This window comes from Stenella coeruleoalba (assembly GCF_951394435.1).
Source record: "Stenella coeruleoalba genome assembly, chromosome: 19".
In the NCBI taxonomy this organism is placed as follows: domain Eukaryota; kingdom Metazoa; phylum Chordata; class Mammalia; order Artiodactyla; family Delphinidae; genus Stenella; species Stenella coeruleoalba.
Window position 1 is genome coordinate 40,917,430 of NC_137165.1, and position 70,553 is coordinate 40,987,982.

At 51.9% G+C, this 70,553-nt stretch overlaps 1 protein-coding gene and 1 pseudogene across 2 annotated transcripts; both read right to left on the reverse strand.

The window, feature by feature from the left end:
* Positions 1-502: 502 nt before the first annotated feature.
* TNS4 (tensin 4) lies at positions 503-17,993 on the reverse strand (the record flags this gene model as incomplete). The annotated part of the gene is made up of 12 exons (XM_079904845.1): positions 503-2,350; positions 2,818-2,844; positions 3,059-3,127; positions 3,923-4,091; positions 4,967-5,038; positions 6,402-6,479; positions 6,572-6,664; positions 7,733-7,858; positions 8,185-8,271; positions 9,780-10,201; positions 11,350-11,752; positions 17,555-17,993. 12 exons carry the CDS (start codon positions 17,991-17,993, stop codon positions 2,209-2,211), a joined length of 2,127 nt encoding a protein of 708 aa, XP_079760971.1. The 3' UTR covers positions 503-2,208.
* A 12,433-nt stretch (positions 17,994-30,426) lies between these two features.
* LOC307177597 (methylsterol monooxygenase 1-like) lies at positions 30,427-31,601 on the reverse strand (annotated as a pseudogene). Its single transcript has 2 exons — positions 30,985-31,601; positions 30,427-30,767 (listed from the first exon to the last, which is right to left on the reverse strand). The product of its transcript is annotated as a methylsterol monooxygenase 1-like (transcript).
* Positions 31,602-70,553: the final 38,952 nt, after the last annotated feature.

Genomic DNA, 70,553 nt, shown 5'->3' on the forward strand with positions numbered 1-70,553 from the left:
AGGGACATCGGTGCAGCCCCTTCTGAACCACTCGGCGAGGCTTTCCATGGCCTGTCCACCTTGAGTCCCTAACTGCAACGGGTCTGGGGGGGCATTACCCCAAGACTGGAGGCAGAACCAGGATGAATGATGGGGCCATTGCCCAGGTCTCCAGGACTGGGCTGGTAGCTCAGGATTCATCTGGGTTCAGGGATTCTTCTGGACTTTTCTTGAACTGCCCATGTTTCACCAGCCTCTCCTCTCCCTCAGGGAGCCCGAGTGAGACTCTGGAAGCTAGGAGGGCTGTCACACGTGCTCACCTCAGCCCTGGCACGCACGGGAGAGCCCGGGCCTCCTGTCTTCCTGGCACAGTGGCAGGAAAGGGGTCGTGAAGAAGGAAAATGGGTGTGTCGGACACGTGGGGTACCCAGAATGATTTAAGCAACGGCTATGAAGTGGAAGTCAGTGGAGACTGTCCTGCCGTGCCAGGGGTGCGGGAGGGGTGTGGCACACGTGGTCTTCTCTCAGACACAGCTGCCACCTGCCCAGCCAGGTCCCCTTTTCTGTTCAGGTTTCCATCTCTGAGGGGATAGCCCTGAATACCATAGGACCAACTCTTGTGCAAAGACAGACACTTTATTTTCCATGATGGGAGCTACAAGGCCCCCATAGATATATGGGGGGGTGCTCTCTGCCAGCTCCCAGGCTGTGACCTTGAGAACGTGGGCACTGTGACCTTGAGAACCTTGTCTGGATTCCGTAGTCTCCAGGGTGGGGCAATGCCTGACCACAGGCCGGGGGTGCTGGTCTCAGCCAGTCCCGCCAGCCCAGGGCCGCTTCAGTCCGGTTTGGTTTTCTGGGTTGAAATAATAACCCTTCAGGCCCAACTTTGGCCAAAGATAATGATTCTCTGGCAGGGCCCCCAGCTGGGCGGGGGCAGGCACTGGTCCCTCATGGAGCAAAAACGGGCTTCTTTTCTGAGTCTTATCTTCTACTCTCATAGTTTGGTTTCTTTAGGACCCCAGGTCTGCTAGACAAACAATTCCAGATTCTTGGGGGTCTTAATGGGTTAGGGTTAGGGTTGAGGGGGGTGTGGGTGGGGCGGGAAAGACCACCCAGCTTCTCCAAGCCTCTTGGGGTGGCTGCCTGTTTGCATTCTTGACTCTCTGCTGCCCCCATGTGGTTACAAGGTCAGTTGCTGCCACAGTACTGTAGAGGGCTCTGTGTGCGTGCGTGCGTGCGTGCGTGCGTGCGTGCGTGCGTGTGTGTGTGTGTGTGTGTTGTTGGAGCACAGAGGACTCAGCAAGACTGGGGCTGAGGCAGAACCAGAGAGAGCCAGCTCCTGTGTCTGCTTGAGTGAGCAGAGGTCTCGCTGCCACCACCCCCAGGTGTGAGTGACACAAGTAACACCAGGGCAGTTGTGGGACAGTCGCTTATGAGAAACTGAAAGACAAGATGGAGCTGATGCTCATTTGCAATGGAAGGGATTAGACATCAAGATTGTGAGGACAACGGAAGGGATTAGACATCAAGATCGTGAGGACAGCGGGGTCATCTCTGACCATGGGGGCAAGTTTACACTTGTTAACCTGCCTAGCAACAAGGGCCATGTTGGCTGAAGAATCCAGGGCAGGCGGATCTAGCTTTGCCCTGGGAATAGCAGCTCCATACGCTGTCAGGGAAATGGGGAAAGGAACAGATATGGAGGGAAAGAGAGTCAGTCCATCCCTCCTTTGGTCCTCAGTGCTGGCAACCCATCTGCTCTCAGGCCAGCCTTGGACCAGGGCCCAGGAGTCCCGACCCCGTACCTGCATTTGGCCTGAAGCAGGGGTCACGGGTCTCTAGCTCAGGCTACTGTGTCCGGAGTGTCCAGGAGGATGGAGTCAGGGGTCTTCAGAGGTTATTTTCGTGTGGGGGTCCTCAGATGCGGGTGTGCTTCAGAATCACAGGGAGCTTGTTAAGATGCCCACAGACGTCTGAGAAGAACAGCTGATCCTGCTGTGGGCCTCCTTTAAGGTTAAAGAAACTGAGGCCCGGTTTGGGGGGGGTCTGGATGAAGGTCACCGCTGAAGGTCATACTGAGTTCAAGGGTTTCAACTTGGTACCGTTCTCCTCCAGTCCAGGGGATTGGTCCATCAGGGTGGTAAGAGGCCTCTTGCTCAGGCTGGAGGGGGCATCCTGAGCAAGCCCACTGGGGTGCCTAGGAAGACACACAGGAAGCTCCCTCCCCTACATCCTTTCTGGGTCCTGCAGCAGAGCACCCACCAGGCTGATGACCTGCGAGGCTGGCTGGACAGTGTCATACTCCGCAAAGAGGTGGCACACATTCTCCTGTGACTCGGTCTGGCTCTTGGCCACAAACCCAAAGATCCTGATGGGAGAGGAGAGCCTGAGTGAGGGGTGGGACCCAGGGAGGTACCAGGCTGGGAGCAGCTCTCCTCCCCGCCCTTCCCCAGCCCAGCACCTCATTAGGACGGGAGCCTCCCCTGTCAGACCGAGAGATCCCTGAGTTTAAGATCTGGGTTTCCCTCCTTTGGAATGGGGGCGCCTGAGGACACGACCTGTGTATTCCCCATCAGAGTCGAAGCTTCCTGAGGGCGAAGGTGTGTCTTGGCCATCAGCCTGAGGCATCCTTACAGACTAAAGCCTGCGCCTCCCACATAAGACATCAAACTGGTGGCTCCCTGAGGGCCGGGGCCTGTGCCATCCGCCATCAAACCCATGGGCTTTTAAGATCAGGGCGGGGCCTCCTTCTTTCCCTCACTCCCTCCCCATGTTGGGTCCAGGCCTCCCCGAGGGAGACCTCTCATGGCGACTGAGTGGACAGGAAGGCCTTACCGGGAGGGCTTGCAGTATTTCTGCCACCTGTGGGAAAGGAACACGACAGTTCTGAGTACCGATTCTTTGCTCCATTTCACAGGAGTCTGGCTGAGCTTCGGGAGATAATGGCCAGTTTTGTCCCCGCTCCCACCATGTCCCCCTCCCCCTCATTCTGTTGTTCCTGACCCCTTGAGGTTCACAGGCTCTGTCTGGGATCCGAATCCCAGGGTCTTCTTAGTGTGGCTAGGTTTGAACTTACTTCCGTTGCTTGGGGTCCATGCCACAGAAGCGGAGGGTGGCGAAGGGGTAATGGCGCCGGAAAAACACCCTGGGAAGAGACCGGGAGGGAAGGGGAGCTGGTGAGAGCCCATCCCAGTGTCCTGCCTCACCTCCACCGTCTCCAGCTCCCTGTCTTCCAAGAAGCTCTCAGTTTGACGACCCCTGACAGGCTGCCGTGACCTTTCCCACCGCTGGGCACACGTTTGCACTTCTCTCCTTTCATGAAGTGCGTCTCCCTTCTGTCCTATATGTTGGGGTTTTCTACCACCTGCTCCACCCCCACTGCCTGTCATGTCATTTAAAGAAGATAGGAATTACATCTGGTCATCTCTCTCTTTTTTTTTTTTGGCTGTGCTGCGCAGCTTGTGGGATCTTAGTTCCCCCACCAGGGATAGAACCGGGGCCCTCGGCAGGGTAGGTGCGGAGTCCCAACCACTGGACCACCAGGGAATTCCCAGCATCTGGTCATCTCTTATTCCTCCAGCCCAGGACCAGGATCATGCTAGACTGAATCCCTGAGCCTGGGAAGGAGTGATCTCATGGGCCAGCCAGAGTCTGGCCTACAGGAGAAGTTCCATCAATGGCTACAGACTGAATCAGTGCCCAATGACTATTGGTTAATTCCAAATCCATCGGTCATGATGAAGCGGGACTTTGGCAGGAGGTCATTGGACTCAGGCTCAGAGAAGGCAGAGAACTTGCCTGGAGTCACTCAGCACGTCACTGACCCTGCTGGGTCCAGGAGCCTGAACTCCATCTCCATTACTCCTCCACAGCAGTCTCAGCTATTCCCTCCAGCTTACCCTGCCCAGCCCTCAGCCCCAGGGCAAGGGAAGCCCCTTACTTCCTCTGGATGTCAGTCAGGGTGATGCCCTGCTCGGTGACTTTGAAGTGGACCACGGTGGGTGTGGGGAGGACATCCCTCTCCAATGTGGTTGAGATGGCCTTTTGCACAGCCAGGCCTCCGCTCAGGGTCTCCACGCTCACGGAGCTCAGGTACAGGGCATGGCAACCTGGGGGGGGTGCAGATACTGCATTGGAGCCGTGCCAGAATCCACTGGGGGGTGGAGGTCACCCAGGCCCTGGTTGGCCCTCTGCCCAGAGCCAGGGGATAGGAGTACCTTCCTTTTTTGGAAATCTAGCAGGGCTCCTCTTTGAGCCACCGGACAGGTGGGCAGGGAGTGTATGGGCCACTGAAATTTGGGACCAACCCCAGGGGACTTTGGGGTCATCTGTTGCTTGCATTGCTCTGGCCCCTGGCCCTCCAGCAGGGGGCAAGGGAGGGGATGTTGCCCTGTACGTAGGGGCGTCCAGGCAAGCCTTCCTCCGTCCCATGGCTGATGCTGCCTCCATCCCTCCCCACCCTCCCCCTGGGGCCCTGGTTCCTTGCTGAGAGAAGGAAGAGGAGACAGGAATGGGGAGGGGGCCATCGTGCTCAGGGCACAGAGTAGAAGCTGTCACTCAGACAAGTGCTGACCCGTGCCTGGCCCTTGGGCGCGAGGAGGAATGACCCTTCCCCTGTAGAAGACCCCAGGACCCGGACCTGACACTCCACAGAGGATCCCACCCCCAGGGCAGGTCCTTCAGACCCAGCGAGACCCCAGCACATCTGTGTGCCCCCCTCAACCCGTGTGTGCAGGAGGAGGTGTAAGCCTCACTGTGCCCCTCCTCTCCTGCCCCTCTTCTTCCTGGCCCACTGCCTGCAGCCTCTCATCTCCTGGCTCACAGGGAGGGGGAGGAATGTGGCACCTTGTTAAAGACAAGAAATAAAGCTGCAATGGGAAACACGTGTGGACCTGCGTGTGCGAGTGTGCACAAGGCTGGGAGGTGCCCTGCGGGGGGTGGGCAGAGCCAAGCCTGGAGCCTCCCCCTGCCCCATACCACTCACCCGCAGATTTCTTCAGGCAGGAGGCCCGGCCGTCTGCAGAGAGGTCTGAGGCCCCGTCTCCACCTCCCAATTCTGAGCCAAAGCAATGGAACAGGCCCCCAGGGGGCGGGGGTGCAGTCAGTGGACCCCCCTCCTAGGAACAGGCCTCCTTCAGCCCTTTGAACCTCTTCCACCTCCGCCCACACCTTCGGGAAGTGACTTGGCCGAGAAACCAGGTGTGATTCCTGTAATGAGGCAAACAGCCGCCTCGGGCTCCCCAAAAGCCTCGCTGGCGAGCCTTTTGATCCCTCCCTCCTCCAGCCCCTGGACTGCGGCAGCGACCTGGCCTCAGAGGCCCCCGACTTCCTCATTCTTTGGGACCCCACCGGAAACCCAGGCCAAATGCAGAAAGCAGGGGGGCTCTCGCCATCACCACACCAGGGGCTCCCCTGGCCCTGACTCCTCTCCCAGAACCCCCCTAGTGGCTCTCCTGCACACCCTGAGGTGTGGGCACGTCTGGGGGTGCGTTGGGCTGTAAGCTTCGGATGGGGCTTCCTGATTTGGGTGGAGATCTGACTCTGTGCCTTTGGGCAAGTTACTTAATGCCTTGAACCTTCCTTTCCTCCCTTCCCTCCTTCCCTCCCTCCCTCCCTCCCTCTCTCTCTCTTTCTCTCTCTCTTTCTTTCTTTCTTTCCCAAATTTCACCCATTGATCACTTATTTGTTCTCATAATTCTCCTCCTTGATTTTCATGATACAGCCGTGTCCTTTGCTCTCTGTTAGTGCCCTGAACACTTTGGAACAAGACAGCAAGAGAGACTTCGGTTCAAATTCGAACCTTCCTTTTCTTAGCAGTGAAATGGGGATAACAGCAATGCCTACTTCACAGGGTTGGAGTGCGCTGTGAATGAAGGAGAGGGTGCCCAGTAAGCGTTGGACCCAGAAGGAAAAAACAAACCTCACCGAACAGGCAGATTTACGCTCCTTTCATCCTCTTGAGGAAGGAGCTACTGTTCTTAAGATCTGCTCTGCGCCAGGCACTGTGCCAAGAGCCTTGCCTGAGCTCTCTCGCTGCACCCCCACACCAATCCTGGAAAGAGGTGTGATGGTGACTGTGCTCCTCTCATAGATGAGGAAATGGAGGCTCAGAGAGGTTGACCTTCTCAAATTCTCACAGCCAGGAAGTGGAGACGTGGATGGACTCCAGAGCACGCACTTTTTTTCTTTTCTCTTTTTTTGGTTGCGTGGGCCAGCTTGCAGGGTCTTTGTTCCCCGACCAGGGATTGAACCCAGGCCCTCGGCAGTGAAGGTGCCGAGTCCTAACCACTGGACCGCCAGGGAATTCCCCCAGAGTGTGCCCTTTTAACTATGCCACTAAAGTGATCCCTAAATAAGGTGAGAAGTGACCCGCAGGAACCTTTCTACTGAGAACAAACAGGTCTGGGGACCCAGCCCACCTTTCTTCGGGATGACGAGCTTGCAGGGCAGGGCCAGGGCCATGATGGAATGCTGGCACACGAAGGCAGAGAGGCTCCCTGCAACGAAACAGGAGCCCAGCATAAGGAGGCCTTCCCCAGGCCACCCGCCCACACCCCAGGGGCCTGGGGGCTACAGATGCTCAGCTCACCGAAGTAGGGCTCTTCATCGGCTCCTTTGAGATGCACCCCTTTGGCAGAAGACTCGAGGAGGAAGTGGCGGATGAGGTCGCTGCTATCCTCGCCTGGACAGAGAAAGCATGTGGATGGGAGTGCGACTCATTTCCTGACCCGCCTCCTCGGGGCCCATCCGGAGGTTAACTTGTCCATCCCTCTGCCTCTGGGTGGGACAGCGGGTAGGAATCCTATCCTCAAGGCCTCCCACGAAGGCGGTGCCCACACCTTTGCTCAAAGGCTTCTGTGTCCAGTAATTCTTTTTTCAGGAGACCTTTCTTTCGGTTTCAACAGCCATCAGGGATGGCTGCCGGCGCTGTTTAGATCAAATCACAGCTCTCTGGCCTGGTTTCCCTCTCTCCCTACCCACCCCCTCCCAGGTGCTATTATTCTGCACCAGATGGTCCCTGCTGGCGCCAGGCTGGCCCTGGGAGGGGGGACCACGCCCCTGCCTCCTCACCAGCCTGCAGCTTCCTGCTTTCTTTGGGCTCATTGGCAAGGCTTCCTTGATAACTAACACTGCCCAGAGGTCACTTTCTTATTTAAACAGAGAGGCGTGGTGTAGAGAATGTGGATACGGGGTTTTTAATCCTCTCGCTCTATCACTTCCTTGCTCTGGGGGGTCATTGACTCCCTCTGGGAGTGTCTGTTACCTCACCCATTTGTTGTGTGAGAGCTACAGTCCTGGGCCTTAGGTGAGGGGCTGTGACCCAGGTACCTTGTAATGTAATGATGTTTCTATCTCTCTCCCCAGTGAGGTCTCCCTGGTGCCTTGCACAGTGCCTGGGGCAGGGGTTAAGCCCCAGGGGTTAAGCTAGCCCACATGTTATTACGACATTAGGTTCCCTCACAAGAAATCCGGTCTGGACAGAGGTGGGCACCTAGAAGAGAGCAGCCTGGAGGGGGGCTGGGACCATCCTCCTCTTCCCACCACGAGGGTAGAGCAGGGAATCTGGGGACTCGGGGAGCCTCAGTGCTGGGGGGCAACGGGGAGGGGGCTGAGGTAGGCCCTCCTCCCAGGAGTCATTATGGGACAGGCCCAAGGTCACCCCACAAGCCAGGGGCAGAGCCGGGACTGGAACCCACCACACCCTGTTGCCTCCTAGAGGTCTTGAGTGAGGACAGAGACAGGTGCCTACCTGTTCGGTTCTGGGCAGGCGCAGGGGCCTCCTGCACCTTCAGGGCAAGACCGAAGGAGCCTCGGTATGAAGAACTGTCCCTCACGATGAAAGCCCCCGGCTCTTCCTTCCTGAGCAGCTCGATGGCTGAAACAATCCTTGGGTCAGAGACAGTCACCACCGAACCCGAACACCCTCTGTGCCTCAGCCCCATTGGGTCTCCGTAGAGCAGATGGTACAGAATCACCTTTGGTTCCCAGGAAGTCCTTTCTATTGTCTAACCTCCACCATTCCTGCTGCAGTCATTATTTCCTCAGGTCATGCGGTTCACGGGACACCCCCCTTCCCTGGACCTGCCATTTGCCGTTCCCTCCTCTACATGGACCCAGGGCCCCATCTGCCCCATGTGGGGTGCCAGGACCTGGACCTGATTCCTGGGTCACTCATCCCCTAAAACAGGGCTTCCCTTTTACCTTGCTCTCGGGTGATGCTTCGCTTAAACCAGTATTTAGACGTGTCCATCACAAACTTCATGGTGGGCTGCATGTCCCTGGCAGGACCTGGAGACAGACAGAGGAGGGGGACCCTGTAGACTGGAGAGAGGGGAGGTGAGAGACCCGACCCCCTCCTCCACCCAGCAGTGCCATTCAACCCACCCTCCCCTACCCCTACTCCACTGGATCTCCAGATGGCTAAAGGGGCAAAATCCCTTTAGGCTAAGTAAATGTGCTCTTTGAGACGCTAAGATGCCCATTTTCCTGGGTCCCTAAGGCAGAGAGCAGTGGTTCTCAGTTTCGGCGTCTTGAAAAGGTGTGTGGTGGCCAGCTGAGAGTAACTCATTATAAAAAATGTACTGAAATCTGCAAACGATTTGTCCGAGGAACAGATCAGAGCAGCTGCAAAGGCATACTCGTCACCTAATTTTCTCTTGCTTGCACTGACACAGCTTCCTGGGTGGGAGCGAGCAGCGGGGTACAGTGAACATTTCACATCCCCCAGGAGTACCTTGACGTCTGTGGCCCAGGGAGGACGGGGAGGCCCGGGAGCCTCGTGGCTCAGCCGTGAGGGAGCCGTGGGCTCTGCTCCTGGGAGAGAAACACCCTGGGGGTGCTGAGCTTAGCCTCTGTGTTTACGGCTTTGGGCCTTTTGTTCTTTTTGGACGCCTGTAGTCACAGACTATGGGAAGGAGGGTGTTTGCTGTTTTGTGGTTTTTAGCTGTCTGAACTGGAATGCATTGTCTCCGTTACCCTGTCCACCCCCTGGCTGTCTACGTCATCCACCAATGTCAGAGTTAGGACTGACTCTCCCTCTCCCTCTCTTGGGTTAGTCATCCAGCCTGCTGCTTCCATATCCTGAGGGTCTCCTGGCTCTGTCTTCTCTCCTCCACCCTCTGCCCTGCCCTGGACCACTTTGTGATGAAAACCCAAACAGAACCAAAGAAAAACTGCTCTCCCTGCCAAGCCAGGCCCTGCAATCCATCTGCCACGCAGCTGCCAGAGTGATCGATTGAACGTGTGTCTCTGACCCCATCGCTCTCCCGTTTGAGAGTCTCTGATGGTCCCCTATTGCCTAAAGGGTAAAGTGCACTCTTGCTTGGCGTTCAAGATCTTTCCCAATCTGGGCCCAAGTTACTCCCGATGACCTCATCCCGCACCCAACATTCCAGTCATTTCCTAAACATGCCACGTGCTTCCATACCTTCGTGACCATGGCCTGGATGTTCCCTCTGCTGGGACTGCCCTTCCTCTCCTGCTCTGGCCATCGACTTCTGATCCACTTTCCAGCCTTTTCAGTTCCCAGATGAAAAGTCTCACTCCTTCCTCTGTAGCCCCATAAGACTTAGATCATCTCTTTACCTCTGTGTTTATCCCACTCTACAGTGATCCTTTGTTTTTTTTCTCTTTCTAGACTGTGTCCCTCCTATGTGGCACAGTGCTAGGCACACAGTAGATACTAAATCAGTGTGTTGGTTGACCTGCTGTTGCAGAAGCAAATGTATTGGTGCTTTGTCTATTCCCCATTAGCCAAACCTCATAAAGTGGGAGGTACTGATCGGTTTACAACTTACCCTCTGGGGATGTGGTGAGAGGGGCATCTGGCAGGGTCTGGCTGTGGCTCCTGGTGGCTGGACAGGGGTTGCTGGAAGAAGTAGCCCCAGGGCAGACAAAGTCCTGGTGTCCTGGGGTCCTCTGGGATGGGGGAGATCCTGGTTCTGGGCAGCCGTTGATCAGCACGATGGGTATGTCCACCATGGAGTTGGTGATGGATGGGGGACAGCTGCTGGCATGTTCCTCGGCCAGTGGTGAGGAATGGGTTGCTCTGGGCTGGCCAGTGCTCGGGGTGGGGTGGCTGGGGACCTGGAGGTCACTGGCTCTCATATACAAGGACCCTGGGCCAAGGCTGTGGAGGCTGGAGGAAGAGCTGGTGGGGCTTTCCAAGGATTTCGAAGATGACTGATGGCTGGAGATGCTGGAGCGGAGGAGGGACTGGCTGTGGCATGGGGAGAGCACCAGACAGGCAGAGTTTTAGCGGGTGGGGGTGGACACTTAGGGGCCAGAGCTAGACTCTGGAATTTAGTGATCTAGGTACCCATGGCTTTGGTCAGAGTAGTGCATACTCCAACCCCCCTACCCCATAGCCCTGAGCAAAGGGTATGCCCACTTGATCCCCAAGGGATGCCGAAGGATACAGGAGTGTACCTGCATTGCAGGGTCTGTGGTCAATTAAAGTAGCCAGTGGGCTGGCCCCCCGCAGGTCACATGGGCTTAGGCTGGACTCTATTCCCTCTGCCTTCCCAGCTAGGCAGGTCCAACTGAGTTGTCACACCAGCCCCCCAGCGCTCCCAAGAGTCCTGCACACAGGCTGGACCGGAGCTGGACCATGTCCATGGCCCATGCAGACGGAATTCCCCAGCTGGAGGAAGAGAAGGAGGCCAGCTCTGCATCCAGCCAGGCTTATCCCTGAGCTCAGAGGCCTGTGCCAGCGGGCATGGCTGTGGAATCCCAGTCTCCTTGCCAGGGACTGCCTTGGCACAGTGGCTCTGGAGTTGGTATGGGGGACAGAGGTCCTGGGGTTTGCTCTTCCTGGGCAGGAAGGGTATGCGTGTGGCTCTGCTCTGAGGCCTGCGGAGAATTGGGCTGGGGCGATTGTAAATAATACCCAGGCCGTTTTGTCTCCTTCCTGCTAGATTTTGCCAGGAACAAAGGCGAAGGAGGTTTTTCTTTCCTGGATGGTTCATTCCAGACCCCCTGATTCTGTTTACATCCTGTGTTTGGGGTTTTTTAAATTAAAAAAAAAAAATCCTTCCTACAGATGGGCTGTAGGAAGGCTGGAAAGGATACAGGTGAGCCTCATTAATGCAGTGTGGTTCTTTTCCCGAGAGGTAGGTAGAAGTCAAGATTTTTGTATATTGAATCATATTCTAAATGCTTGAGGAAAGCTTGAGAACCAAATGGCTGTGATGGCATAAAAGAGAACATTCACTTTTATTTTTGGTACATGCCTAGATTTTGCTCAGAAAGAGTAGGGTGTCCCTCTGTGATTTTAGGATGCGTGTGCGTGTGTGTGTGTGTGTGTGTGTGTGTGTGTGTGTGTGAGTTGTGGAGGCAACATCAGAAGCTGCAGTGGGAGAGACCTACCTTCCAAACACGTAACTGACATCAGATGCTGGGCTGGCTGACAGCATGGAGACCCTGCTCCCCAGCCCCTTCTCCAAGGCTGGGGAAGCCACCAGTGGGGAGCCCAAGCCATGGTGGCCTGAGGCCTTGTTTCCCGTTCCAGGGATGGAGATGCTGGAAGAGGGTGGGGGATGAGAGGAGGGGGCCCCCGCGGGGGGAGAGGGGCGCTGGTGCCCCCTGCCCTGGCTCCCGGAGAAGATGAGGCTCTCAGTGTTGCTCCGAGTCTCTCGGGGGATGTCTCTGGAGAGGAGAAGGCCGCCACGGCCAGGGGAGTCGAAGGGTGGGGTGACAGATGGGCTGGAGCAGCTCTGGGGGCCGTCGTGGCACCTTGATCTGGTCGAGGTCACCTCGATGTACTTTATATCTTTGGGGAGAGAAACAGAGCGTTGGTGAAACCAGGGAGACTGGACTCGCAGGACAAGGATGCTGGAAGTGTCCTCAAGACCATCTGGTCTCCCCTTTCTTTATACATACACACATATATATATATATATACACACACACACACACACACACACACACACACACATATACACACATATATATATATGTATGTGTGTGTGTATATATATATATATATATATATTTTTTTTTTTTTTTTTAATTTTTGGCCAAGCTGCGTGGCATGTGGGATCTTAGTTCCCCGACCAGGGATAGAACCCGTGCCCCCTGTAGTGGAAGCATGGAGTTTTAACTACTGGACTGCCAGGGAAGTCCCTCCCCTTTCTTATACAGATGAGGAAGTTGAAGCCCAGAGAGAAGTTTGTTGGAATCGGGATCAGCGTTCAGCTCCACCTTCAGGGCCCAGTTTCAAAGTCACCCTCTCTGTGACATCTTCCCTTGGGTGGGGAGAGGCAGTGCCATGAACGCGGGTCCTGGAGGTAGACAGACCTGGGTTTCAGATCTGGCTCTGCCACTTACTCTCTGAGAGAGCTTGGCCAAATGACTTCACCACCTAGAGCCTCAGTCTCCACGCCCGTAGAATGGGGCAGCTGTACGCAGCCTCTTAGTGTTACAGTAAGGATGAACTGAGATGAATGTAGGCAGCAGGGCACTGCATCTGGCACATAGTAAGTCCTTTAAAACTGGGAGATCCTCTCGTTCATGTGGGTTCCACTCCCCAGGCTGAAATGACTGCACCAGTCACACCTTCGGATGCCTCTATCACTCAGGCCTGTGAAGGCTATTTCTATGTCTGCCTGCAACGCAGGCAGGGGTTCTCAAGCTTGGTTGCATGCTAGAATCACCCGATGAGCTTATAAAGGTCCTGAAGCCCAGGCTCCATCCGGTGCCAATTAGACCAGAACCTCTGGGGGTGGTCCCAGGCCTCAGGGTGGCTCAGCTCCTCAGCTGATTCCAGTGTGCATTGGGGCGCACCGCTGTGGTCCCCAGCGCAGCAGCACCACTTCACCCGGGAGCTGGGAAGTTGTGCAGAATCTCTGGCTTCACCCCAGGCCTGCTGAATCAGAATCTGCATTTTAGCGAGATTCCTGGCGATCTGGGTGCACCTTGGAGGTTGAGGAGTTCGCTTTAGGGTTAGCTTTAGAGCGAGAACTCTCTGGGGGCAGGGCATGCCGCCTTACTGAGCTGTGGGCCTCTTAGCACCCCAGGCTGCTGACTCACTCTGATGCTCTTTCCATTCACCAGTGGGGGCATCTAGGACTCTTGTTCTGAGACCTTGTTTCTTCCTAGAGTGGGGTACCCTGTGGTTCTCCCATGGTGAGGATGGGCACCTCTCCTCCTGACTTGGGGGAGGGGAGCTGTCCTCGGTGCTGTTCTAGGAAAGGTGGTGGAAGATGGGGGTTACCCAGCTTCTCCCTCTGGAGGGCTGTGAGTCCTGCCTCTGGCTTCCCCAGATGGAATCTGGGGCAGAGTCGGTGGGAAATTGCACCCTCGGCTCCTATCTGCCAGCCTCCCACCCCCTTGGGCTTTGGCACACGCACCATCCCCCCACCCAGCGTGACTGTGGAGTCCCTGCCTGCCCCAGCCCGCTCCTGGGGAGGACCTTCTGGCCCTGCTCAGGGCTACTGCTTCTGTCTGAGCCTGCGTGGGCCAGGTGGGGGTGGAGGATTGCATCAGATGAGGGGCGCTGGCATGCTGTCCCAGCAGGTGGAGGAACAGGCCTGGCTTTGTCGACAAACCTGGGTGTGAGTCTTGGCTTCGCCACTTTCCCGCCAAGAAGTATCAGGTAATTTTCCTAACTGCTCTGAGCCTCAGTTTCCTCATCTGTAAAGTGGGGATCTAAAACCACCCTTCCAAGGTTGCGGTGAGGATGAAATACACTGATGAATGGAGCCTGGAGCGTGGTCCATGGTGGGCTTCAAGGAGCATCTCCTGCCTGCCTGCTTCTGGGGGGCAGTATTGGCCTGATGGCTAATACTCTCTGGCTAAGGTGGGGGTCCCACTGCTGAGGGCAAGAGTAGAATATCTGGCACAATGTATTGTGGGCTCTGAAAGAGAAGTCTTGGAATGGGGTGGATTCTTCTGCGAGGTTGGCAAGCACTTTTTTTTTTAATAGGATTTTATAGTGTTTATACCCATAATCCTCTCAAGGCCTCACAAGCGCCATTATGCCCAGTGCCAGCAGGCATTGCTTTTACAGAGGAGGAAACTGAGGCTTGGAGAAATGTGGCGGTGGAGCTCACATTTATTGCACCGTTTTTTTTTTTGTTTTTTGGGTTTTTTTTGCGGTACGCGGGCCTCCCACTGCCGTGGCCTCTCCCGTTGTGGAGCACAGGCTCCGGACGCGCAGGCTCAGCGGCCATGGCTCATGGGCCCAGCCGCTCCGTGGCATGTGGGATCCTCCCGGACCGGGGCACGAACCCGCGTCCCCTGCATCGGCAGGCGGACCCTCAACCACCGCGCCACCAGGGAAGCCCTATTGCACCGTTTTTAATAAAGGCTGGTATTTACTGAGTGCCGTGCACCAGCGCTGCTACAGACACGTTACCCGTGTTAGTTCTTTTAATACTCATGACTCGATCGAAGTAGGAAACATTCTTAATTCCATGTAACAGACAAGAAAGCAAGGCTCAGAAAGGTTGAAGAAACTGAGCCCTGCTCCTGTGCTCTGTTTGGGGGCGGGGTGGGCTTTTCCACGGGGAGGGACTCCTCAGGACCCTTTCCCAAGACCTTGACCGTGAGAAGGTGCCTGACTGCTTTGGAGGGGGGGGGCGTCTCTCGGCCTGGTGAAGCTCTGGGTCCTACTCACAGGGTCATCCGAACACCTACCAAAGAAAGGCCTTGCTTGGGGGCCAGGCAAGTGGAGGCGGGCCGGAAGGGAGGGCGGTGTCCTAGAGCTGTGAGTCACTCCTGTTGCTGCCCCGGGGTGGATGTGGCTGGGCAGGTGGAGGGCCGCCACCCTATCACCTGGGAGTAGCCGGCTGTTTACAGGCCCGTGGGGCAAGTCTGAGCAGTGCTGGGTGGATGCAGGCGCCTGGCACCAGGCCAGGTGGGTGGAGGGTTGGAGAGACGGTTGTTAAACACCCTTCACTTGGGATTGGCAAACCGCCTTGCCTGGCAGAAATTCTGGAACATAAAACGCGGGGGCCTGTTCCAAAGATGGGGAGGGGTGGCGGAGAGGATAAAGGAAGGGATATGGTATTTGCTTCCAGAAGCCATGCTCCCTGTGGGACTGGTACCCCCTCCCCCTCCCCCCCAGGGTAAATCTGAAGGAAGGTAAGCAAGAGGCAGAGGCAGGGAGCTGGATGAAGGTTTGAGAGCACTAGGGCGGTGGAGCCTCACTGAAGCCCTGGAGGGCAGGAAACTAGCTCCAAGGAAGAGAGAAAGGCAAGAACGTGGACTCTGGAGCTCAGAGGGCTGGGCTTTGAGCTGACCTACCACTCACTAGCTGTGTGACTGTGGCCATCGCTTCCTCTCCTTGAGCCTCAGTCTTCTCATCTGTAAGTGAGGTTTCCAGTATTTCCTTCACAGGGTGGAATTATGTGTTACAAAAATCTATCTGGACATTTTTAGGGGAGGGATCGACACAAGATCGCCGATGTTTAATTTTTGCTTTTGCCAAGTTAGGACAAAGAGAAGCAGTGAACGTCTGCTAGCATCAGAATTATAGAACGTCTTCCACTCAACACCCCGAAAGTAGGATGGATGAGAGTGCAAACAGAGGAGTTCTACACACTGGATGCGTTTGGCTGGATGAAAACTCACTGCGGTGCCGTGGGCTGGGAGAGCTTTGTCACCAGTAGCAGTAGTTGAGGGGAGGGTTTGGGGAGCAAGGTGCAGCCACCAGTGACCTGCAGGCTCTCGCTCTTCTTAGTGATGGAAGAGACTTTCTAACGGGGAGCTGACCTGCTGATTGTCCGAGGACGTAGTGAGCTCCCAGGCATCACAGGTGTCCAGGCAGAGGTTGGAGGAGAGGATTTTTAAAAATTCCATCAGAAGGAGCGAGGGCAGAGCTAGGTGGCTTCATCAGGCCCCTCTGACCACTGCTGCTCTCTGGCACCCCCTGCTGCCCAGAGTCTGGTGGACACATCCTCAAGATGGCAGGTTGTGCCCAGGGCATCTGAGAACGCAGACAACTGCCCATCGGTCCCTTGGAGGAAGGACCCTGTTATCAACACCCTTACCCTGTACAGGTGCACGCCCCACAGAGGTTGGTCTTGCCGCAGCTGGCCTTGAGTGTATGGAAGCCCTACCCTGGGGCATGAGCATTAAAGTCCTAGGCTGGCTCCTGCCAGCGATAATTAGGCCCAAGTCACCTTTCCTGCAGAGACATGCCCACGACTGGCCTTAAGAAACGGGAAGACTCTTGAGGGTTGGAGGTGGTTCTTTTACTAGGCTTGTCAGGCAATGCTCCATGGGAGGAGCAGAAGGCTGGCTGGAGACCAGGAGCCTGGCTGCCAGAGGGACCTGTGTGCCGGGCTGACCTCCACCCCAGAGCCTGAACCTGTCCTGGGGCTGGTCTTAGTCGCAACCCCAATGTTGACTGCAAACAGCCACCATTTATCATGACCTATGGTGTCCCAGGATTTGTGATAAACACCCATGAAATGTTATTTTTTCAATCCCTGCAACACCCTTTGAGGTGCAAACTCATCTCTATTTTACAGATGAAGAATCTGAGATGCAAAGAAGTGAAGTAAACAGCTTGTGTAAGGTTTGCCTGATTCCAGTGATTAGGCTAGACTGGCTCCTTCCACAAGTCCATCAACCTCAGTCTTTTTGTTTGTAAAATGGGGATAAAATATTCGTCTCATGGAGGTGGATTGGGAAGATCAAAGGTTCAATTATTAAGTGCTCATCACAGTGCCTGGATAGAATGATAAATGCTCAATAAGTAGAAATTCTCCTGGATCCCATCTCTAATCCTCACCACACCCTCTAACCCACGCTGATTAAACCCCTGGAGGCCTCAGTCTTCCAGCCTGTCTAATGGGGCTGCTGCTCCGTGACCCTCATCCTCAAAGTGTACTTGAAACTCTTTGGGAAACTGAGGCCAGACGCAGAGATTTCTGGATACGCTTGGACGTGGTGGTATCCTGGAGCTGGCTTGAACCAGCTCATGAAAGCTGATGGTTAAATTTTCAAGATTTTTTCCAGCTAAATTATATAAACATTGTAAGTTTGTGTAGTTTAATCTTTAGTAGTGGCTAAACCATTACTAAAGATTAAACTACACAAACTTACAATGAAATAACATATTAAAAACAAAAGTAATAAACACTCAAAAATTCATCACATCCCAATTATTTACTATATTTACTATTACCTATACATGAAGTTATTTACATTTATTGTTATGGGTAAGGTGAAAATACCATTCCTATAAACATTTCAGGGTGCCCAGGCTAGGACCTAAGAGAGACACCATAGAACAGTGAGATTCAGGGACATCACATTTATCAAGTTCTTATTTATATACATGGCATTGTATAATATGCTTATCTATATTAGCTTATTTAAATTCTCTGAAAAATTACATAAAACAGGTATCCATCACTTTCCAAACTCAAGAACCAAAGAGAATTGGACAGTGAGGGCTACTTATATTTATCTCTGTTATAGAGCAGAGAAAACAGGGAGGTTAAGTAACTTGTTTAGAGCTGCACAGCACTCCTCCCCTGCTCCTCTGATTTGATAGAAAACTCCTTCCTCATGAGGCCTGGTCCCCAAGCCCTCCTCCTGGCACTGTGCCCCAGTTCCTTACCCAAAGCTTCAGGATCTTCTTTCTTTCTCCTCGAGGTAGTGCTCTGGGTAGGCTCAGCCCAGGGGCCACCAGGCCCTGGAGGGAGCAGCTGGAAGGTGGGGTCCAGTTCCAGAATCATCTGGTTGAGGCTCTCCAGCGAGAAGTCAATGTAGGAGTCAAGGTCCTCCAAGGCTCCCGAGGCCTGCTCCCCAGGGGACTGCAGGAGGCAGCCGGCTTTGGCTCCAGCCTGTGGGGCCTGCTGGAGCCTGCTGGGGGGCTCCTTGCAGGGCATGGGGGCCATCAGGGCCTGAGCTCCCCAGCCTTCTGTGGTGTAGTAAGGACACTGGGGCGGCAGGCCGGGGCTGGGTGCTGGGTGCAGGGCCCTCCTGGGTTCCTCACAGGAAGCCAAGCCGACTGCGGGGCCTCCTGCCAGCAGGGGGCTGGACATCACCTGTGACATAGTGGGGGTAGTGACCTGGCAGTTTACCTCTGGCTTCCAACCAACCAGCCTCACATCCCACAGATGTCACTTGCCAATCAGGAGCTCTTGGGACCTGAAAGAAGCGAGAGCGAGGGTGGGAACTGAGTAAATTCTGTAGATGAAGCCCCGGGCTCCCTTCCCCCCAAACAAAGGCATATTTATTCACTCATTTAAATTCACTCATTTAAAAGCACGGCTGCTGGAGCCAGTCTGCACCAGGTTTGCATCCTGGCTCCACCACTTACTAGCTGTGCAACGTTGGGAAAGTTAATTAACTTCTCTGTGCCTCGGTTTCCTTATCTATAAAATGAGGTGATATTTGTAATATGTTTAGAATATGCCTAGCACATAATAAACATTATACAAGTGATGATTAAATAAAATAACTTCAATAGACGTTTGTTGGCTACTATGTCCCAGCCTTATTTATTAAATACATACTAGCTAATATTTACTGAGTAATTACTATGCACCTATGCCCTAGTATTTACACATAAAACCTTTAAAAATCCTCATAACAACCCTATTAGTAGATGCTATTATTATTCCATTTTATAATGGGAGAACTGAGAGACAGAGAGGTAAGTAACTTGCCCAAGGGTCATCAGGCCAACAGGTGTCAGAGAAGGACTGGACCCCAGACTGTGTGATGTCAGGGCCCCTGCACTTAGCTGCTACTCCATGTGGGCCAGCTGGTGAAACAGACAGGTAAGCAGGTGAGCAATCATAAACAGTGCCATCGGGGAGGAGGGGAGGCGGGGAGGCAGAGGGGACTCTGTAGGCACTAGTTGGGGAGGTCAGGGAGGACTTCCTGGAGGAAGGGGTACATAAAGGGAGACAAGAAAGAAAAGCAGGAGCTGGCTGGGCGAGTCAGGTAGGGGTGAGGAGGCAAGTGTATTCAGAGGCCTGATGGACAGGGGAGATATTGAGCATCTGGGAAACAGAGAGAACCTAGGGTGGATGGAGGGGAAGTTGGGGTGGGGAAGGCAGGCTGCCCAGACCCTGCAGAGCCTTGCAGGCTGGGCTCAGTAGTGCTGACTCAACCCCGAGGGCAATGGTGAGCCACAGAACAGTTTTTTTTTTTTTGCGGTATGCGGGCCTCTCACTGTTGTGGCCTCTCCCATTGCGGAGCACAGGCTCCGGACGCGTAGGCTCAGCGGCCATGGCCCACGGGCCCAGCTGCTCCGCGGCATGTGGGATCTTCCTGGACCGGGGCACGAACCCGCGTCCCCTGCATCAGCAGGTGGACTCTCAACCACTGCGTCACCAGGGAAGCTCCCACAGAACAGTTTTGATCTGAAGAGTGACATCATCAGATGATATTCACTCCCTGGGGGCTCATCTGGGAAAAAGATGTCCCAACTTCCTCCTTTCCCTTATGTGGGAAGTTCTTCCCCTTGTCTAGCCTTAACGCCACATGTTAGTGGTTTCTTACAGGAAGTAAGAGGTTCTGGAACAGAGGCTGCTGAGAAACCTGTAAGGAGCTGGGATAGGCTGGTTGCGTTACCACTGCCTGCTCTGAGCCTCACTGCCCCCCACCCCCACCCCGACCAAGGCACTCTCCAACGCCTCTTCTCTCTTCTTCTAAGATGCCTCCACCACATCCTGCTTTAGAGTCAGACCCTAGTGTTGGAAAAGGCATTGCGACCAGCCTGGGGCAAATGAAATGAATGTGAACTCTGGAGTCTGAAGATTCAGTTTCGAATCCCAGCTCAAACATTTCCTTAAGGTGTAACTCTGACCCTCAGTTTCCTCATTTGTGAGATGGGAATAAGAATTCCTGCCTTGTGCCCTCCTGGAGGGTGGTGTGGAACCAGCGAGGTGTTGCTTGTGAAACCAGTTGGACAATTCTAAATATTACTTGGAAATAAGGGCTTATATATCAATAGACTATAATACCATCATAATAATAAATAATAATAGCTCCCGGTTTTTTTGAGCACTCACCATGTACCAGGCACTGATTTTCCCTATGGTAACTCTTTTTAATCCTCTCATAACCCTAGGAAGTACTGCATCCCTATTACCAGCCCATTTTACAGATGAAGATACTGAGATTCAGAGAGGTTAAGAACTCTGTATCGGCCACACATCCAGAAAAGTGGTAGAGCTGGGATTCAACGCAGGCTGTGGACTTTAGACTCTTAGCTCCTTATACCACACAGAGTTCAAATGCCGAGGAACACCTGAGGTCCAGAGAGGGGGTGTGAGTTGCCCCAAGTTCGCACAGTAAGTTAATGAGAAAAGCCAGAACCCTCTTCTCCCCCATGGCTCCTGCCAGCCCTGCTGCCAGACTTCTCCTTGGCCAGGTCCTGGAGGGGGCGGGTGCATCCCAGGCTCGGGAAGCGTGTCTAAAAATGGCAGTGGAAGGCAACGGGCCTCCGAGCTCCTTTCTGGGGGCAGCTGAGGACGTGGAGCTTTGGCTCCAAGCGGCCTGGGTTTGTCAGAGCAGGATCTCAGCACATCCTGCAGGGTTTTTGGCTGGGCCTCAAAGAGGAGCCTGGGGTTACGGTCCTTGGGGAGCACACTGGGGACCTGGGTCCTCCCCCAGAACCAGGACCCGGACCCAGAATATCTGCCTACTGATTTGGAAAGTGATCTTGTGCCACGCTGGGCAAGTGTCCGTTCCTCTCTGGGCCTCAGTTGTCCCAACTGTATAATGGGAATGTGATCATAACAGACACTTAAAACATACTCATTTCATTTTCTCAATGGTTCTTTGAAAAAGGTACTCTTCCTGTGGGGCTGGAGAGGTTAAGAGATTTGCCTGGGGTCATACAACCCACAGAACCCAGTAGTGGAACTGGGATTTGAACCCAGGTGGTCTTGGCTCCGAGTCCCACACTCTACGCCACTGCTTCATAGATTTAAGATCCCTTTCACCTCTCTGTGCCTGTTCTGGGGTTCCGGAACCCAGCGGGACAGGCCTGGGATCGAGCAAAGGGCAGGCAGCCCCTTGGGATCTTCTTCAAACTCTTCTAACACTCCCTGAAGCACCACTGGACCTCCCAGGGCTGGTCTCACTCCTTTATTCCTGGACATCTTCCCTCTCCTGTCCCCACCAGCACACTTCTCTAGCTCTTTCCTTCCTGCTCTAAAGGTGAAGGGAAGGTTCCTGGGCTCAGTGCTGTGTGTATGTATGTAGGCGGGCTGTAGTGGGTAGGGAGGGCCCCTTTTTATAGGACCCGCTCACTCACTGGACCGGAATCTCTTTCTTTGTTCCCAAGGGCTCTGGAGGCAGGGGGATCCTGATTCCTGGGCAAATCCCCTCATCCATTTCTTTGCCAGCTTCTTCTCCTGACTTACTCTTTCCCTTCTACAAGCCCAGGTCAATGGAGGGAGAGGGTGGCAGAGGGGGAAGGCTGAATCTCCCCCAAAGCTCCTTGCCCCAGTAGCCCAATTCCCCACTCCACCCCCTTGCTCGAAGAGTGACTTTGATTGTCCCATGCTCTCCACCCAGACCCAGTGAAGCAGACCCTGGGACAGCAGGCAGGGACCCGCAGGACCAGTGCAGGCCATGCCGCCACCCCCTGGATTCCTGGTGGTCTCTGAAGGGCCCAGCACGGGGGCTCAGCTCACGACCAGGCCCCAGGGACTCCGGGCTGGGAGGCAGGAGGCTGGGTTCTGGGTCCATTCCCTTCCCAAGCCTCGGGGCCCCCCCCGGGCAAGCCTCTTCCCCTCCCTGGACCACGGTTCTCTCATCTGTACACTGAGGGCTATAGATTAAGTTCTCCCAAAGTGCAGAACTCGGGTATGTGGTCCCGAGACCATCTTCCGCTCATGCCCAGCCTCTCCGCCATTTCTCTCCACCTTCACTCCGAGCCCCAGGAGACGCGGAGAAGCTGAGCCTCTCTCTCTTCTCCTTAAAGAATAAAGGCACCTACCTGGTGTCCCGGGCAGGCAAGACACTCCTGTGTTCACTCCTGGCTTCTGGGACGGAGAGAGGCTGTCAGAGCCCAGGTGAGGAGTAGGGGGAGGTGCAGTTCACCTCCAGCTCCGCCTTAAGAGCAGCCGGCCAGCCCCGCCCTTTCTCCTCCCTCCCAGGCCCTACTGTGGCCCGACAGCGGCAGGCCCCACCCGCAGGTCTGGACCGCTCAGGTGGGGCTGGCATGGGCAGGGGAAGGGAAGCACTGGTGGGCGGCCTGGCCCTGGTGGGCACTGGGGCAAGGTGTGTGTGTGTGGGGGGGGGTCCCAAGCTTCCTGCTGCCCATCCCCTCCCTGGGAACCACGTGCTCAGGGGAACCCCTGCTTGGACAGGGCTTGTTACCACCGAGGTGTACTGTAGGCATTTCCTTCACCCAGTGCCAGCCAGGGGAGGAACCGGGGGTTGGCAGGACTAGCAGAGAGTGAAGCCTTGGCCTTGGGGGAGCAGGGTGCCAGGGGACAGGAGACCCTTCCCAAAGGCCCCTCCTGTGCTCTCTGGGCTGGGTCACTGGCAGGCACTGCGTAGGGGCCCGTTGGAACTCAGGCGGGGCACAGGTATTGTCTTTTCTTCTTAGCCTGGGAATAGGCTTCTAACTCAAGGGGAGGAGGCCCTGAGTGTCTAGAGGGCTTTGAGAAGGGGCTCAAAGCCTTGCTGGACTTCATTCATTCACTCATGGGCTATCCCTCTGCACGGTATTGTGGAAGTTCCATGTGGGAGTGATGGCAGGAAGTCCAGAAGTCCAGGCATTCCCTCTCCCTGGCTCCAATCCCTCTGTGTTCTGTGCCAGGGGTCCCAGAGTACTGTGAGGGGGCATCCAGCCACTGTGGGGGAGGGCCGCTGCTGGTAGAGCTGAGCCCCATCTGGGCAGGTTGGTCTGAAGCTAGGAAGCCAGCAAAGTCTCCAGCCCAGGGACTCATGGTGACCTCGGAAGTGGCTAATCTCAGGGGTGGGTGGGCTGCCCAGTGCCCCCATGATGCTCAGGGGAAGGGCTTCTGACCTGAAAGTGTTTGATGTTCTGTGGCTTCATGGAGGCATGATGAGCTTGCGTCGTGGGAGGCGAGGGAGCACAACTGTGCCAAGTTGTGAAAGGTGATCCCTCTTGATGGTAGCGTTGAAAGGGGTCTCTGGGTGTTCACGCAGCCCAGCTGGCCCATAGCCTCGTGAGCAGTTGTGTCTTTTTTTTTTTTTTTTTGCGGTACGCGGGCCTCTCACTGTCGTGGCCTCTCCCGCCGCAGAGCACAGGCTCCGGACGCACAGGCCCAGTGGCCATGGCTCACGGACCCAGCCGCTCCGCGGCATGTGGGATCTTCCCGGACCGGGGCACGAACCCGTGTCCCCTGCATCGGCAGGCGGACTCTCAACCACTGCGCCACCAGGGAAGCCCAGCCGTTGTGTCTTTGAATGAAGAAAATGGTGCCCCTCCCTTGGGGTGGATGCAGCTGCAAAACAGGGTGCACTGCCCACAGCAGCCTTATTCACGGGCAGCCAGCTGCTGAGATTTTCAGGTGGAAGCGGCAGGTTACAGGGGGTCAAAGTGTTGGGCCAGGATTGGAGCGGTGTTGGCCCTGGCTGCCTTCCTGGGGGCTGACACCGAGGCCAGTTTTTGCAGTTCTTCAGGTCTGGGAGCCCCAGGCTTATCACCCTGTGCCTGAGGGTTACAGTCTTTCTTGGCAGGTTTGACTCTTTTGGTTCACATTTGGTTGCTTCCTTCACCTTAAGCCAGTCCCAGGAACACTGATTCCAGCCTCAGTCACCTCACAGACCCCGCCCACTCACCCCCCCTGCCTCTGCCTCACCCCCTACCTCCCTCTGCTCCCCCTACCTTCCCCTCACCTCCTCTCGACATGATCAGCCTCCCAAGGGGTGGGACAGAGTTTCTTTCTGCATCTATGGATATGAGTGTGTGATTTTTTTCCCCTCTTTTGCTTGTTCATGTGATGGAGTACATTAGTTGATTTTTGAATATTGAACCAAGCTTGCATACCTGGGATACATCCCACTTGGTTGTGTTGTATAATTTTTTATACATTGTTGGCCTCAATTTGCTAATATTTTGTTGAGGATGTTTGCATCGATGCTTATGAGAGATACTGATCTGTGGTTTTCTTGTAATGTCTTTGTCTGGTTGTGGTATTCGAGTGATGTTGGCCTCATAGAATGAGTTAGAGTATTCTCTCTGTTTCTAGCTTCTGAAGGAGATTGTAGAGAATTGGGATAATTTCTTCCTTAAATGTTTGGTAGGATTCACCAGTAAACTCATTGGGGCCTTATGCTTTCAGCTTTGGAAGATTATTAATTACAGATTCAACTTCTTTAATAGACGCAGGCCTATTCACAGCATTTCTTTCCAACTTCAACATATAGCATTTTCCTGGCTGCTGGGGGCAACTTGGTCTACATCTACCCTTCCAAGCGAAGGGATTCCAAGCCTATATATTGAGGGATCCTGAACTCCTCTCACTAAGGAAGAGGGAAAATCAAACAAACAAAAAATGTAGTTTCTGACAGGGCTTTTTTTTCTTGTAGAGAATCTGTTTCACATTCATTCAAAATACATTCATTGGGGGCTTCCCTGGTGGCGCAGTGGTTGAGAGTCCGCCTGCCGATGCAGGGGACACGGGTTCGTGCCCTGGTCCGGGAAGACCCCACGTGCCGTGGAGCGGCTGGGCCCGTGAGCCATGGCCGCTGAGCCTGCGCATCCGGAGCCTGTGCTCCGCAACGGGAGAGGCCACAACAGTGAGAGGCCCGCGTACCGCAAAAAAACAAAACAAAACAAATCATTCATTGAATGTTCTTGTGTTTAGGCACTGGGATACCAAGATGAATGGGACAAGGTTCCTGCTCCCAAGGAGCAAGCTGTCTATGGGAGAGGATGACTCATAGGCAAAAAAGTCCCCAAATCCCAGGCTGGTGCTCCCCAAATCCTACAAAGGAGGGGAAATGCTTGGTCCTCTCTGGTAGCCATTAGTCACATGTGGCTATTCAGCCCTTTTGATGTGGCTGGTCCAAGCTGAAACGTGTCATAGGCGAGAAACACGATTCAGATTTCAAAGACTTAGTATGAAAAAAAGAATGTAAATATCTCGTTGATGCTTTTTATATTGATAACATGTTGATAATATTTTATAGATATTGGGTTAAATAAAAGATACTATTAAAATTAATTTCACCTGCTTCTTTTCACTATTTGACATGTGTTTTATTGGTTTCCTGAGGCTGCTCTAACGAATTGCCACAAACCTGGTGGTTTAAAACATCAAAAATATATTCATTTGCAGGCTGGAGCCTAGAAACCTGAAATTGGGTTGTTGGAGAGAATCTGTCCCTTGCCTCTCCCACCTTCTGGTGGCTGCCCTGGAATTCCTGGGCTTGTGGCCACGTTGCTCCAATCTCTGCCTTGTCTTTACTTTGCTTTCTCCCCTGTCTGTGTTATCGTTTACCTCCATCTTATGAAGACCATATGATGACATTTAGGGCTCCCCTAGATAATCCAGGGTAACCTTACCATGAAATCCTTAACTTAATTACATCTGCAAAGGTCCTTTTTCCAAATAAGGTAACATTAGAAAGTTTCAGGAGTTAAGACTTGATACTTTGTGGGTGGCCATTATTCAACATGTGACTACTAGAAAGTTTAAAATTACATGTTGATTATATTTCTGTTGGACAGCTTTGGGCTATAGTAACCCCTGTCTCCTGGCACCAGAGAAAGCTTCTCAGACTCAGAGCACATTCAAAGTGAAGGGGTATGGTGACCCGCCTGGGCAAAGTCAGAGAGGTGAGAAGGAGCCTGGGGTGCTCCCAGGACCATTGGAGTGTTCCCTGTAGCTGGAACTCAGGGTGAGGGTGGGAAGAATGCTGGGAGAAGAATCTGGAGAGACAGTGTGTATATAGCATCGACCTCCACCCACTCTTCTCCTAGTGAGCCTTCCTTAGCTGGAGAAGCTGGACCCTGACCACTGCGTTCCTCAGATTCTGTTGCTGCTACAGTTCTGATTAGGCAACAGGTTCTGTCAGTTGAACGGACTTGGGAACACGGCTTGTTGCTCAGCCTGGTTGTGGAGACACTGATTTTGGGGGGCGGCTGCCTTCTAGCATCCAGTATCCAGTTTTGTGGGTACGGAGAAGCTGTTGCTGAAATGGTCTCCTGACCCCTGGGTCAGTTAAGTGATGCTTCTTGAAACCAACAGACCCTGGGCGGCTCCTGAACTTTTACCTTCCTGACGGTGTCAGGGAAGGTGTCTCGCAAGGTGCGTCCCATGTTTTTCTGGCAGCCATTCCTGCCCGTGCAGCCTGTTCCTTTAGCCTTTCTGGTGATTTTGTCAGCATAGAATTACCTGCATGAAATTCCTTTCTGCTTAAATTAGCTCGTGTGGTTTCCGTTTCTCGCTGGTGAGTGATGCAGGTGGGCTGACCTAGGGGGTCAAGGGCATGGAGGTCAGCCTAAGCAGCCTGGCTTTTCTGCTGTGGGCGATGGAGATCCAGGGATGCTTTTAAGCAGAGCAGGAGCAGGGAGGAAGCGATGTGAACATCTTTGTGCCAGAGAAAAGATCATCTTGCTTCAGGGAGTTGCTGAACCCCTTGAGAGGGTAGCAGAGGTGTAGACCTTACTTTTCTCTGGGACTCTCTTCTCTGGGGTTAAGACAGACGTCAAAGATTGGAGAGGGACACTCTTCGCTACAATGGGGCAGAAGATTGAACTGGTGAACCTCCTGAACATTCTAGGCTTTATTTGCAGCATGCAAGGCTGAAATGAATAGCAGGAAGGGCTTCCCAACAGAGACAAGAGTGAGAACTTTGGTGACTAAACACCAGGCTCTGCATCAAGGCCCAGAGAGAGCAGAGCAGGTAGAAGGCCATACCCAGCACTCTGGATGGCTGCATTCACACTTAGTTTCCCTTGCCGATTTGCTGTGATGCTCCAGGAAAGACAGTTACCCTCTCAGAGCCCCTGAGCAGAAGGAAAGTCTTGTTTTCCTTCTGCTGCAGTGGGAGGGGTGAGAAGGGAAAGACTGTGGTCCTTCTTATCCCTGGGGAGGGGATTTTGGTCTTTATGATGGGGCTGCCCTTGCGAGGTGAAGCCTTCCTCATGTCTTACTTTTTTGTACTTGTGACTCCTTAGCTATAAAATGTGCATGCCTGAACCTCCACCTGTATGCCAGGTGAGGCCCAGTCTAGGGTCATCTCTGTTATGAATGTCCCCACTCAGAGCAGAGTGTTCTCCACGTGGCCTCCAATGCCAGAGCTGGAGGGGCCCCTTGGGCATTGCCATCACCCCGAACTCAAACTTTATTGTTCATACATCATCAGTAAACAATGTTGAACAGGCATCCCTGATACCTATTTGTTTATAAATTATATACATAGAACCTAATAAATCATAAACATGAACTATATACGTAAATATACAATAGCATGTACATTACAAAAGTATATGTATTATAAAATATTAGGTACACTCTAATATATGAATAAACTAGACATTATGTATATTATTATTTTGCGCACATTATAAAACTATATAACTAGAAATGAAAGAGGTAATAAAAACTGTTTGAAAGAAATTTTTATGGCATTTCATTTTATAATGGCCTAAAATCCCTTTTTGCTCTCATAACGAGAGCGACACCATTGAATATCCTTCGTTACTTTTGAAGATCCTGGTTTCACACAGTGACTTGAATGTCTGGTACTAAGTGCGGTTTATTTCAATATTCAGTTTTAAAGGCTGTCACAGCTGAAAAGGAGGCCTCGTGAAAATATCTAGATCCAGACGGATGAGGTGCATTGTGGGCTCTGCTCATTAAACCATGACATTCATTTTTCAGTTTTCAATGCCATCCACCAATTATGCAAAGGTTCTGTTCAAAATTGACTTTCAAATTTCCATCTTCTCTCATGTCAATCAGTTCTTCCTGCAAAGAAATTGGAATATGTTGCATTTTAATACTTTCACCAAATGGATTTTACACTCACTCAAACTCTTCATTTGGAAGGTTTTTAAGCAAGTTAAAAATTCCTTTTTGTTTTCTTTGAAGGGTGGATATGAAAGATCTTGGGAACACACAAGGTTTTCAGCAATAAAGTCATATAAACAATAGGAACACTTTTCAATGTTGTCTCTAAATTCTCTCTCATACTATAGTCCTTCCAAAAAAAATTACTTCCTTAACGACTGTTTAAACTTCACCCTTATCCTCATGAAAAGATTTTACTTTTGGAAATCTCCGCTGGAGACTCAACACGCAACCCTTGCTTCTCCTTCCTGAAATGTCAGATGAAATCGTGGCCTAGGATCAGGGGAAGTGTGTCTATTTTCTTGCCGTTTCTTGGCAGAAATCTTTTTAGGTCACTTGTCCTTTTCTAAGGCAGGTTAATTTAGTTTGAATCAGACATTGCAATCTGTGAATTCCGCTGAACTGGGCATATGTAAATGGCAACATGTTCCCATAGGTTGGAAGTTGAGCGATAGAGTGAGGGTGCCTTCCTCAAGTTCTCTGCTGGATGGAGTGGCTGTACCTCCTTCCAGACATTGACTAATGTGGAGGACACGACTGACCAAAACAGACTGAGTTGGGGTGCCTGGGTCAATTTTCTGCTCTTTTTTTTTGCGATATGTGGGCCTCTCACTGTTGTGGCCTCTCCCGTTGCGGAGCACAGGCTCCGGACGCGCAGGCTCAGCGGCCATGGCTCACGGGCCCCACTGCTCCGTGGCACGTGGGATCTTCCCGGACCGGGGCACGAACCCGTGTCCCCTGCATCAGCAGGCAGACTCCCAACCACTGCGCCACCAGGGAAGCCCTGGGTCAATTTTTATGTTAAATATTAGTAGAGCTAAATTCCTTTCTTACTTTTAGATAGAAAAACACGTGGACACATATATGTTGAATTCTAAAATTTTCTTCCCCCTGGAAGAAAATGGATCATTCTGTGTAGGGTATGTGGTCAGACCTCCCTGGACTGACGGGTCAGCTGAGGTTCAGGCCGGGAGGGGTGGGATGTTGCTTAAGGACCCATTGCAAGTGGTGAGAGAATCAGACTGAGACTCAGGTCCTTGGCTTCCGGGGCTCTCCCCCAACCCGCACAGAGACATGTGGAGGCAATGCGGGGTGGTTACTGCAGCCCCATTCCCACCGCACCGGGTCCTGTGGCCTCAGGGATACCTGTTCTCCTGGGACCCAGGGCTGGGACCTTGGCATCTCCTCTCCTCTGCTCTCCGGGGAGTACACTGGGTGGGCCCCAGTGCAGGTGTGCACATGCTTCCTATTAGAACACCCTTTTCCTTTCCCACCCCTTCTTCCCTCGTGACAGACAGAGTCTGCATCCCTCTGACCAGGGCTAAGTCATGTGACTCCTCGGGACCAAATAATTTGTCCTTGGCTTTGGGACATAATTTGGTGATTTTTATACCTCAGGGTTAAATCTGAAAAGAAAATCGGCCACCTGTATCCAGTCACAGACAGGCTGGGGGCTCAGCACTGCAACCCTCGAGCCTGCCCAGCTGCGGGGAGGGGAGGAGCGTGGCTACTCCTAGGGACATCAGCGCCTGTGCCTTACCCCTGGCCAGAGCAGCCAAAGCTGCTGGATCATCTGTCCAGGGCCTGGCCTGGAGAAGGGGGCCCTGGCCAGCTCGGGGGACGGGGGTGCTGCTGGTAACCCTGCATAGCCCGAGGCCCAAGGTGAGCTCATCGGATGAGCAAGGCCTCCTGCTAAGCCTAGTGGGTGACTAAGAGGACACTCTGTGCTCTCACAAATCCCCGGCCCCTGCCGGTACGCCCGCCCTGTCTTCACTTCTTTTTTTTTTTCTTTTTCAAACAAAATCACGTTTATTTCAATAGCTCCAAGTGCAAATACAGCAAGTCAGTACACAGAGTTTCAAGATACAGCTTTAAGTATAATGAAAACTTGATAGGCAAAAAAGAAAGGGTAAATAGTAGAAATAAAGCTCAGTGTTTAAAAAATTCAAGTAACCTGAAACCCTTTAGACTAAAATAATCTTTCATCAATTCAGAAATGCCTTAATTTATAGATAAGAGTAGTACATTGCAATCAAAATGGACTTCTCAAAGAAAGAGAATCACCGCAAACTGGTCCGCTCCAGATAAGAGTAGAAATTCCCGGTGCTGGCTGTTTCAGAGTCAGCATTCACTCACACTATACAGATTGGTGTGGTCCAACCCGTGGCATTTGATCTTTAAGCAAATTCCAAAAAAGTGTTTAAAGTTCAATGCCACTAAGAGTTCTTGAAATGGCCACTATATATTTAAAAGGTTTGAAGACCAATTTCAGCTTCAGGCTTATGGTACAACTTGGGGAAAAGACATACATTAATATTTCTTCCATCACTAAAATCCTTTTTGTAAGGTTAGCAACATGGCCTTTAAAGCTTCCTCAGGGAAACTGTACTTAAACATATAAAAGTTCCCACTAGGGAGATAATTAAAAGTTGTTAATGTTCTTTTTATCACTTAGCAACCAAGACACATGTTTATTTCCACTCCGCAGAAGCAATGTTAGCTACTAGCTTCAATTCAGGAAAAGTGTAACTTGAGGAAGGTTTATGTGAGGTGTTTATTCAGTCTTTTTCTCAACCTTCTTCATCTTCCCATTGTAGGCAATAAATTGAGAGTCTGTTCCAAAAAGTCTATCCCACCATGTAAATGTCGAAGCATAGTTTCCAATGAAGTTCACGTGGTGGAAATTGTGATGCTGAGATAGAAAAGAATGAGATTTAAAGGGTTGAGAGGAATGTCATAAGCACTGTGGACATCAACAATTTCTGTAAAATAAACGGTCACCCAGGCCCAAAGAAGAATAACAGGATCACATAAAAGCATGATTCCAGGGTTTCCCTGGTGGCGCAGTGGTTGAGAGTCCGCCTGCCGGTGCAGGGGACACGGGTTCGTGCCCCGGTCCGGGAAGATCCCACATGCCGCGGAGCGGCTGGGCCCGTGAGCCATGGCCACTGAGCCTGCGCGTCTGGAGCCTGTGCTCCGCAGCAGGAGAGGCCACAACAGTGAGAGGCCCACGTACTGCAAAAAAAAAAAAAAGCATGATTCCATTGAAATATCCAGTTCCAAGAATTAGGGTTTCCAGAGGATGTGCATATTCACCTTCCATTCCAAATGGCGCCTGAAGCTCACGACAAATTTTATGAATATACTTATGTATTCTTTTGTGGTGTAAGAGCCTATGCAGGAAGTAGTGCCATGTATCCTCAATCACTGCACAGCCAAAGCATCTTGCCAAAAGCATGTACCATCTTGGCATTGTTTCCCAATCATAAGGAATATTGAAATACTCTGTAAAAGAATAGGTTCCACAAATCAAAGAAGCTGGACACAAAAATGATTAAAGAGAAATACTTTAAAATATTTCCATTGATTTCCCCACGTTTCTGCTTTATCCTTTTGAATTTTGTACTTTTTCATGTAAGGTATAGATTGAAACAAAAATCCAGGTAAACAGAACAAGAAATAAAGGACCTCATGAACTATGAGGGATCCCCATGTTGCAATCTGGAACTTTGTATAATTATTCAGCATATAGTTCCAAGCATTTTAAAATGGTTCCTGCAGAGGATTCTCAGGTGAAAGTGAATCTCCCTATCCCACAGCCAGGGATGCTGAACTAAAGATGCTGATACTTTCATTTGTTGTCATTTTTCAAATCTCAGCAGACAGCCTTATAATTCTGCACACCACTGGGTCTGCAGCCGCCGCCTCCGGAGCTTCGCTAGGCACCCCTGTCTTCATTTCTTGAGCTTAGTTCTGTTGTCACTGACGGTACCAGGCAGCCCTTTGCATACAGCACCCCTGGAACCACATGTGGCCAAAGCGTGTGGCATTCATGGCAACACCCATGTGTCTGTTCTTCAAATTCAATCCCTTTCCCTCCTGGGCACATAGTAAGACTACATTTCCCAGTCTCCCCTGCAGTCAGACAGAATCATGGGCTGAGTTCTGGCCAGTGGAATGTGGCTGAAGAAATGTAAACCATGCCATGTCCTGGTCTGACCTCTGAAAACGTCACCGTGGCTCACTCTCTTCCCCTGTCCGGTGGCCGGATGTGGAGGACCCAGGGGCCCTTACTACAGTGGGCTGTAAGGGGCTTGAGTTCCTGAAGAGCTATGAGTAACAGAGCCCATTGCACCTGTCTGAGAAAGACATCTTTATAAGTGAAGGCATGGAAACACTGGAGTGGGTACAGCAGGTGACAGCCCGAGTAACAGTGTCTGACCCCAGATGAGAAGTCAGGGGGGTTGAATTCTTTAAGATTTTTTTTTTTTGGCCATGCCCTGTGGCTTGTGGGATCTTAGTTCCCCCACCAGGGTTTAAACCCGGGCCCTCGGCAGTGAAAGCACTGAGTCCTAACCACTGGACCGCCAGGGAACTCCCAAATTCTTTAAGATTTTTTAGTGTGGGAGTTACAGGTTTAGTCTCTGGAGCTGGACACCCAATTTCTCCTATAGATGGACCACGTGACTCTGGGAAAATTGATGAATGTTTCTGAGCCTCAGTTTCCTCACTTGTAAATATATGCGCATCACAGGGTGTTTGGAAGTTATGTACAGCGATGGGCACACTAGGTTCGTTGGCCCTGCTGGACTATGAGGGGTCCTCCAAGGCAGGGATGGCTTTTGATTCATCTCTCTGGGTCCCTGCTGGGCCTGGCACAGTGTCCAATGTCCAGTGGCCCCTGCCCAGGAGGGTCCTTGTCTGGAGAGGACTCAGAGCTCTCAGCTGTACTCTAAAGCAGGCTGGGATGTGCCATAGAGGAGAGGTACCAGCAAAGTGCTGTCCAGGGGAGATTAATTCGGCCTGGGTTTCAGGCTGAGGACTTCATGGAGGAGGTGGCATTTCATCAAGTCCTTGAAGGAGAAAGGGTGGCATCTGTATCACAGATGTTGACAACGCTTGCTCTAGGTTAAGCAAAGTTCCCATGAGTTAAATCCTGAGGTAGAAAGAGCTGGACATGCTGGGCTGGAACAGGCTCCCACTAACAGTTTCAAGGCCTGGGGGGAAGATTTCAAAAGGAGGCAGTGGTAGGCAGAATTCTGAAGATGTCCCCATCCTAAGACCCCATTCCCTGGTTACTCAATCAAAAACAAATCTAGGGGGACTTCCCTGGTGGCGCAGTGGTTAAGAATCCGCCTGTCAATGCAGGGGACACGGGTTCTAGCCCTGGTCCGGGAAGATCCCACATGCCCTGGAGCAACTAAGCCTGTGTGCCACAACTACTGAGCCTGTGCTCTAGAGCCCGCGAGCTCCAACTGCTGAGCCTGCGTGCCACAACCATTGCAGCCCGTGTGCCTAGAGCCCGTGTGCCTAGAGCCCATGCTCCGCAACAAAGAGAAGCCACCGCAATGAGAAGCCCGCACACGGCAACAAAGAGTAGCCCCTGCTTGTCGCAGCTAGAGGAAGCCCGCGCACAGCAACAAAGACCCAAAGCAGCCAATAAATAAATAAATAAGTAAATTTAAAAAACAGAAAAAAAATCTAGGTACTCTATGAAGGAATTTTGCAGATATCGTTAAAGTCCCAAGTCAGTTGGCTTTAAAATATGGAGATTAATTAGATGGGTCTGACCTAATCAGATGAGCCCTTTAGAAGAAGAGCATTTTCTCCTCTCTGGTAGCAGAATAGGACGTTAGAGAGATTGAAAGCACGAGAAGGATTTCAGTCAAGAGCAACTCTCAGCTGACAGCCAGCAGGGAAATGGGAACCTCAGTCCTACAACCACACGGAACTGGATTCTGCCAACCATCTGAACGAGTCTGGGAGCGGATTCTTCCCCAGAACCACCCGATAAGAGCCCACCTTGCTTTTGGCCTTGTGGGAGCAGAGAACCCAGTTGAACTCACCCAGACTTCTCACCGCAGAGCTGTGAGTTAATAAATGGGTGTTTTTGCCACTCAGTCTGTGGTCATTTGTTATGCAGCAACAGAAGACAAATACAGACGAATACCACAAGTCTAAATATTCCAAAGCCAAAAGTCAAGCTTACAAACTGTTAATCAAATATGGTCTACCCATCTATCTTGACATATATACCTTCATAATGACCTTGAAGGCCAGGGCCAAATTCGTAATTCTGATGATTTAGAACTCTGTGCCAGCAGGTAGCTGCCCAGGGAGGGCTTGCCCTTGGGTCCCAGTCCCTGGCCTGTGGTCTGACCCCTCTTCTCTTGTCATTCCTGCTTCCATCCGGCACCAGGAGGGCTGGAGAGCCCAGGCCAGATGACCTAAATACCATTCACTCCCCCTGCAAATAGCTGTCCCTTGCCTGGCCCTGGGGCCCAGGGTGTGGTTTGCCTTTAGGAAAAGGAACCTGGAGAATCTGAGGACTGTTCAGGTTGGAACATGATTGTCCTTGGTGTGCCATGTATGGTCTAGAAGGGAGGCCACAGCTCCGGTGGGAACATCCACTAGGACCTTCTGACTCCTCCTTCCCCTGGGGTGGCCAGAGCAGGATTGCTCTACAGCTGGGGACACAGGGCAAGGGTCTTGCCTGTCTCTCTTTGTGTGTGTTAAAATACATATAAAGTTTACCGTAAGTGACACTTGATACATTCACAATGTTGTGCAACCACCTCCTCTATCTAGTTTCAGAACATTTTCATCACCCCAAAAGGAAACTTCCAGACCCATTAAGCAGCCACTCCCTACTCCTCCCTCCCCCAGGCCCTGACAGCCACTAATCTGTGCTCTGTCTCTATGGACTTACCTGGTCTGGGTATTTGATATAAATGGAATCATACACTCTGTGGTCTTTTGTGACTGGCTTCTTTCAATTAGCACATGATTTCAAGTTTCATCCGTGTTGTTGCATGAATCAGTACTTCATGCCTGAAGTAGTGGCAGAATAATATTCTTTTGGATGGACAGACCACATGTGCAGTGGCCTTTCTGGCCAGGGTCTAAGATGGTATCGGGCTGGGGATTGGGGAAAGTCAGCCGGTGGTTCTGCACCTTTCTTCTTTTCTCCTCTGTGACTTTTGGGGTCTGACCATTTAGAATATGCTGCCAGGGCCTGGGGACGCAGGGAGACAGCCAGTCTCACCTCCTCCCCTAGTCTTTGCAACCTGATCCCGAAATCCCGCCCAGTGGTGGTGGGGGCATCAGACACAGGTGGTGTGGACCCGTCCCAGGAGGATGCCCCTGTTTCGGGGTTTCCAGCTGTCTCCGGGTCGGGGGGCCCCCAGCTGAATCCATTAAAAGCTGGAGTCCTTCTCTGGTGACAATTCTGAGGTCACACGGGGTGGAGAGGCTGCTGGTGGGGGAAGGGGTGCATGGCCTCGGGAGCTGGGATTGCTCAACCACTGGGACTGGAAGGCAGTGGGAGTGCAGCCTGGCACCGGGCGAAGTCGGCTCCACGCCCAAAGAGATGCTTAGATCTTCACTTGCGGGGCCTGTTTAATTCCACAGAGAAATTTAATTCCACATTGTTTGTTCTCTGCTCCGCAGACGCCTCAGCTGAGGAAACCACGGAAACCTCATTTGAAAAAGAATTTGGCCCCTGGAGACCCCTCCCCATTTGCTGGTGGGAGGGGGCCAAGACTTCAGTTGCCCTCACACCAGCAAACTCCAAACCACAGAAATGCAGTGGGGTCACCTGGGGACAGAGGGAGGGTGGCTGGACAGTGGGTGGGCAGTGAGCCAGTGGGCCTGTGTCACACGGGGGTCTGCTGTTTTGTGACAGGAGTTCTGGGCTCGGAGCCCCCAGACCTCAGTGTGGATCCAGGCCCTGCCACTCTGGTCTGGGATCTCGGGTGGTCACGTCTATGGTTGACCACGCTCACCTGGCCACTTGGGGACTCTGCCAGCCTCCGGCGAGGAGCTGAGCTTAGCGGTGAGGGAAGCCACAGGTGGGATTGGGGGCGAGGCAGGGAGGGGAGGAGGTGAACCGGTCTCGGGCTGTGCACCCACAGGCGTCTTCTAGTACCAGGGACAGAAACCGCATCGCTTATGGCGTCCACCAGGGGTCAAGCAGTGCAGCGGGCACGTTAGCGTCGTTCAGGGCATTTCTCTTTACAGCAGCCTCGCAGAGTGGCCGCCGTTATTCTCTTTTACAGATGAGGAAACTGCGGAAGGTAAAGGGACTCACCTAGGGCAACAGGTACCGAGGGCAGAGGCTGGGCAGTGGGCAGTCATCCCCGAACACTGTGTTCTTCCACATCATGTCACTAGTCCCTGGTTTGGCCCTCAGTCTTGTTTCTTGGGGGGATTACAGCCAAAATCATTGTGTATTTTTTTTTTGACTTTTTTTTTTTTTTGGCCGCACCATGTGGCTTGTGGGATCCTAGTTTCCTGACCAGAGGTTGAACCCATGCCCTCGGCAGTAAACGCGCAGCGTCCTAACCACTGGACTGCCAGGGAATTCCCCAAATCATAGTATTTTTGAGGCGGAATGGACCTGGTTCAAGTTGTCATTTTACAGGTGGGGAAATTGATGCCCACGAAGGGGAAGCGACTTGTCCAGAGTCACCCACCAGACAGCAGATCGCTGGCCCCATTTGGCCCATGCGGGTAGAGCCCAGTAGCCCTGAAGTCAAGACTGTCTGTAGTGCCCAGTGAGATAGAAACTCCTCGCTCTGCCCAGGTTCAAAGCCTGTCTATTGGTCTGACCCTGCCTCTGGTCCTGAGAGAGCGTGGATGGCTCAGTGCAAACTGTCCCCACTGTCCTGACGACTCCGAGTCCTGTGGACAAGGTTCAGTGCCGTGCAGGGAGATGAAGGGCCACTATGTGCTTTCTCATCTTAACAGGTCAGCATCACCTGTGTTGACGTGAGGGTGGGAAAGAGTCCAGCTTCCCATCTCAGCTTGGTCACTGTCCAGCAGTGTCACCTGAGCCTGGTCACTTCATTGGTTGGTCAATATTTATGGAGGGTTTTCTGGGAGCAGTTTGTGTGCTAGTTTCTGAGGAAAACAAAGATGAAATAATGCCTTGCCCTCAAAGAGCTCTCACAGGGGAGGCAGATCTGCGGTTAAACAACAATTTCATGACGCCCTTGCTCTGAAGGAGGATGTTTAAGATACGGTGGGAGCTTGGGGGGAATCGGGGTGGGCTTTCCAGAGGAGGCAGAGTTGAGCTGAGACTGAAAGGATGGTTTGCCAGATGGACAAGGCAGAGGATGTTGAGTTTGGAGAGTGGATTTAGCAAAGGAATGGATTTGTGTCAGGGGAATTAGGAATAATTTAGAATAGTTGGAGCGTATGTGGTGGGATGGTAGTCATGATGGCGTGGGATGTTAGGTTGGCTAGGAGGGGATGGGAAAGCCTTTCTGCCACACAGAAGTGTTTGACTCCATCCTCAGGGCAGCTGGGGAGGCATCAAGGGTTTCGATCAGGGGACAAATCCAGCCAGATCTGTGTTTTGGAAGGTTCGACTGGGCTGTATCAGGGATGGCCTGATGGGGGGTGGGAAAGGCAGCCAGGGCGCCAATGTGTGGATCTGGGTTAAAGCAGTGGGGTACCCTCAGGCTGGGAGTGATGGAGAAGACCAAGGGGTGATGGGATTGAGGGGCTGTGATCAACTGGTTGTAGGCAGTGGGAAGAGGGAGTTGGTTTCTGGCTCGGGTGACTGGGTAATTGGGATTCCATTCATACTAATAGGGAAACTGGAGGTGGAGGTTTGCTGGTGGGGGTGGAGATTCATGTGAATTAAGTTTAGGATCTGATGACTTGAGGTGCTCATGGGACATCCAAAGGGAGAGGTCTGGCTGATGGTTGGTTGACTTAAGGATTTGGAGGCCAGGGGAAAAGTGAAAACTGGAGTTAGAGATTTCGAGGTCATCACCCTAAATCAAATGCAGATGAGTTAAGGGACCACAGAATGCTCTGGACACGGTACAGGTTGATTTTGGCAGAAACGGTCAGTGCCCTGTCCATGTCCCCTTGGCATTGCAGCCCTGCAGCTCTTCCAGATGGCTTTCTCTGCAGTGGAAGCAGGCCTGGCCTGTGCAAGAGACAGGCCAGGAGTGTCCCCAGGAGCAGGCTCAGCCAGTGAAAGATGAGACCTAGATGATGGAAACCAGAGCTCTTCTCCCTTAGGAAGCTCTGTTCCTTGCGGTCTCCTGGAGGTCCCCGGTGGGAGGCGCTCATTAACCCCCCTCTACTGGCTCCTACCCTTCTCTGTGTCACTTTTCCATTTTCCTACCAGTGTTTCCTGGGATCACCCCCCAAGTAAGTGACTGGCACGCTCATTCTTTTTTTTTTTTTTTTTTAGCGGTACGTGGGCCTCTCACTGTTGTGGCCTCTCCGACGCACAGGCTCAGCGGCCATGGCTCACGGGACCAGCTGCTCCGCGGCATGTGGGATCTTCCCGGACCGGGGCCTGAACCCGTGTCCCCTGCATCGTCAGGCGGACTCTCAACCACTGCGCCACCAGGGAAGCCCCCCTTATTTTTTTTTAATTGGAGTACAGATGATTTACAATTTTGTGTTAGTTTCAGGTGTGCAGCAAAGTGATTCAGTTATACATATATACGTATTCATTCTTTTTCAGATTCTTTTCCCATATAGGTTATTACAGAATATTGAGTAGAGTTCCCTGTGCTATACAGTAGGTCCTTTTTGGTTATCTATTTTATATCAGTAGTGTGTGTATGTTAATCCCAAGCTCCTAATTTATCCCCTCCCCACCCCATGTTTCCCCTACGGTCACCATAAGTCTGTTTTCAAAATCTGTGAGTCTGTTTCTGTTTTACAAATAAGTCCATTTGTATCATTAAAAAAAAATTAGATTCCACACGAGTGATATCATATTTGTCTTTCTCTGTCTGACTTACTTCACTTAGTATGATAATCTCTAAATCCATCCATGTTGCTGCAAATGGCATTATTTTGTTCTTTCTTATGGCTGAGTAATATTTCACTGTATATATGTACCACATCACCACATCTTCTTTATCCATTCCTCTGTCATTGGACATTTAAGTTGCTTCCATGTCTTTGCTATTGGAAATAGTGCTGCAGTGAACATTGGGGTGCATGGCATACACATTCTTTTTTTTTTTTTTTTGGCCGCACCAAGCGGCATGTGGGATCTTAGTTCCCCAACCAGGGATCGAACCTGCGCCCCCTGCAGTGGAAGCGCTAAGTCTTAACCACTGGACCGCTGGGGAAGTCCCTGGCATGCACATTCTTGCTGTAGAGTCTGCCACGGGGAAACCCAGCCCAAGATACCAGTTTGCTCAACTGGGATGAGAGTCTGCTTTGACCATTTCCTACCTGTCTTGACCCCCAGCTGGCCTGGAAGCGGCTTGCAGGTGCTTTCACCTTTGTGTCACCAGAACCAAGACAGCCGGGTCAAGGGATGACCTGGCGAGCTGCTGTTGAATACAGGAATGACTAAACCCATCAGCGGCTTCTTGTTGCCTTTCAGAGGCCAAACTCTCCAACAAGCCCCACAAGACTCCTTCCTGCCTCTCCATCCTCAAGTCATTCCATCCTCCTGTCTGCTCTCCAAACTGCAGGCCTCTGCTCTCCTTCCCTTAAAGTTTCCATGCTCCTTCCTTCCAGATGGCCCACATAGTTCTCTCTGCCTGTCTCTGCCCCACGCTGGGCCTCTCAAGATAGGCCTATTTAACAGCTTCTCCCCCTCCCCCTCCTTCACCCCTTCCCTCTCCTCCTCCCTCAAGCATCTTCTCCCCAGGGAAGACTTCCCTGACCACCCTTCCCCAGCCCAGGCCAGATGGGGCTTGTACCATTCCATTCTCCGTAGCACTCTGTCCCTGCATGCTCCCTATCACAGACTTTCGTTATGGGCTTATGGAATTAGTTAAATAATATTTATTTTAGACTAGTATTTCTCAAACTTTTTTTTTTTTTTTTTTTTTGCGGTACGCGGGCCTCTCACTGTTGTGGCCTCTCCCGTTGCGGAGCACAGGCTCCGGACGCACAGGCTCAGCGGCCATGGCTCACGGGCCCAGCCGCTCCGCAGCATGTGGGATCTTCCCGGACCGGGGCACGAACCCGTGTCCCCTGCATCGCAGGCGGACTCTCAAACCACTGCGCCACCAGGGAAACCCTCTCAAACCTTTTTGATCATGACCAACGGTAAGAAATACATTTTATGCTGGTATCCAGTTCACATAATACATATACAACTGAAACAGTGCTTTTCCTGTTCCTTCTACTATGTGGGATACAGTGATATTTTCCATTCCATCCCATCCCATTCCATTCCATTCTGTATTTCATTTCTAAAACTACTGGCAATGACTCACTAAATGGACTGCAACCTTGCCACTTAAAAACTGGTCTGGACACTAAGCAAGATGCTTGCGAATTCAGGAGAACAGGGGTCCAGTTCACTTTTACTCATCACTGTAGCCTCAGGGCATAGCACGGAGCCTGGCACAGAGAGAGGTGCTCCATCAATATTTGCGGAATGACCTATGATAATGTATGAATCCGGGTGAATAAGTGAATGAATTGCCTACCCCACCCAGACAGGAAAGTGTGGCTTTGATCTGATTCTTCCGTTACTGAAAAAACCAGCCCACTTCCTGTGACTTTGATCTGCAACCTTCATTCTAAACTGCCCTGCCTCAAGCCAACAGCTCCCAGCAGCTCATTTCCTGCTCTTTGCCACCTTATCTCCCTCTCTAAACATTCCTCAGCTTTCCCTTTCCCTTTTGGTGGAACGCAGGCCTCTCCCCACCCCTGTTCCTCCTCCCAACACCTTTGGCACAGGGTGGGGCTCACCTCTTGGGTCAGGTACTTCCCAAGTTTCAGCCCACTGGGGTGCAGAACATTTCTAGGTCAGGTGTGTCCCTCAGCTGGGGCTGGGCAGTGGTCTATATCCTGCTGATAGACTTTGGGGCAGGAGGGGAATAGACATTGATGAAAGAACCGTGCATATGTATAATTACAAATGGTGAAAGATGCTATGAAGGAAAAGCTGTGGTTGCTTTGAGAATATGTAATGGGGAACCTGCTTCTGGGAAGTCAGGGAGGGCTTCTCCAAGAAGGAGACAATTAATCTGACGTCCAAAGACAACAGGAATTAGGCAGGCAAAGAGTGTGAAGGCAGAGAGAAAGAGCTGGCAGGTGGAAGAAACTGTAAGTGCAAAGGTCCTGAGGTAGAAGTGATAGTAGTCCACTTGAAGAGCCAGAGACAATCAGTGCAGCTGGTACACAAAGAATGGGGCTTACAATGACAAGGCTGGAGAAGTAGCCAAGGCCCAGCCCTTGCAGACCGGGTTAGATATTTTAGATCTATCTCAAGAGCAGTGGGAACAGCAGTATTTGAAGAAGCATGATGACACTGTTTTGAAAGATCCTTTGGCTGTGGTATGCCTGAAGGATGGGACTGGTGGTCAAGAGAGGAAGCTGGAAGACTAGTTCCAAGGTGGTGGCAGGTCCGAGACGGTGCAAGCTTTAGGGTGGTGGTGTTGATGCGGGTACGTGACCGGCCTTAAGAAATACTGTTCCTAGTAGGTTTCTCAACACTTGTAAACACCCATCGTGAGTCTGCTCTGAGCAAAGTGCCCTGGGGAGCCGGAGCCAGGCTGGGCTCTGCCTTCAGGCAGCTCATTGCCTGTCTTGGAGGACAGGCTGGAGGCAGATCAGCCAGGGTGTAGTGCCAAGTGCTCAGGAGAGTCAGCTGGCACGTGTTCAAGGCGCATGCCCGGGGGAGACCAGGCACCTGCAGTGGATGCTTTCCTGCAAACACTGTTTGAGCTCATTTGAGCTCCGGGCAGAAAGAAGTCAGGGCTCTGGGAGAGGAGTTCATTAAGGTCTCCTCCTGACCCTACCAGCATTTACTGGACTCTTGGCCCTGGGCATCTTCCCTGAGCCACACAAGGGCCTGTCTCCAAAGGCCCTTTTCTGGGAGTAGTGGCACCTGAGGGTGTGCGGAGGCACAGGAGTCTCCCAGGTGCCGGGGCAGCTGAGCCCACTAGGCCAGGTGAGGGCTTCTCCTCTCTCCCTGCCTCTGAGTCACTTCCCTTGGAAGCGCAGTCCTTGGGAACACCGCTTATTCACGGAGTCTCCACCCTCAGCTGCACCCTGCCCTGGGGGAGGGAGTTGTGGTGGAGTCCTGAGGTGTCTCAGTGAGCAAGCCTGACCCAACCCCTGCTACACCCCAAGGAAGGCCTGGGTCTCCCCCTTGGAGCGGAGCTCCCTAAGGGCAGGGCTGTTTCTTTGTCTTGAAACTGGGGCCTTGAGGAACGTTCCCTCCCAGAGTCCTGCTTGCCAGGTAACTTCCTGCCACCCGCAGGCCCCCCAGGAGGCTCTGAGGAACCCTCCTGATGTGCGGCGTGGTGAGTGGCGGGGGCGGGTTTGTGGGGCCGCAGCTCTGTCTCCCCATCCGTCCGTCCTCCTGGTGCCGAGGACTGTCTGTGGTTCTGGCAGGGCTCAGGCCTCAGGCTGTGGGGCGCATTCGCTGGCTTCGAGGCGCTTCTCCACTCATTTCATTCATAAAGCCCCAGGGCCCACTCCCTGCTGTGGCTGGCGCTGGGGTCTGGATTTATGGTGATGCTGGGGACACATGGAGTTCAGGCCTCTGATCTCGGGCTGGTTTTCCCACTGCCTTCCTTGCCTCTGGCTCCCTCCTTGGCCTCATGGGTTTGCTTCACAGACCAGTCAACAGACCTGCACAAGGAGGGGAAGAACGTCTTCCTGGAAGGTCGGAGGGAAAAGAGACTCTGCTGACCAGCCCCTGGGGCTCTAGGAGCAACCCCACCACTGATCTTCAGCACTGAGGGCCCAAGGTCATCCAATCCAGCCCCCTGCCTTCCTTCCAGGGTAGGATTCTCCAATGTGAGCGGTGAACTGAACAGCCTCAAATCCTTGCTCTGGTCTCACTACCTTTGGGCATCCGCCCAAAGTGCTCAGGTCACAGGGAAGGGTGCGTGAGGGACTAGGACACCTGCTTCCCTTAGTACTCTCGGTCTTTGGATGAAGTGTCCTGGTGGGGTAGGAGATAGATAGGCCCCAGACTGAGCGTTGCAACTGGTCTCCTGCTGACAGAAGATACCAGCAGGAGCATCGGGTCCTGATTAGGTGAAAGCCCAGCATGACACCTGCACAGAAGGGGTCCTCAGTCTAGGGGAGGGACGGAAGGAGGAAGGAGTCACCAGCCCATAATATGTCCTGTCAACCTCCCAGAAACCTTTGTGCTGGAATATGCACGTGCACACCAGGAAGGACTCTGAGTCAGAACAAATATGGGCACAAGCAAGATGATTAGCCAGAGACAACCCAGAAAGCCCATATGGGCAACTTAAGCCGCCCCTGTTGTGAGCAGCTCACTCCAGGTTCACCCGCACATGCTCTTCCTCATGTACTTTGCTACTAATAAACACGGTCTCAATTTCACAATCTTGATCTCTTTGCTGAATTCTTTCTTCAAAGAAGACCAGGACCAAGGTCCTTCTTCCAGGCATTCCACCGCCAGAATCAGTGGAGCTAGAGGGCTTTAAAAGAGGCGATGGAGTTTAACAGCTGTGCAGAGGTGACACGAGAAGAGAGAAGGCAGTTAACTGCCAACAAGCATCATTCAGTGGCATCTTCTACGTTCGACATGGAACCGACGTGTAGGTGAAGCAAAATCCCTCCTGGAACCCAGGGATGCTCACCTCTTGTGAGAAGGTCCGAGGGCACGGGGGCAGCCCATGTCTTTGAGGACCTCCGAGATACCCCACACAAACTCCCTTCTGGAAGAACTGGGGAAATAACTCTTGGTAGTAGCATCTGGATCGGGCAGGGTCGAACCACGGCAGGTAAAAGACAGAGGAGATTCAGAAAGTTCAGATACTGAGCAGGGAGAGGTGTCCAGTGACGGAGGCCTCAAGGAGAAGCCAGATTTTCAATACTTCTGGGGTCAAGAGCTGCGGAACCCAGGAGCAGTGAAGGTGAGACAACTCCCCTGGCCCATCTTCATCCGCCACCTGGGAACCTCCTGAATAGAGAGGGAAATCCCGATTTAAACACACACAACAGAAAATGCTTGCAAACAAACCCTGTACAAAGATATTCCTCAGAAAGAAGGGAGGATGCCGGACCCTTTCTTCAGATGGAAGCTTGCCAGTCAGTGTAGACCAATAAGACAAAGGTAATCCAGTTAAAGGGGGCTGGGCATGGGGGAGAGGGGTGAGTGCCCCAACTGTTCAGGGCCCTCTGTCCTCCTGTCTTGTCCCCTTCCCCCCACTGGGGTTCTATACCCTGTGATATGTTCCCACCTCCTCCTGGGCAGTGGAGGAAGACCGCCCTGGGTGTGGGCTTGTGACAGAGCAGGAAGAGGTCCCCAGCGGTCCCCTGCCCAGCGTTCAAATCCCCACCCCACAGTGTGGTCATTGCCTGCATCCCTCCATTTGCGGAGCCCAGGAAAGAGCCAGCTGGACAAGCTCCCTGGGTCTACCCTGAGGAGCCCATGTCCAGAGTCACTTGGGAGCTCCAGAAAGAAAAGAGGGAGGTGTCAAAGGCCGTCTGAAGCACCATTTTCAGGTGGGTTGGGGGTGTGGGGTACAGGTGTGTCTACCCCTCCCCAGCAGCGGGGTGGCTGCAGGTTGTGGAAGGAGTCAGAAGGTCTGGGTGTCAGCCTGGCGGTGAAACTTCTTTGGGTCTCAGTTTTCTCAATTGTAAAATTGGCAAAATTCTCTGCTACACCAGCCTGGTGTTGCTGAAGACAGAACCTTCACGTTCTGTAACACGACGCCCGTGAGTGAATTATGCTTTCAGGCTGGTCCCCAGGAGCCCCCGGGCCCACTCTGACCCTGTGTATCTTCCTTAGCGTTGGAGGCATCCTCACAGTCCTCCCTGAACCTCCCCGGAATGAGCAGCTCCTTGTGGAATGTCCTCCCACACTGGGAAGGGTGGGCAGTGGACAACGGCAGAGGGGAACTCCCCGTGGTCACCTCACTGACTCCCCAGATGCACAGACACAAACACATACGTATCCTGAGGTACTGAAGAAAAATTTGCCTCACCCTGGAGATGCTTTCCACAGAGCCATGAGTCACCCGACTCCTTCACTCTGGGCACCCTGCTAATTGATATTTGTCCTTTCAGGGACCACATCTCCCCTTGCACAGAAGCCAGAAGGCGTGGGTTCAAGTCCCTCTTGCCTCATGGATCAGGGGCATGCCACTGGTCACGTGTTACTTGCTAAACTCAGTGTTTTTCATCTACAGAATAAGGACAATGTGTCAACCAATATATATATATGACAGGATGGAAATTACTAGTGTATGAGTGTTCTTTCCCAGGCATTCCCTTCTCCCTGCCCGTTGGAGAAAATTCTGGTTTGGCTGACTCGGTTTCTTTGCCTCCGTTGGCCTCTAAGGAAGGGGCTGATTTGTCAGAAAGATCGTTGGGCAAATGCGGCCTAGAGTTGGCAGGATAGAGAGAAGAAGAAAGAGCAGGGGCAAGACGAAGAGAGCAGGAGGCTTTGGGAGCAGCTGCCGTGTATGAGGGAGAAGAGCGGATGGGCAAGAAGACTGAAGAAGCATCGCTGGGATCTATGAAGCCCTTTTGTTCGGGTTCAGGCATTTCAAGTCAACAAACCGAGTTACTTTGAAATTGTTATTTTTTGGTTGCCACCTTTGATGATAGCACAGCTTTGAGACCGCACCCCTGGGGTATGACCATGTACATATGTCAGATGCTTGGTACACAGTAGGTGCCATGACTGGGGCTGTATCTACTCAACTTTGGGTGATGCTTGTGTGCACCTGCGCAGCCCCCCACTCTGGACTGGGTATTCCCTAGTGTGGGTGTGACTGCATCAGCTGGGGAGCAACTCGAGGGCTGGGACTATACTGTATCTCCCTACCCCACCCCTCATTAGACCAGGGGTTCCTGAAGGACAGGGACTTTGCATTCTTCACGACACCAGTGACCCCCAATATGGGTAGTGTGTGTGAGGCCCCAGAACAGGGTCCCGCTTACAGATAGTGTCATGAGAGATATGACACAAAACAGAGGTTTTGCTTGATGCATGGCCTGACCCTGCCTGTGTCAGAGGTGAAGGCAGAGGGAGGAAGAGGGGAGAGGCCAGAGCCCCAAATGTTTCCTCTGTCATGTGCTTCCCAAGAAGGCAAAGGAGAATAACGGAGAAGGCATCCTGCCCCAGCCCAGCCCAGAGCTAAAACATGTCATTCTGGAGGATGAAAAATCCTATCCCCACCCAGTGGGTTCCCATAAATCCAGGTGAGCTCTGTCTGGTCCTCCTGACTCTTGTCTCATGGGGTGGGGAAAGGGACGAGCCAAACCAAAGTTCTGTCTCCCGGAGTTGAACGTGTTGTGTTTGGCACATGGGCAGGACTGGGGGCGGAGGTCATGATGACAACAGCTCAGAAACTCCAACAGGAAAGGAACAAGGTGTCTGCGTCATGGACAAGTTAGAATCTGTCTTTCTGGGTCATGGCTTGGTTTTTGTGTCTCAGCCTGGCCGTTGTTTCAGGCTGTCCCTAATTCAGGTTAGGTTGTTGCAATTCAATTAGATTCCAACATTTATTGAGTGCCTACTATGTGTCAGCTACCACAGTGGGTGCTGGGGGGAAACTTAGGAACAAGATCAGGATGCTGCCTTTGGGGAATCCTTCTCCAGCAGAGGGACAGATGTGCACACAGCTCTCTCTGTCGCAGAGAGATTAGAACTACAACGGAGGTGTGAACAAGTGCTAGGGTTGGGTGGGGCACAGAAGAAAGAACCGTGAACCTTCTGGAGGGTGGGAGAAGACTTTGTAAATGTGGGGATGTGTGATCTGAACATTAAAGACTGAGCAGGCTCTCAAAGAGTTAGAGAAGGAGGGAGGTGCAAATAGTGTAGAACAAAGTGGAGCGTGGTGAGAAGCTCAGTATGAAGTGGGGAGGAAGAATAGTCATCAGCATTTACTGAGCACCTACTAGTCACCAGGTTCTGTGCCAGGTACTTTGCATGTATACTGTCTCATTCAATTCTCCCAGTAATGTAAGGAGGTAGGTACCGATGAGTGAAGTAACATTTGGAGAGAACAGATGGTTGAGCCAGGATCTGAATCAGGTTTATTTGACTCCCAATTCCATGCTCTTTTTACTAGGCCAGTGGTTTCTTGAGTATATTCTATGAAATGTTTAAGATTCTGAGGAGATGCTTTAGGGACATGTCTGATTTTAGTTTCATATTTAAAATATATTTTAATCAACACACTCAAATGTGTTATGTAATTAAAAAAAGTTTTCCTTTTTTTTATGCATCTCTCTGCATATTTTTGAATTTCTTGTAAATGTGTCATCTCTTAGAAAGACTTCACACTCTGCTCAGTAAAATTGTAAAATTGTAAAAGAGAACCCAGTCCCATGCCCACCACCCACCACCTCCCATTACAAGGCAGGTGGGACTTCCAGTTTGTGATGGCCAACCAAATGCACATGGGTTTATCTCCTCCTCCTCGGAAATGTCTCAGAAATAAATAATAAACATATAAGTCTTTCCAAAGAAAAGAGTTGGGGGGGGGGGCTTTTGTGGACAAGAGAAGTCTCAACAAATTTCTGGATGAGTGGTTTGATGGAAGAGTTATGACTGAGGAAGAAGGATGGAGATGCTGCAGGCTGGAGGCACACGGCAGGATCTGCAGCCAAGATGGGAGCTGAGCCATCCATGGAAGCCTGAAGAAGTTTGAGATGTGGATATACTCGGTGCAATGAAGGGTGGGAAGTGGGTATGTGGCTGCAAATGGGGATCTAATTGAAAGTCTATAAATGGGACAAAAAATTTCTCTGCCCCTCGTACACAGAATACTCAGCCAGGTATGCAGAGTGCTCAGCTCTGCCACTCCCTTCCCAATATTCCTCCTCCCCACTAAAAGGGAGGGTCTTCTTTAAAGAAATGAAACTGTCTGAGGAAGGCTAGGAGAGCTGGTTTTAAGGTGGTATCCTAGAGTAAAGCATATTGCAGGCTGACATTTAGAAGTCCCCAAACACAAAGGCCAGCTCACTCTGAAACAAAGCCTGCCATTCAGTTCCTCTTATCTGTGTACACAAACCTTTCAGGAAACTTTTCTACTGCTTCATTCTTAACTATGAATGGGCAACCATAAGCCAGAAGCTATTTGAGGAAACCTGAAATACGAAGTAGAAAGAACTAAGATGAACAAACTGAAAAAGAGACCTCCAAGCAAACAGAAACAATTTATAGGTAGAAGAGAACTTAAAAAGAGAATTCAAGAAGACACTATATCTATGAAACATGAGTAGTGTTATGAAAAAGGAACAATTAAGAGAACAAAAAAAGTCCCTGGACATAAAAAATATAACTAAAATTCAGTGGAAAGATGGAAAGTTAAGGTCAAGGTAATCTGTCAGAAAATAAAGCAGAAAGGGAAAGAAACAGAATTTCATTAGAGAAAAGATAAGACACAAAAAAGTGCTGGAGGTCTAGGATTGATTAATAGGTATTTTAGGTAGAAGAGAGAAAGCAGGAGAGAATATTCAAATAAATAATTGAACAGAATTTCCCAGACCAAAAAAACTCAAGTCTTCAGATTAATAGATCTCCTCTAGTCCCCAGCATAAAGAACAAACAAGATTTTGAAATTTCAGAATACCTAGGAACATGAGAAGATGTTCACTAAAAGTTCCCAGAGAGAGAAAAAATTCACCTACAAAGGAATGAAAACCAGAAAGGCACCAGATTTCTCAACAGCAGTGCTGGATGCCAAAAGACAATGGAACAATATCTTCAAAATTCTGAGGGAAAATGACTTTCAGTTTAGAATTCAATACCCAGCTAAACTGTCCATTAGGTACCAGGGCAGATCAAAGACATTTGTAGACACAGAAGGACTAAGAGAGTTTACTTCCCACATACTCTTTCTTAGGAAGTCATTTGAGGATGTGCTTCAATAAAGCAAAGGAGAAACCAAGAGAGGGGGGAAACATGGGATTTTTGTCAGCTTGCAAGTTAGCTTGGTATATAGTTTTAATTAATTAGTTAATTAATTTGTTTATTTAGTGTGTGTTTTCTCTTTGTTAGGTATCAGGGTTATGCCAGCTCGTAAAATGAACTAAATTTTCTATCTTTTTATGCTCTGAAAGTATCTGCACAGGGAATAATCTCTTTCTTGAACGTTTGCCAAAAAATAAAAATGAAATATACACACACACACGCACACACACACACGCACATATATACACAAACCCAACCCATTTAGATCTTTTTAAAAAAGCAATTCTTTGACAATATTTTCTATGTTTTCTTTCAGCATTGTTTTGTGACCTTTCTGGCAGGTCATTCTGCTATCTAATATTCATCCTTATTCTTCCTTTATTTGAAAGAATGCAATTTTGCCAAGTTAGAAATTAAATCAAAGGCCCTTGCAGAGAAGTGGGGCAAGTGACACAGTTCTAGCCAATGAGATGAAAACACACATGTTCTGAATGGAGTTTCCAGAAAAGTTATTATTTTCCTGATAAAAGGGACAGACTTAGCTGTCCCTTTGCCCTTAACGTTTCCTCTCACCTGGGATGTAGATAGAATGATTGGAGGTGGAGAAGAAATCCTGTGAGCGTGAGGGCAAATGCCACTTGGTAAAGATTGTGCGACAGAAAGACAGAAGGAGCCCTGGTCCTGGAGCTTCACACGGATCCAAGACTGCCTGCCTCTGCATTTCCTGTTATTAAGAAAAACAGATCCCTGATTAGTTTAAGTTACCAATTGTTTAATTTCCTGTTTTGTTTGATTATTTGTGTTTTTTTTTCAGCAATTCACCTTCAATTGACATAACCTTTAACCTTAAGGATGCTTCCTGGAACACAGAGATTAGATTCTATGAAAAGGTATTGAGTGAATTGAAGGCTGTCATTAAGGGGGACAATTTTCTCCTCTCTGCATTCTCCTATCAGCCCATAACACAGGAACTGACATTCTCTTGGAAGTTCTGGGATGAAACTTGTTTGACTTTCTTGGCACCCACTTCCTGTTCCTCACTGGGAGGGGAGGAGTGACCTCCTGGGTTGGCAGCGTTGGGAAAAGGTATCAAGTGTGCCTTGCTCAGCCCATTCCTGGCTCTCTGTCTAGAACTGATCGAACTACAAGCAGCGTGTGTTCTCTGCTCCTACCTCCTCCAGGCAATGAACACCAGGGCAGGCCCAGCCCCTTCTCAGGAGGACTTCAATGGTCCAGCTGCTCTGCTGTGAGTGGGTGGGTAAGGTCAAATCAGGACAGAACGAAAGGAAGCCCATTTGGGCCTTGGGTCTAAGCCACCTCCTCCAACCCCTCTGGACCAGCAATAAAGCTGACATTTTTAATCCCTACTTGTCTCCTGTGACTATTTCTTAATTGGATCAGAACTTGGAAAAGTGAGGGGTGTGATTAACTAGCACCCACAAACCCCAACACCTGTTGAATACTTAGCCCCAGTGCGAAAAGGCACAGTTGGATGAAAAGAATGGTTTACAATTTTGATTATTATTAGACAGTATGTCTCTGTGCTTAATTGGCTATATGTCTTTTCATCTCCCTATAAAATGTGTGTCACGTTATTGTTTCTTTAAGGTGAGAGTCTGGATTGGGAACGATAAGGGTCTTCTGAGGTTGGCTACCGCTAACTTGCTCTGTGGCTTGACTTTTCTGGGTTTCAATTTTATCAGTTATAAAATAAGTGGATTAGACTAGACAATGGTAGGAGCCAACCCAAGGCTTGACATTCTTTCATTCATTCAACACACTTTTACTGAGTAGCTAATAGGTGTTGAATGTTGTGCTGGAGGCTGGTTATACACTGTTGGACAAAACCAACATGGCCCCACTATCTCAAAGTTCAGAATCTAGCAGGAGAGACAGACATCAAATAAACACATATGTAAATGTATAATTACAAGTTCAATAAAATTTTAATAAGTGAGTGATTGGATTGTGTACAACGTTCCTACTAATTTGCACTTACCCACACTCAGGGAAAGCCTGGCTGGTTGGTCCAACAGCCTTTGGCACATGGTGGTCTCACTACTTACACAGCTGTGTCAGGGCCACTGTGCTCAGGAAGACATACAAAGAAGCTTCCAAAGGTCTGGCCTTCAGGATTAAAAAGAAGTTTAAACATTTTTAAAAAGTTGCAAATTAATAACACGCTTTTTTCAAAACTTCAAGTAATACAGAAAAAATAAATTTTAAAATATTCCCCTTTCTCCTTACAAGTCAGTTGGAAATAGAAACAATGGGCATCCTGCCAGCGAGCTGCATACTTAATTGTAGGCTCTAGGAGGGCAGGGATGGGACCTGCCCTAGTCCCAAGCAGGGATACCTGCTCTATCCCTGGTGAGAGCTAGTAAATATTTGTTGACTGAATAAATGAAAAGTAAAAATCACTCATAAAGGCTCATATATAAATTCTGTTTTTAAGATCAAAAAAGGGAGGGAATTGCCTGGCAGTCCAGTGGTTAGGACTCTGTGCTTCCACTGCAGGGGGCATGGGTTTGATCCCTGGTCAGGGAACTAAGATCCCGGAAGCCATGCAGTGTGGCCCCAAAAAAAAAAAAGATCAAGAAGGGGATCATGCTATGTATGTTTCTTTTCTTGCACCTTGCTTTTTTTTTCTTTAATCAAAGACCCATAATGGACATTCTTCCATAATTTATTCCTAATTCATCCATTTCCCCAGTTATGGGTTGAATTGTGTCCCCCCAAAAGATATGTGTAAACACTGATTCCTGGTAACCATGGACGTGGAAATAGGATCTTTGCAACTGATGAGTTCAGATGAGATCATACTTCATGAGAGCAGGTCCTCATCCAACAAGACTGGTATTCTTACAAGAAGATGAGAGACAGAGGCACAGGGAGAATGCCACGTGATGAAAGAGGCAGAGACTGGCGTGATGCAGCCACAAGCCCAGGAACACCAAGGACTGATGGCCACCACTGGAAGCAAGGAAGAGGCAAGGAAGGATTCTACCCAGAGTCTCAGAGGAAGCCTGGCCTTGCTGACACCCTGACTTTGGATTTCTAGCTTCCAGAATTGTGAGACAATGAATTTCTGTTATTTTAAACCACCCAGTCGGTGGTATTTGTTACAGCAGCCCTACGAAACGAATACACTCCTCTTGAAGGATATTTAGGTTGATTCCAACGTGGAACTGTTATAGTAGTGATGGTTGCCACTTTCTGAGCCGTATGGTTGGGGCCTGGCCTGTTTAGAGCCCTAGGATTTGTTCTATTCTCCAGAAATCCCTTGGAACAATCACGGACCCCAGACGTGGTGTCTTAGACTCAATTCATACCTTGGCAGTGTTGCCAGGTGAAACACAAGATGCCCGTGTCCTGTTTGGGACATACCTGTTCTAACAAATTATTTGTTGCTTATCTGAAATTCAAATTTAATAGGCATTTACATGTTTATTTGCTAAATCGGGCAACTTTAAATCTCGGGCTCCCGGTTTTAATCCCAAAGAGTGGGTCTGTGGGCAACTCACACTGTACCCGAAGGAGTTCAAAGATCCTGGTTTTCTGCAGGACCTCTGGAAGATCTCTCCTGCTCCTGGATCCTGCCTCTCCCCTAGCCCCCTGATGTTCCTAGCGAAACTTAGATGTCCTGCAGTGCCTGCCTCTCTCAGAACCAGGCTGAGCCCCTCTCCTGCCCGTATCAGAAGCAACGTACTCATTCACTCCACGCCCCCTTTACACTAGCAGTTCAAGTTCACCTCCTTCCAATCTGCCTCTCCCTTCAGTACTCACCCCCACTGAGCTCCAACAAGACAGATGTGTACCTGGCCCTAAGGAACTAACTAACCCGTTCCAGGTGTGCCGAGTGAGACTGGAAGAGGAAGAGCACAGCGAGAGCCTGTGACAGGGGTGGGCAGGGTCTCCCAAAGTGCGCTATTTACAAAATTGCCCCGGGGCTGGTAAATACCATCCCTGGTCTGAATCAGAAATCTCCAGGGAGGGGAAGTGGCCTAGTCTGGAGACTCAGGCGAGGCCTCTGAGAGGAGGTATGTCCAGCTGAGGCTGAAGGTTCAGTAGGAGTTCAGCAGGTGAGGTTTGGGGACAGGATGGGGAGCCTGGAGAGGAAAGAGCACAGGAAAAGGCAGGGAGGAGGGGGAGAGTCTGGCCCGAGACCAGAGAAGAGGCCGGTGTGCTTGGAGTGTTGAGAGCTGGGGAGAAAGAGGTGAGTTGAGCCTGGAGAGAGTAGATGAGGGCCACTTCTGGCCAAGCCTTGCTGGGCTGGTTAAGAAAAAAAGCAATGAGAATGGAAAAAAAAAAAAGTAGTGAGAATGAAAAATAAAAGCACTGAGAATGCGCTGGGGGCAGGGACCATCCGAGCCTTTTTCGAAGGTGGAGCCCTGGGCTGCTGCCCTCCTCTGACTCCTCTGGCTTCTGGAAGTGCCTAGTTGCCCCTGTGCTCCCACGGCTGCCCCCTTCCCTCCAAGGTTACTGTGCGGGGGTGGCGGGGGCTTTCTGCTAAGACTGATGCTGTGGCTATTCCTTCCATGGAGGCAGGGGGACTGTGGCTGGCGAGGAATGGGAGTTCACAGATTTAGACAAGTAATGTTTGAAAATACTCCTTTTGTTATTGAGAAAATGCTATACATGTTGAAATATGTGGTAGGCATACCACGTGTCCTGTATGGTCCCTTCCTTCTGAGGGTGGGCTGGACCCAGGAATTTGTTATTCATGAATAGAATACTGCAAAAGTGAGAGGATGACAGTCTTGAGATGGGGCCACTGAAGACGGTGCCTTCTACGTTGCTCATGCTCACCCTCCACGACTCTCTCCTTTGCTCTGACGAAGCTGGCTGCCACGATGGTGCTGCTTAATGGAGAGACCCGTGTGCCGAGGAACTGAGGGCGGCTTCCAGCCAACAGGCTGCAAGGAAATCGAGGCCTTCAGTGCAGCAACCCACCGGGAACTGGATCCTGCCAACAGCCACGTGGATGAGTTTGGAAGTGGACCCCTCCCCAGTGGAGCCTTGAGATGACTACAGCCCCGGACAACACCTTGATTGTCACCTGCGAGGGACCCTGAAATAGAGGACTCAGCTAAGCTGCACCTGGATTCCTGACCTTCAGCACTTAAGCTTTAGGATAGGTTGCAGCAGTAAGTAACAAATACTTAGTTTAATTTGGAAAAGGCCAGCCATACCTGTCAACATCCTAGTACATATATTCACGTAGTTTGAAATCATGGTGGGCACTCTAATTTTGAAGTTCTCTTTTTTCCTTATCAATGTGGGAGAGATATCATCCTTCAGGGTCCATGGACTGTGTATGTGTCCATCAGGGTCCAGTCAGAAAACAAAAACCACATCAGTTATCTTTACAGAATTTAATGTGAAGAATTGCATCACAGTACAGTGTGAAAGGTGAAAGTCACCAATAACCAATCATGAAAATCGCTCTCAGCAAATCCTGTAGATTGTCAGGAGCAGGGGCCTTGGAAACTCCAAAGCCAAGGATTGTATAATTTTGATGTTGGTGTTGTATTTCAGCTTCTCTTCCATTTCTTTGGGGGCAGTGGAGGCTAAGAATCTATTTTGAACAGGAACAGAGATTTCTCCCTCTCTCTCCCTCTCCGATAAACATGATTTGTTGAATTAGCTCGTTCGGGGGTAGCACGATGGTGACGCATTATATAGTAAAAGCCTTTTCCCTGTTCCCGTCACAGTCATACAGCTGCGGTTTTCCAGGCCTGATTGCCCATTGTGTGGACGTCCCAGTTTACTAAACCACTTCCCCAGTCTGGTTCCCAGTTTTTGACCTTTAAAGAAAGACTCCAGTGCATGTATTTATGCAGATAACACTTGGCTTCCGTTTGAATTATTTCCTTGGAATAAATTCCCAGGAATGAGATGATTGGGTCCAAGGGGGGGGGGGAACGGCTTTATGAGTGTTGCTAGGAATTGCTTTACTGCTTTCAAAGGAGCTATGCCAACTCAACATCGACAGTTTAGAGCGTATGAGGGGGTAGCTTCAGGGCAACAAGTTATTCATGCCTATGAAATCAGCTTCCAGGCCCTTCGAAAACTACCAGAAAGAGCTCAGAGACAGGAGTCCAGTGAGGAGTACTGGGTTAGAAGTAGGAAGTCTGAAGTCCCGCCAGGGCCAAGGGAGCAGAGTCAGTCGTTATCAGAGTCCGTGATGGCCAACAGGTCCTGAGTTCAAATTCTGACCTTGTTACTTAATCTTTCTGACTCATTTGTTTTTATCATCTATAAAACAGGAACTATAGTAATATTGCACCTTGTGAGATGAGATGCAGATGAAATGAGTTACTACACGTTAAGTGATTACAGCACGTGGGACAGCGCAAACATTGGTCAGGCAAACCTTGAATAAGTATTAAGAGCAACCATTATCAGCGTTTCTATTATTTAGTGACTGAGCCTCTGTTTCCATCTCTCCGTCCTGTTACTCCAGTGGTGGACCATCTCTTCTGGGCTCCTGCACGAGACCCCAGTCAGGCTCCTCTGTTTTTCCCGTAGATCTTTTCTTCTCTCTGAGGCCAAGTAAGTAGTACACGGAGTCGATGGTCTCTGGATGCCCCCTTGTGGACAGCTGGCTTTCTTTTGCTAACCCCCAGCTAAAAAGGAAAACTGGCCCTACACTTGGGAAGGACCAGGTCTGTGTGTGTGTGTGGGGGGGGGGGTTGGGGTCGGGGAGGCCTCTGTCTCTGTAGATAAAACAGGAAATGGCATGTCATGGCATCCTCCTTGCTGGCTAGGAAGGGGATGTGTCTGTGAGTCTCTATACTTCACACACATACACAGGTTGGAGCCACACGTGCTGGTTTGTGTGTGTGTGTACGTGCACATGTGTGCGTATACTTGATGCTACTCTTCTTGTCATAGGGGTCTTATGGGGTTCCGCTGAGACTATATGGCTTGATAAATGAAAGCACTGTGAGGGTGTGAGGCCATTATTGTGTATAATCATGTGGTTTAGCCATGCACTCATTTGGACATTGAGTTCCACAGATATTTATCGAGTGCCTACCATGTGCCAGGTCTCCCGAGGTCGGGGAAGGCACCAGTGACAAAGGCAGAATCGTTTCTGCCCTCTCCCAGTCTAGTGGGTGAGTAAACCACTGAGGTGCAGGGGAGTTGTGGAGATGCCAAGGAATGCTGCCTGGAGGAGGCGACCCCTGAGCTGAGTCATGTAACAGTGGGTGCTCTGGCTCTTCCCTGCTTTGGGGCAGAGGGGTTGGTGCAAAGAGCACTGGTGGGGGCTTTAGAAGTGCAGGTTTTAACCCCAACTCACTGAGCAAGTTTGTTTCTTTGGGCCCCTTTCCTCCTGGGTGAAGCCAGTGGGTTGGCCATGACACCTATAGTTCCTATGGACTATGTTTTCTGATCTTTTATTCCCTCAGCCTGAGGAATTCTCTTTCCTGTCACTCTTCTGTCATACTCCACCTCCTTCCCTGAAGAAGTGAAAACCAGACTGAGCGATGGAAAGCGGAGGAACATTGATACATGCAGGACATGTGCGTGCACGCAGGCTCTTCTCCACCCTCACGGCCGTCCTGCTGGAAGCCCCCAACCCCACGCCGCCGCTGCCTCTCCGGTCAGAAAGGACCCGACCAGGCGGAGGCATGGGATGGAGGACGGAGGTGAGGGCTCAACAGACCTCGCTCCTTCTTCACTGGGCTACTGGGATAGGTCCCTTAGCTTCCCAGAGTCTGCTTCCAGATCAGCAAAATACCCACCTGGCAGGGCTTCTGGGATGACCCGAGTGACAACTGTGACATGCCCTCCACTCTCTGTAGGACCTAACAGTTTCAGAAGATGGGAGCTAAAAAGCAATCACATTAAAAAAATATCTGGTGTGGGTCAGACCCTTGTCTCTGCAGGGGGGAAAGGTGTGACCATAACACCACTTGGACCTTCCCAGTGACAGTAATCGAGGGCAGGATATCAGACGTGTACCAAACTCAGCATCGGTGGCTCTGCACTCTGGTTCCAGCGACAATACATCTTATTGACTGGAGAACTTTGGCCAAGTTCCTTAACCTTTCTAAGCCTCAGTTTTCTCATCTATAAAATGGGGACTTAACAGTAGCTCCCTCCTAGAAGTGCTGTGAGTATTAACTGAGATAATGGATGTAAAAGCACTTAATATTTTTCCCGGCATGTTGTAAGTGCTCAGTAAACTGGCAGCTACTTGTATTGGTCAGGATACGCTAACTGGTATGACAAATAGCCCAGAATGTATAACGGGTTAGAGATGATAGAGATTTGTTTCTTGTTCTCGTAATGGTCTTAGGAAATGCCAGATTGGCAGTGGTGCTCATCCAGAGACCAGGTTGCTGACAGCTTTGCCCTTTTTAATATGTGGCTTCCAGGATCGTTTTGGCCATTGGCATCCAAGCAGTGGATGGGGAAGAGAGAGTGGAGAAGGCACACCAGCTTCTTAAGTGCCTCTTCTGCTCACATTCTATTGGTGAGAACTCATCGCATGGCCCCATCTTAGTGCCATGGGGGCTGGGAAAGAAATTCCCCCAGTGGGGAGCCACTTCCCAGGGTCAACTCTATACTATGGAAGGGGAAGAGGACTTGGTAAACGAAGACTTTTATTACTTTTATTGTAATAATACTATTTCTATCCAGGGCAGAGTATAGTAAGTGCTGGCTGGGACGTGAAAGCATGGTGGGAGCTTAGGAAAGGGAGGGATGTATTCTGACCGGGGGGTCGGGCAGTGCCTTGGAAGAGAGGCAGGACTTGTACAGGGTGAGATGGAGAGAGCAGGGCAGGAAGGTCATTGTGTGCAGAAGGAATCACAGGAACAGAGTCAAGAAGCGAGGAAGCTCAGGGAGGGGGAGAGTCGGCGGCAGGAAGGGGTGGAGAAGCATTGGCACCCACTAGGAAGGCGTGGAATGGCAAGATAAGGGGCAGAAATTCAGAGCCATGCGTGGTCTTTCTGCAGCGGAGTCCGGGGGAGTGGTGCTCATGGTGGTAAAGGAGTGAGAGATGGGGGAGGAGGAGAGGAAGGAGAGAGAAAAGGGGTGGATGACAAAAGTCTGGGGCTCACAGAGGAGAGGCTGGAAGGAGCAGAGAAGGGGAGAAGGGGTCCCCCAGGGCCCCTGATTGTCACCAGGCAGCCTCCTTTCCCGCAGGACTGCCCACCTGGAGCCCAGCTCTCCACACCCTCCCTGCAGGGGGAGGTCGGGTCTCCCCTTTCTCCTTTCTTCTCCCTCCAGGAAGGAACTGGCTCCAGATGCCATGGGTGGGACATTCCTTGGCTTTGCTCACTGTTCCCAGATTCCTCCTGATTCCTGGTGACAGAGCTGGTAAGACATCATAGAACCTTGCTTAAGAAAACCCCACACCCCAGGAAAGCCGAGTCTCTTTTGAGCCACCCCAGCGCTCTAGGTGCAAAACCTGCCTCAGAGAGATGCTCTGGTGATTCCGTTCCACCAGGTCTGCTAGGCACCTGCCCCGAGCCGGCGCCGTGAGAGGTACACGGAGGAACAAGACAGGACTCTGCCCTCAGGAGCTCATAGTCGACTGGGGGAATGAGATGTTCTTTAGAGAACTATAAACCCTGTGAAGGGGTCAAGTTCAAATGAAAAGGGTACTTGGAGGAAGCGGCATCTGTAATGGGTCACAAAGGAGACATGGGATTCTAACAGGTGACAATGGCTGGGAGGGGCCTTCAGGGGGAAGAAAGGGCACGTGCAAAAGTGGTGGGAGAGGGAAACACAGGTCTTAACGGGGGAACACAGAACTGTCCAGTTTAGTTGAAACAAGAGGAGTGGTAGGAAGCCGCGGGGGCGCTGAGACTGGGTAGATGATTGGGGGGGGGTCAATGGATGGAGGAGGGCTTGTATGGGAAGTGTGCATCAGTGAGCAGGCGATGGGCAGCCTTGAGAGGTTTTTGAGCAGAGGAAGGATAATAAGGTAGCTGGCAGCCAGCTTTTTATGTGGGACACAACTTCCCAGCTGCCCTCACCCTGCGATGAGAGCCTTCAGGGTGACACTGACCACAGTCAAGGGTCCGGAGGACTTGGGAGCACGGAGACTCTGCTTCTGATCTCTGGAATCAAGTCAGGCTCACTTTTCAAGGACTGTGGTCCTGGTATCAGGCCAGAGGGAGGGGGGAGCAGAGAGGCCTGGGCTTGCCCCTTAGCTTCAGTAGACGCCCCACAACCCCACTGCGGGACTTTGAGTGCGTGGGTAAACCTCTCTGGGCCTCAGTTTCCTCGAAGTGATGTGGAATAACAGCACCTACCACTCATGGTAAACTGTGATAACCACACATTCAGTAAATATTAGTTTCTTAAATATTGGGATTGGCACAGGTGAGGGGAGGGGGAGAGGACCAGCTATTCGGTGGCGCTGACAGCTCAGTCTGGAGAGGCCGCCCCTGTTCCTTCTCGTCCTGCGCCCTCCCTGGTTGCGGGGAGCCCTGGCCCCTTCCCAGGCCCAGCTGGCTCCTCCACCTGACCCGGGGTCTGTGCCATGCTGGCCAGTGTCACATCAGGCCCGAGGGAGCGCCAGAGGCACGTGCGCCCCGGGGAGTGACCATCCTAGAAGGAGTGACAGGCCGAGAATGAGAATACAAGGGGCTCAGGCATCCTTGGGCCCCAGGCCGATGCTGGCATAGCCACTGGGTCTAGAAAAGGGCCAGGAATCCAGGTCACCAGACCGTGCTACACAGTCTGGCTTGCCATCTCCCTTTCCCTTTGTTAACTTTCTCCGGGAGGAGAGATGGTAGGAGGGAGCCTTCAGGATGAAGCCTCATTTTGCCAGTGTTCGTCCAGAGTCCATGAGGAGGAGGCGTTAGAGCCCCCACCTCCTTCCTCTGGTCTCAGAGGAAGAGCAGACAGACTCACGGCCTCGCCTCTCTGGACCTGGCAGCTGGTGGGAGAGATGGACAGATCTTGGTTCTAATTCTGGCTCAGCCGCTTATTAGCTGGGTGACCATGGGCACATTATTAACCTCTTCTGGTCTCAGTTTCATTGACTGTAAAGTGGGAATAATAACAGTACCAACCCGCAGTGTTGTGAGTTGACCTAATGAACTGAATGACCTAATGGTTACACAGTCAGCATATGACTGACACATATTGAGTCCCTTAAATATAATTTTCCTCCTCCCTCCCTCCTTTCCTCCCTTCCTTCCCTTCTCCCTTCCTCCCTCCTTCATGGGGAATATGATGGCCGCCTTAAAAGCAGAGCCCTGAGACGGGTGACCCATAGGTAGACGGAGGCAACCCCCCTTTCCACAGAACCCTCAGAATCCCAGGCCAGGAGACTGGAGAAAACAGGAAACTGGTAATTTCACCCACAGGTGCAGACCTCTGGGGTGGAGACTCTTCCTGCATCATCGCCCTAGGATGGAGTGGGGCTAAGACAAGCCATGGGGCCAGCTGGAGTAGGGTGGGAGGGGTGGAAACGAGCTGGACCTGTACTTTCTCCTTCCTGAGGCCAGCTTCCTCTATCAAAACTTGACAGTCCAGATGTCCCATCCCACTCTCTGCCAGCCAGTTGAAAAAGGGCCAGCAGTTAATTTGCACTAGGATGTTATAGCAATAAATGAATCAATGATATTCACACCCTAGGGGTGTTGATAGCTGTTAATGACTTTCTGGTTCAGCCTAACTGCCTTCTCACCAGCACAGCTCTCCTCCCTGAAGCCGGCTAGGGCTCAGCGGGAGTGCTGATTGCCTGCGGGGAGCGGAGGCCCAAGTCTGGGCTCTAATCTGGGGTCTGGAATAGGGCTAACCGAGGGACACAAGCCAAGGGGCAGGGGCAGGCAGAACTGGAACCTTTGTGACCATTAGCTGCTGGAGAGTGGGTGAGCCAGAAGGCCTTAAGGGTTTAGGTCAGACCAGATGAGACCTTGTGTGTGGCCCCCTGCCCACCATTGCCCTTTGGTTTAAGAAGGGCAAAGTCTAGAAGGTGGAAGGAGATGGGGTGAGAGGCAGGAGAGGGCCTGCAGCTTCTCCACGCCCAGGAGGGGGCTGTTGCATCCTGCTCACCTTCCACGTGGGCAGCTAGGACCCTCTGAGGTTATAATGGTGCCAACCTCATCTGACTGTCTTGGCTGGGAGAGGAAAGCAGTGGTGCCTCAGGTGGGCTGGCTGCAGCCTCTCTCGGCCACGGCCCTGCAGCAGAACATAGCTCCTGGGAGGCCTAGGCCTGAGCTGAGGAATCAGCTAGAGATCTTGTCAAAAGGCAGGTCCTGAGTCTGAAGGTCTGGGGCCTGAGCCTCTGCACGTCTTATAAGCTCCCGGCTGCTGCTGGCGCTGCTGGATCAGGACCGGCAGCTTGAGTGGTGAGGGTGGGTAACTGCGAGCGGGGGCTAAGGATTCTCCAGGCCTCGGGCATGTCCCCAGGGAGCTGGCCTGTGCCCTCCGGTGTCCCTTCTGCTCTGCTGCTGCGCATCTCTAACACCGCGTGTTGGTGGGTGGCCAGTGCTGAGCTCATCCTCTCAGCTGCTCCCCTGGGTGCTGTCCCAGGTCCAGAGGAAGGTGGCTGCCTTTGTGGGTGATTGATAATAAGACAGTTACCCATCCGTGAGAACTTACTGTGAGGAGATCTCAGCCCTTACAGATGGCAGAATCTGGCCCCAAGGTATTTTTGAGGCCCGTGGGACCCCGGGGTTTAGAGAAAGTGCAGGAATGAGAGACATTTGTTGATTTAGCAAACATTTCCACCCAGGACCTCTCTGGTCCTTTGGGGAGGGGGGTTGAAGTTCTTAGGAATCCCTCTGTGGGTGCCCAGCTCAGTGCCAGAGCTGTGGGGTCTGCAGGGGCCTGGCCCACGGCCCTACCCTGTGGTAGCTTATCACCCTTGTGGGAAAGCAGATGTCTCACAGAGACTCAGATCGCTTTAGAGGCGCTGTCCCCTGGCAGGAGGGCTCCGGAAACTCAGGCCTCCTACCGCAGGTAAACACCTAGCTTTGTACCCCAGGAAGCTCCCGGCACAGATGCCTCAGCCTCTCCCTCTCTCTCTCAGGGCTGGGTTCCTGTCAAGGAGACAGAGAAAGTTTCCATTGTGTGTGTTTGTGTGTGTTGTGTGTGTGTGTGTGTGCCGCCCACGTGGAAGTGCCCTATTATCTTTTCCCTTTTGCAGAAAATCAGGTCAGTGGTTTGCTGTTGCTAACCGCTTGGTGCAGTGGGGAGGTGACCTGAGCTGGCATGGCCTCAGCAAGCGCTGATGGCTGAGGGCAGGAGGGTGAAGACTGGGGTCAGGCTCCCCAGCCACGGGGTCCCCCGAAAGCAGCTGCCAGTCTGAGGACAGGACATCGCCAGCTACATCGTGTTTCCCTTCCAGCATTCCTCTCCTGTGCCTGCTGGCCGGGTCTGAAGCCTCCCTGTTGGACCCTGTTGCGTAATTGGGGAACAGGGCCTGAGCGCCCTGGCTTGTGGCTGGGGGCTCCACAGGAAGGGGTGGGCAGTGTGGAGCCTGGGGTTAAACTGGGTGGGGTGGAACTCTCCTCACAGGTAATAATAACAACAACAACAAAGGCTCCAGGCCCCGAGCACTTTCACACCGGTTTCCTCACCTCGCCCACAACAGAGCCTTGGAAGGGGAGTGAGTGAGAGTTATGCCCCATTTGCTGACGAGGCTGCTCTGAGTGAAGTGAGGTCGAGAGCCTAGTTCAAAGGCATCTAGACTCCAGCTCCGGCTCACACTCCCCTCCTGGGGCCCGCAAGGGCCTGGGCCCTTCTACCCCGAGGGGCCCGAAGAGAGAACTTTCCCTGTTGCCCTTGCAGATGTAAGGAGACAGGGCCACGGCCGCCAGGGGAGTCCGAGCGGGCTCAGCTGGGTCCTTCGGCTCTGGGTCTCCCGCACGCTGCGGCCAAGGCTGTGTTCTCAGGGCTCGACTGGGGAAGGACCTGCCTCCCCAGGCCCTGAGCCTGAATGGGATAAGGGACAGAGAGCAGAGGATCTTCCGGGAAGGGCAGCCCCTTCACCCTCTTCTCATCCTGCCCTTTAAGTTCACCGCTCCTTCGTCCACCGATCACTGCCACCCTCCCAGCGCCCCAAGTCCCCCTCTCCGCTCTGCTTTTGCTTCTGTGCCGTTTCCTCAGAGGCTCAGACAATAGAAGCTGATGATCCAGCCGCTGAGAGCACAACCTCCCCTCCCCCTGCAGCCAGAAATCATCTGTTACCCATTGCTGGGGCCCAGGCTGCCAGACTGAGCCCTTTTGCTTCCCTCCCACTTTTTACTGGAAATGAGCCCCCGTCAGCGCTCCCCCCGCCACGGCCAGGCCTCCCTCTGGAAGCTTCAAGGACTCATCTCTGGCTTTGCCTGCTCTGTGAGCCTCTTGGGGAGGTGAGCGGGGGGCTGGGGACCACGGCCACTGAAGGCCCTTCTTGTGTGGTGGAGGCGGGAGCCTTGTCGTGGCCTCTCCGGGTCAACTCAGCTGCTCTGCTCGGGATACACATTCGGAGGAGCAGCTCGCCACGAGGTTCCGATCCTGACGTTACACAGACCAAGCTGGAAATTACAGAGTGTCTTAGAGGGAAAAAACCCCCCAGGGGTTTCAGTTCCCATGGAAACGGCATCTATTTGCAAAGAAGCCCGCGTCAGAGCTGGACTGCTCTGACCGGGTGCTTGTGTGGGGCGGGGGTGGACGTTGGAGGTCAAGGTCGTCTATTTACTGCCCGGGACTCTCCCAGGACAGCAAGTCTGAAAGCGCGCCCTTACCTTTGCCCTTGACCAGCACTTTTCCCATAGCGGACCCGTTGGCCCCAGGCATATCTCTGCAATGCAGGGGCTTTTGGGTAGATAGAAAACGTATGAGTCAAAGGTGTGGGAAGACCCCAAATTCGCTATTCTTACATTGACTCCACAAACGATTTTGACTTATTCTGTGTCAGGCACTGGGCTAGGCCAGCCAATCAGGAGTTGGTATGTACCTGCGAAGTTTGGTAGTTGAAACCTCCTTTCCTGGAAGGAACTGTGGTCGAAAAGGGGCACAGCGGGGACTTGTCGGAGACCACACGCTATTGGGGCACATGGGTGCAGCAGTGCGGCTCCCCTCCCCCTGCAGCCAAAGGAAGTGACTTCTGTTCTCACGTGTCAGGGGAGCTAACTCCTACATCTCGGGGGAAAAAATTACCCTTAAGAGGTCAAAGCTGGCACCCACGCCTTGAGAGGGGATTATTCCGGTGATTGATTGCTGTGGGAAGAGTGTCTATCTTTACCATCCCCAAAGACCGATGTCTAGGCTGGAGGCTTTCATGTCTGGTCACCACCAAGATGAGGCCCTTGTTGTGTGTTAATTTCCCAGTTAGAATCATTAAGCGAGCCAATATAAAAAAGAGGTTTTTTTTTTTCCTGTCACTTTGCGGTCACAGAGAGCTTCTCCATCCACGATCTCACTGAATGGAATTCTCCCAACAGCTTTAGGAAAGTTGTTAGGACCACATTGTGCCCGTTTTCAGATGGGGAAACTGAGGCTGGGGAGGAGAGGGTACTGTTGAGGTTACACGGAAGGTAAATGGTGAAGCTGGTATGGGAATAGGATGCCAGAGGCTTGGCTTTGCTCCCTCCTCCCTGTCAAGGGGCCTCTGATGACCAGACCCCCGCCCTGGCTGGCCTGGGGCGTAGGAGCTTGCTGTGCGCTGGAGAGGCTGGGTGGCGGGGAAGGGACCGCTCTGTGTCTGGTCTCCTCGGGGCTGCAGATCAGAAAGACCACAGACCCCAACTGTGCTGCTTGCCCACATCCTTTTACTCTTCAATGCCTCCGTTTCCTTCTCACTAAATCGAGGGAGTATGTTGGCGGGGGGTGGGGGTGTGGGGGGGATGCGGTCTGAGCGACCTACGGCCTTGTAAGAATTCCAGTGAAATCAAGGTTCTTTTTTTTGTGGTACGCGGGCCTCTCCCTGTCGTGGCCTCTCCTGTTGTGGAGCACAGGCTCCGGACGCGCAGGCTCAGCGGCCATGGCTCACGGGCCTAGCCGCTCCGCGGCATGTGGGATCCTCCCGGACCGGGGCACGAACCCGTGTCCCCTGCATCGGCAGGCGGACTCTCAACCACTGCGCCACCAGGGAAGCCCTCAAGGCTCTTATGGCAGCCACTTGGGTGGCTATTCTTCTCTCCACGTGGGTGACTGCAATGGGGACGGGGCACAATGGCATGGTAGACTCCCCTTAGAACTGATTCGTTTCCCGATTAACTCCTTGGTGTCTGGTGCCACCTAATAGATTATTGGGCTCTCGGGGAAGGGGTAGAGCCTGGAACAGTTTTAAGTAGGGAAGGTTAGGTTTGGGGGTGGAAAGTAGAAGAGGAAGAAAACAGTTCCAGGTCTTGGGGGTCCTCTTGGCTCGGGGTGGGGGAGGGGCAGTGGGCTCAAAAGGAACCTAGGGATGCTGACGGTACCCGAGAGGATGCTGGACTAGGTCCACCTCTAACGTTTGTATCTGGCTGGGAAGGGACAGATGGGTCTGGAGTTTCTGAACCCAGGATGAGATTGCAAGTCCTGACGAGGAGACCAGATGTCCAGCGCTGGGGAGAATCCAGGAGGCAAGGCCGTAGTATCCGTGCCTACCTGACAACCCTGCAGTGAGGACATGAGGCGGGGGCTGAGGCTGGGAAGTTAAGTGCCTTGCCCAAGGCCCTGTGGCTGGCAAGAAGCAGAGGTGGGGATCTTAGGACTGCCTCTCTTCTGCAGTGGGGTGAGGGACGCTGTACTTTCGGGAAGGTCAGGGTCATTGTTCTTACTTCTTTGGGTCCAAGATCTTCTAAACTCTTATGGGACCACCGCTCGGGCTCACTTGCCGGGAGACTCGGCTCCTGCCCTGCTGTTCTCTCTCGCTCTCCCCCCAGGCCCTGCCCCCTCCCCTCGATCCCTCCACTTTCCAAGCTCTTCCTTTCTTTTGGTCCCAGGCTGATGGGAGCAGCCAGCTGCAGCTGTTGGGAAGGTTGGGGCGCAGAGGAAATAAATCTCTTTCCCCCCCGGGGCCCCTTTCCTAGTGCTTTGCTCTGTTGCCCCCAATGTTAAAGTCCATCAAACTGTGCCAACGGGGCAGCAGGTGTCTGAGCGTCACTTGTGAGTGTCCGTGGCCCTCTGGGTCACGTGTGGGCACTACGGTGAGTGTGCGTGAGGGATGAGGGGGCTGTTGCTGGGCGTGGGGGTGTGTGTGCATGTATTCGTACTTCTGTGTGTACGCGTGCAGTGTATGTACTCTCCGATATAAATGTTGGTGTCCTTCCTAAACATTTGGTGAATGCACGTACTTATGAATGCCTACCCGAAGGACCAGCTACAGAGCTTGCAGGGCCCAGCCCGAAATGAAAATGCTGGGCCTCTTGTTCAAAAATTATTAAGAATTTCAAGACAGAGACAGCTGAGCATTAAACCAGGTGTGGGTCCTCCTGAGTGCATGCCCTGTGTGGTTGCACGGGTCTCAGACCCATGAAGCTGGTCGTGTATGTGAGTGAGTGTGCTGTTTGTGTGTGTGTGTGCGCGTGCGCCGGGGGGGAGGCCGGGGTGGGGGGTGGGGTGGCGGGTGTTAGGGGTTGTGGGGTGTGGGCTGGGCATGAAATCTGAGCTCTTTCCTTGCAGCCCCCAGGCCAGGCCCCTCCTCAGCTTGGGTCTATCAAGGGAAAGGTGTGTGTTTTATTTTTTGGCACTTTGGCCGCCTGCTCCCACAGTGCCCCGGGAGCCTTTTGTTTTACTGTCTTTGTTGGATGGGTGACAAGCACTTCCCTCCACATGCTGCCAAGGTGGCCCCACCAGAAACCACAGCTGGGGGTGGGGCAGCTTCCTCAGCCCCCTCACCCATCCACTCTGCACCTCTTCCAGGCATCAGCGTGCCCAGAGCCCTGCTGGCTGACCCCACCCATTTGGTCCGGCTCCCTCATCTCACAGCTAAGGAGATGGACGCCCAGAGAGGGGAGATGACCTGCCAGTGTCGCCCAGTGAGCCTCCCAAGCATACAGCCCTGCAGGATCAGCCTGTGGAGGAAGTCTGTGGGGAAAGCAGGGCCCGGAGGAGACAAAACTCACAGGAGGCAGCAAAGACCTGGCTGCTGCCCAGCTGTGGGGTTACATCCCTTTGGGCAGAGCGGGCTGTGTCTTTGTCATTTGATTCTCCCTCTCCCTGGGTCAGTGCTCTGCATCCACTGTGTTGAAGGTACTCAGCACAATGACTGGCACAAATTAGGGGCTCTGTATATATTTGGTGACGAATAAAGAGCTATTTAGTTGGTCAGTGGAGTGGAGTGGCAAGAGTGCGGGCTTGGAAGGCCAGCTAGAACTGGTTGAATTCACTTAGTAGTTTTATCACATGGTAGCTGTGTGACATTGACAAAGTTACTTAACCTCTCTGAGCCTCAGTTTCCTCTTCTGTAAAATGGGACTCGAGTAGGGTTGTGGTGAGGATTAAATGGGATAAGATGTGATGGTTAGTACAGTGTGTAGCATATGATAAAATCCTAATAAGGTTGTAGCTATTCTTGCTAGCTGCGTTACCTCAGGTAAGTGACACAAGTTCTCTAAGCCTCAGTTTCCTCACCTGCTGTCATAAGGATTCAGCAGGAGGCGGTATACCTGGCACAGTCCTGGCACATCATAGGCACACAGTACATGTGAGCCCGTCTCCCCTCCTATGTTAGGCCCCCCTCCCCTTCCTCGAGGTCTCTTCCACCCCGAGGCTCCGTGTTTCCTGCAATCCCTTGCGTGACCCTCCCCTCCCACACCCACTGTCACCCAGGCTCTGTCTGAGTCTCCCAGAGTCACAAGTTCCAAAGTAGTCCACGGCCTCCCCAGGTTCGGGGGTAAGGGGACCTGGGTGGAGGTGGGGTGACTAAGAAGGAGGCTGGGGGCGGAGCAGGTGTAGCTCTTGGACAACTATCCGAGTTCTGCCCTTGACGGGATTGGAGGATTCCAGGTGGGCCTTGCTCTGGGAGGTGCAGGCAGAGGGATGCGTCTGTGAACCGCCCAGGCCCCGTCCTTCTCCCTGCTCCCGTTTCCCTGGAATCCTGAGTCCAGAGGTTGCCAGCAGCACTGCATGGGCAGGTGAGCATCCCTGAAACGGAGGTGAGCAGAGCAGGTGGAAAGAGGGGCGGTGCCTGGGGAGTCAGCTGTCAGCGAGGATGGGCAGGAGGCAGTGGTGGTGCCACTGTGGGTGACTCTTGGTGCCCGGCTTGACCACAGGCCTTTGGCCACACCCCCCGAACACCCCCAGCCGGGGAAGAAGAACGCACCCTTCAGCCTTTGCATGTGATCGTGTTCCCGCTCGGCACTGAGTGAGGTTTGCATAAACCATACAAGATAAATGTGCGCGCGTTCCCGGGCCTCTTTGTAAACATTGGGAAAGAGTGTGGGGGCATTTCATCTGCGGCATCTGTTGAACTTCACAATGTCAGATATTTACTTAGAACAATGATCAGCTTTTCTGTCCTAAGCAAGTTCTGAGCCAGGCTCAGGAGGACTCTGGGACCAGATGTGTTTCCTCACCTGTCCTCTTGCCCTTTTGCTGTCTGACCTTGGGACCCACGGGCCCGAGAGCGAATGGGGCCCTCAGCACTGGGCAACCCTGCCCTGAAGGGAGATGTTTATTTACCCAGAGATGAGAACCCAGAGGCCACACGGTATGGTGACGCATAGAACAGCCGAGCAAGTGAATTCCCTGGGGTTGATGAACAATAGACACAAATAAGGTTTTATCCACCTTCAAAGTGAATGTGGGAAGGAGAGAACGGACAGCCGCCGAGAAGGCTGAATAGAGACACACGCACAGATGCTCGTGCGCACACAGAAGAGCCCGAGGGGGAACTCACGTCCCCTCGTGTCTGAGTCTGGATGAGACCAGTTTGATTCCTTCTTAGTCTAAAGCTGCTCTGGCTGGTGAGCGAGGTCTCTGACTCTTCTCTGCAGCGGAACCCTCGTCTGTGTCTCTTCCTGGGCCTGAGACAAGACAAATGACAAATGACAGGGTGGTGGTGATGGTGTGGGGTTGGTGTGTGTGTGTGTGTGTGTGTGTGTGTGTGTGTGTGTGTGTGTGTGTGTGAGATGAGGCTTCTACTTCCTGCAGTGCCTCTCCCATGGGATGGGGGCTAGGAGGGCTGACAGGGTTGCTCTTTTGAGTTAAGGGAGTGATCCCCCCTCCTTTTCTCCCCGAGGTTTTTCTACAGACTTAGACCATGGAAACTGGGCCATTTCTACCCCCCTCCTGGCAAAGAAGGCCGTGGGCCCCCCTGTCTCTGAGACTAATATAGCCCCTTCCTCCCCACCTGAGATTGGGAGACCCCGGGGAAATGTGGGCGCGGTGTGTGTGTGTGTGTGTGTGTGTGTGTGTGTGTGTGTAGGTGGGGACATCTTTCTACACACTGAAAATACTCTGCAAGTCTGGCCCCCAGCTGCGTCATCCTTAGGACCCACCCCTCCCGTCCTTGCCCTGCCTTTTGCTCACCACTCAGAGTTGCTCCCTCCCCATCTCATAGGCCTTAACCCCCACCCCCAGAGGCCAGTTTTTCTCCCTCCAACTGTTCACCCTCAACACAGAAATGCAACTGAGAACCTAACTCCCAGAGAGGATCCTTTCTTAAAAAAGATCAGTTGCCTGATTTCCTTTGGACCTGCTACCATATTTCTTTTGCATGTCATTCTCCCTGGCCCAATGTCAAGGACGGGAACTACTGAAGGTGGGGAGGGAAGGTTCTCTTTAAGGAGAACAAGGACAAGAGGGACAGTGCCTGCCAGAGAAGAGCTGGATGGTCTGGGATGAGGCTCGTGTGTGCCAGGGTGGATGTGTGCAAGTGAGTGTGGGAGGGCTGGGACAAGAGGTCTGGATGGAAGCTCGGGAACCAGGGTTCATGTTTTAGCATTGCCTAGAGCTCGTGGGAGACCTCAGGCAAGTCATTTCCCTCTCCGAGCCTCAGTTGACCCACCTGTACAATGGGAGGGAAGCAGAGACTAACTTAAAAGTTGCCCTCCAGCTTAAAACACAGGAAGCTCAGCTCAGTGCTCTGTGATGACCTAGATGAGTGGGATTGGTGGGGGGGAGGTGGGAGGGAGGTCCAAACGGAGGGGATATATGTATACATATAGTAGCTGATTCACTTCATTGTACAGCAGAAACTAACACAACATTGTAAAGCAATTATACTCCAATAAAAAAAAATTGTATGGGGATGGAAATGAATTTGGTTTCCTTGTGGTTAACAACTTTTTTAAGGCTCCCTTTTGTTAAACATCTTAATGATTACCAACAACACTTTGGTAAGGATTTCTAAGCATTTTGCATATAGGAATTCATTTACCCCTCACGGCAATCCTAGGAGGTAGGTATTATGATCATTGCCATTATACAGATTAGGAAACCGAGGCACAGAGAGACTAAGTAACCAGCCCAGGTAGTGCAGCTGAGATTCAAACCAGGCAATCTGCCTGCAGAATCTGTGCTTCTCGCACTGCACTCAACATTCCAGGCATTGTGCTAAATGTTTTCCAGATCATCTCCGCTTTGCAGTTGAGAAATCTGAGACTCAGAGCAGTTGAGCAACAGCTGAAGGTCACACAGCTGGGAAGCAGCAGAGATGAGATTCCAAGTCGGCCGGGCTCCAGAGCCTCTGCTCTCCCCCGCCCGCCTCCTGCATTCTTGCCAGATCCTTAGGCCCCCAAAGCAAGTTTATCCATTATCCCCATGTTGCAATGTCTCTTTAGACAAGTCAGCTCCTCCCCCTGGACCTCAGTTTCCCCAACTAGAGAATGAGTGGGGGGGTTGCACCA